Below are 60,948 nucleotides of genomic sequence, written 5' to 3' on the forward strand. Positions count from 1 at the left end.
TCTTGCAAAATTTTTCGATTTTGACAAATTTGGGTTAACCGGCTTAATTAATTGGATTAATTAAGTTGGATGCGGAATTTAGTGGGAGCTTAGCTAATTACGTGAACAAATTGCACCTTAGTAATACATAATTTATTAAACAACTTTGACTAGTTTTAATTAGGCGCGTTAATCGGATTAACCACCTAAGTTAGTTACTAGTTTTGCGTGTTTACTTGATTTATCTTGTAAAATGCATGGGCCATTCACAAATAGTGAATGGGTGAATGAAAGATTCTTTCAAAACAGGTTTTGAGAAAAATGGCAACTAGTGGGATCCGACTAGGATAGAAAATACGGACTGCGGTCCGTTATGTATTTTTGTAAATCTAAATACGGTCTGCAAACCGTTAAGTATTTTTGTACTTTAGATTAATCTTAGTCGTAGTAGCTAGTTATTTTATTTTGGCAAAGATGTCTCAAGATGGCGTTTCGATGAAGACGAGCCAAGATGAAGGCCCTTGAAAATTTGAAGATTTCAAGGGGTCATGCTAGTTGCCAAATGCATCAATTTATGCCTTATATATATATATATATATATATATATATATATATATATATATATATGTATATATATATATATATATATATATACATATATATATACATATATACATATATATATACATATATACATATATATGTATATATACATATACATATATACATATATATATATATATGAATGTTAGATGCATGTCTAGGATTTCAAATGTTGCGATGATTAGTTAAGTTCACTTAAATCAACCAACATAAAAACCCTAGGTCCCTTAAAATATTGAGCAAAAATTTGCCGTTCCAAGAACAACACTTACCGAACTAATGCGCGTATGTGATGGGCTACGCCAAAGCGAGGCATCACTACTTCCCTAGGAACGCAAGGTATACTAGGTATACAAATTGTCTTGGTTAAGCTCAACGATATCAGTAAGGAGTCCTTAGATGTCGTGGCAAAAGAGATAAAATGTCAAGAATGCATTAGATGCGACGTTTTATCAAACCGAGAGTAGATTAGAGCTATTAGCAATTAGATTTCTTACCCTAAAATATTTAGTGTTAAGACAAGCCAAAGCATGCTTAATCACTTTTTGATTTTGGGATCTCGGAATCATTTTATTCTCGCCCAAAAGGGACAAAATTATTAATGCGTGGATAAAATGCTCAATAAGATTGAAAATTTGCATGAACGTTTTTAAATTTCAAACTTATTGATTATATGAATGGTTTTTCATTTCAAATTCTTTGAATTGTAGAACAATATCTGCAACTAACTCAAACAACAACCAATTCTCTTTACGCTCAATTATCGACAAGGAGAAGTTGAGCGGGCCAAACTTTCTTGATTGGCAAAGAAATCTGCGCATTGTACTAATGCAAGAACAAAAGGAATACGTCCTTGATGAGGAAATGCCCGACGCTCCTAATGAGGAGGTTACTCAGGCTGCCCTTAACCGATGGCAAAGTGCCAATCGGGATGTCAAATGCATCATGTTGGCCACTATGTCTCCGGACCTTCAAAAGACCTTCTTTGAAAAGGAGACGGCTTTTGAGATCATTTCTGAGCTGCAGAATATGTTCCAAGAGCAGGCCCGAACTGAAAGGATCGAAACCCACAGGCAAATCCTTGAGAACAAGCTCAAGAAAGGAGAGCCGGTAAGCCCGCATGTGCTTAAAATGATTGGATTATTTGAGAACATGGAAAGGCTAGATGCTGGGTATTCAACCGAGATGGCAATTGACATCATTCTCTACTCGCTGCATAAAGGCTATGATCAGTTCAAAATGAACTATAATATGCACAGCATGGAGAAAACTCTCACCGAGCTTCATGGTATGTTGAAGCAAGCCGAGCAAACCCTCAAGGATGAGGGAAAGCATGATATGCTCATGGTGTGAAAGGGCAAGCCATTTAAGCGCACGGGCAAGAAGAAGAGCTTTAAAGGGAAAAAGAAGAATTTTCCGCCTAAGTCAAACACTGCCAAGCGCAGCAAGGACAAAAAGGTAGCCTCTTCCAAATCCGATTCCGAATGTTTCTACTGCAAGAAGAAGGGACATTGGAAACGGGACTGCCTTAAATTCAAGGAAGATAAGAAGAACGGCAATGTTGCTTCTTCATCAAGTATTTTTGTTATAGACTTAAACTTCGCTAGCAAAACATCATGGGTATTAGATACCGGATGTGGCTCACACCTTTGTTCCAATGCTCAGGGACTAAGGATAAATAGGAGGCTAGAGAAGGGAGAGGTCAAGCTTCGGGTCGGAAATGGAGCAAGGATGCATGTCGTCTCCGTTGGAACTCTTAGTTTGTATTTGCCCTCTAGACTTATTTTAGAACTTGACAATTGTTATCATGTTCCTAGAGTTACCAAAAACATTATTTCAATTTCGGCGTTGGACGCCAAAGGTTTTGAATTTCGAATTAAGAACAATAGTTGTTTATTTTATTTCGATAATGTTTTATATGGTAAGGCATATTCAGAAAATGGTCTTTATGTGCTTTCTCTTGATAAAAAAGTTTATAACATTGATGATACCGCCAAAAGGGCTAAGACCATCGAGTCGAATCAAACCTACTTGTGGCATTGTCGTCTTGGCCATATTAACATCAAACGCATCAAGAAACTTCTACAAGAAGGTGTTCTGGACTCATTCGACTTGGAGTCGTTTGAAAATTGCAAAGGATGTCTATTAGGCAAGATGATAAAACAGTCGTTCTCCAAGTTGGGATAAAGGGCTAGTGACTTATTAGGTCTAATACACACGGATGTATGTGGACCAATGAGTACACCCGCAAGACAAGGTTACCGATATTTCATCACCTTCACCGACGATTTTAGTAGATATGGCTATGTCTACCTAATGTCGAATAAATCTGAATCCTTTGAGAAATTCAAAGAATTTCAGAAAGAAGTTGAGAATCAACTTGGCAAGAAAATTAATGCACTTCGATCGGATCGAGGTGGCGAATATTTGAGCCATGAATTCGACGATCACTTGAAAGAAAATGGTATTGTTCCAGAGTTGACACCTCCAAGAACTCCTCAATGGAACGGAGTGTCCGACGATTTGGGGATGCGAAGCATATGTCAAACGATTAATTTCGGACAAACTTCACCCCAAATCAAACAAGTGTTTCTTTGTGGGATACCCAAAAGAAACCAAAGGGTATTACTTCTACAATAAATCCGAGAACAAAGTGTTTGTTACTCGTGATGGTGTCTTTTTGGAGAAGGAACACCTTTCCAAAATGACAAGTGGGAGGAAAATCAAACTCGACGAAGTTCGAGAGGACAAGCAACAATGTCAACCTGATAAAACTGACAATCTAAGTGCTTTGGAAGCAGTCGAGAAGATTGGTCAGAATCAAACAGACAATGTAAACGCTCAACCCATTACCCTTCGGAGGTCGCAACGACAAGGATCTCAACCAGACAAATACCTTGGTATTGTCTTAACCGATGATCAAGACATCCTAGTTATGGATGATGATGAGCCAGCGACATACAAACAAGCTATGACGAGCCCCGACTCTGCTAAATGGCAAGAGGCCATGAAATCCGAGATGGACTCCATGTCTGAAAATCAAGTCTGGGACTTGGTGAATTTGCCTGAGGGTTACACACCCATCGGTTGTAAATGGATCTTCAAATTAAAGACAGACAAAGATGGAAATGTATCAATATACAAAGCTAGACTGGTGGCGAAAGGTTATAGACAAATCCACAGGATTGACTATGATGAAACCTTTTCACCGGTTGCAATGCTAAAGTCTGTCCGGATTATCCTAGCGATTGCTGCATATTACGATTATGAAATATGGCAGATGGATGTCAAAACCGCCTTCCTAAATGGGATTTTGGAAGAAACTGTGTATATGACACAGCCAGAAGGTTTTGTTGATCCAAGCAACGCTGGAAAGGTATGCAAGCTTAAGAAGTCCATTTATAAACTGAAGCAGGCAAGTAGAAATTGGAATCTGAGATTTGATGAAGCCATCAGCAAGTTTGGTTTTATCAATAATCCAGATGAGTCTTGTGTCTACAAGAAGGTCAGTGGGAGTGACATCGCATTCCTAGTCCTGTATGTCGATGACATACTGCTCATTGGAAACAACACAAAATTACTAGAGTCCGTAAAGGGCTGGTTGGGAAAGTGCTTTTCAATGAAGGACTTAGGTGAGGCACAGTACATATTGGGCATCAAGATCTACAGGGATAGATCTAAGAGGATGATTGGATTGAGCCAGAGTACTTACGTTGATAAAGTACTGGCACGATTCAACATGGAGAATGCCAAAATAGGGAATCTACCCATGTCCCATGGCGTAACTCTCAGCAAGAAACAGTGTCCACAGACACTTGTTGAGCGAGAGAGAATGGATCAGATTCCATATGCTTCGCTAATTGGGTCGATCATGTATGCCATGATATGTACCAGGCCAAATGTATCATATGCCTTAAGCGCTACGAGCTGATACCAATCAAACTCGGGAGAGGCGCATTGGGCTGCGGCCAAGAATATCCTAAAGTGCCTGAAAAGGAACAAGGATATATTCCTGGTTTATGGTGGCCACAAAGACCTAGTTGTTGAAGGTTACACCGACGCTAGCTTCCAGACTGACAGAGACGACTTCAAGTCACAGTCAGGGAACATATTTTGCCTAAATGGAGGAGCGTTTAGTTGGAAGAGTGCCAAGCAAAGCACCACTGCAGATTCTACAACTGAAGCCGAATACTTGGCTGCTTCAGAAGCTGCTAAGGAGGCTGTTTGGATTCGCAAGTTCATCAGTGAACTTGGTGTTGTACCCTCCATCAAGGGTCCGATAGATCTCTACTGTGACAACAATGGAGCTATCGCTCAGGCTAGAGAGCCAATAGAGCACCAGAAGGTCAAACATGTCCAAAGGCAATTTCACATGATAAGGGAATGGAAATTCGAAGATGAAATCAGAATTTGTAAGATCGAAACGGATGATAATGTGGCCGATCCTTTGACTAAACCTCTCCCTCAAGTGAAACACAACAAGCACGTTGAGGCAATGGGAATCAAGCACGTTGGAGATTGGCTTTGAAATTCCCTGTACATGTGTTTTAATTAAACTGGTCGTTTTAATGTAAGGCACTGTCTTAAAACCATTCATTTATGGAGTAATTAATTTTTATGCAAAATTACTATTCACTCCATTGCTATTTAATTGTGGTTTAGAATTAAATAATGAGTCCATTCGATTTATGGACATATTCAAAACAGGGTATCAAGACCATGTCTTGGATAAAGAAACACTTGTTAAGTGAACATTGAATATTTAAATCGAAAACTATCCCTAATCAAGGTCATCTAACTGATGGACGATTGATGACCACCAGAGATTAGTGTGTAGTATGATTTACAACACCGTTTCTTGTGCTGCAAGGACATGATGGTCATAAATCATTTGCACAGGTGCTAGTTTGGAAATGCACCGGATAGACCTATGAGAGTACTTTAAGAAATTCAAAATTGTCATAAGTACATCTCTCATTATAGCTATCGGAACTTGTTTCCTCGACCATGAGTATTGTGAAGTTTTTTTATTGTTTGAGTACTAGTCTCTTTGATGTTGCCTAACGTCTGCCGTAACTGGGGATCATAACGGGAACACTCGGGAGATTAGGTCCTCTTAGTAAGAGAAACTTACAGTATAAGACTGGGAATGTCTGTAACACCCCCAAATCTCCCTCTACGGAATATGTAGAAAATACGTATAAATACCGTAGAGATAGACTTGGGCGTATTACCGCCGCTTGATAACGCAAGGCTCATACTTTAAAAATACTTTTGTAGCGGAAAATTCTTTATTCTTATTAATAAAACTTTAAATAAACTTGTTCATAATTTTTGACACAAAACAAAGTCAAACTTTTCCTAAGCTAGGTGAAATTCCCGTAGACTCCCGTATGCATCAATTAACTTCCACCTGAAAAGTTCACCTGCTTACCATGAATGGTAAACGAGGCAAAGCCAAAACAAAAGTACGTATTAGCAAAATTATGCTAAGTAGATTATGTGTAAGATAAGTAAAACATAATTTAAATCATTTAGATTTAATTCATAAGAATTCCAATGCCGTACTCAAGTAAGAGTTTTTTTTTTCCAAATCAATTCTTTCAAGACAAATTTAAAAACTCAATCGATTACGTTCCAAAACCAATTCCTCACTAAGTGTGCACACCCCCCAAGTGGTTTACTTTATAACAAAGGCCAATCTTGAGGAAAGGCTAGGTCATGCAAAGTCCATAGCCTTCTCTAATCCATTCCCTAAGTGGGATTCATAACCATATCGATTGATTGCTTAAAAGCACCTTTTAAAAAAAAATCCGTTATACTTGGACATCAATAAACTTGTAAATCATTTTGAATCCAATCCTTTTAATAATTTTAATCGCAATTCAAAGCCCCTTTGATTAACCAAAATCATTAATTTCAAGCCATCATAAAACACAATTTCATATAGTAAAATATAATTTCATACGGCACATAATTTCATAAGAACTATAATAAAACATAATTTCATAGTCAACTTTCGAAGGTATCAAACCACATAACGTACCTTAATTCCGAATATCAATCAACACTTCGCACTTTTAAAGTTCAATCACGAATACACCTTGCTATTAACATAACCATACGGTTATCACAACATCTTTAGACATAAACCCAAATCTAATGTGCATGGACTATAAAACTCTTTTAAAAATAATACTTTAATATAAAATTTTAACTGTGAAATAGGTAATTATATTTTAGAAAACTAACCATGAAGAAAATAAAGGAATAGGATTAAAGGAGATTGAATTTGCGTTGGAAAGGATAGGAAGAACTTGCAGAGGTCATAACTCCTTTGATATAACTCCAAATTGGGTGATTCTTGAGCCTAAACTCAAGGAATTTTTGAGAGAAATAATTTTCTGTGAAATAGAAAAATCCAAAAACCGATCAGAAGTTCCCTAAAATTGGCTCTAAAGATATACGGGCAGATTTTAACAATAGGGAACATGTCTAAGGAGGAATAACTCCTTTGATATTAACAATAGGGAACATGTCTTTGTTGTTTACAAGGCCGCTCGAAGAGCGAGACTGTGAAAATGCATGGCCGTGCTCAGATGGATTTTAGAAATCATCTGCTTATTGACAGTCGAACTCAGAGATCGAGAAACACTTCTGAACGTAATAAGGATGACGATGAATCTTACCTTATAGTTCACGAAGAAACATTAAGCAACATAGGAAATAGGCTATACACTGTATGCACACTTGTCCGGAAGGACAAGTGGGAGATTGAAAGGAATGGTGTCCTTCCAACAAGTGTATTATTCTGATAGAGGGTTCAGAATTATTACAGAGCTAATTCTTCAGTAAGGTCAAGTGATCGGAATGCCTAGGTGGAGGCCGCTTCCGATCAGTAATATTAAGGTACAATTAATATTACAGCTTAATCTTAACTGAACCCTTCGGGTCGAATCCAATCGAGCAATCGATCCGAGACGACGAATCAATCTGAAGGATTCAATGAGTCGTCGGAGTTTTACAAACACAGACGTCGGATATCGAGCCTAGGGCGTCGAGACAGAGCGTCGCAAAATCACAAGCAACAAGTACGAGCATAGCCGTAGCATCACATTGGCCTAGCCATGTGAAGTGCTAGGCTAGGCTAGCTCATCGCAAGCCTAGGCGCACCATGTGTGTGCTAGGCGCGCCATGTGTGCTAGGCGCACAAGGCAGCCCATCGCAGCAGCATGCTTGCGTGTGTGCGTGCCTTCGCATGGCACAGCACCACCGCAGCATGCGTGCTTGGGTGCCTAGATGCCATCGCAGCCTTTGCATGGCATAGCATCACTATCGCAGCCCATCGCACAAGCACAGCACCATCGTAGTGCTAGGCACTTGCGTGTGTGTGCATGTGTATGTGCCTAGGGCTGTCGCACCATCGCAGCACACAGCACAGCCTATCGCATGGCTAGGCCTATGCGTGTGTACGTGTGCATGCATGGCATCGCAGCATCGTTAGCACAGCACCAAGCATCGCATGCTTGTGCGCGTGGCTGGTGAGGCAATTCCCAGCATGCGTGGCTCGCTAGCAGCACGCATGCTGGCTATGCGAGTGTGTGCGAGAAGGGGCAGGCAGCAGCACCACGCACCAGCTAGCATGGTTGTGCGTGTGCGTGTGCATATGCGTTGGCTGGGCAGCGGCAGCTCGCTAGCAGCGCCCAACGCCTAGCAAGCAGCAGCAGCGAAGGCATCACCCAGCACAGCAGCATGCTGCGAGCATGTGCTGGCTGGGGTCGATGCATGCTGGCAGTGCTAGCTGGCAGCCAGCCCAGCAACCCTTGGTGATGCCGGTTTGTGAGAGGTGGGGACCAATGCTTGGAGCATGCCTTGGGGAGCAAGGCAATGCCCCCCCCATGGTTTTGGTCCTCACCTAACTCTCTCTCTCCCCTTGACACTTGTTGCATTGTGATTGCTTTGATTAATTATTTAATTTAGAATTAAATAAATTATCACATTTTTTCATTCTCCCACATTGGTTGGAGAATGAAATCCAAGGGTTCATTTCCCTATAAATACCAAGGCTTTGGCATTTGGGAAAGAACACACTTGAGTGGAACTATATAGGCATCTCCATTGTTGAGAATATCTTAAGTTCGTAAAACTCCAAAGTTTATATTTTGTCCGGGTTCCGACTAACCTTCGGGGCATAGGACGATCGGGTCGGGTTCGAAGGTACGAACCGTCGGAGGCCTTGCATTCGCGAGGTTGAAGTAAGAGCTCTAATAGCGAGCAAAGCACGCGTCTAAGGTATAATTCTTTATCCCTTCTTCTTTTAATTATGTGTTAATTATGTTTTGCATATTTTAATTTCTTTAGTTATCAGGGCAGGTCTTGGGGGGTTTCTTTCCGTGTAGTGAGGGTCACTACGAAACCCTACATATTACACTAACACTAGCACCCAAATCACATAATGCTTTATCAATGAAGACATTTCCAATATGACAAGGTATAGAAAAACTACCAGGATCCTTTAATTTTGGTGGAGATTTATTTTGCAATAAAGCACTGCATTCCTCTGTAAAAGCTACAGTCTCTACCTCATTAAAGGCTCTCTTCCTAGTCAATATATCTTTCATAAATTTAGCATATGCAGGAACTTGTGTAATTAATTCTGTGAAAGGAACTGTTACCTACAAATTTTTCACAACCTCCAAAAACTTACCAAACTGCTTATCCAACTTACACTTCAAATGACTATTAGGGAATGGTAGTTTGATAACTGGTTTCTGTACATCTCCAATCTTATCTTGAGTTGTAACCTTCTTTGGAGTTGTACCCTACAATGTACCATCAGAAATATTAGTGTTACCTAAGGGCCCTGCAAGGCTAGTAACAACATCGTTTGGTATAAGAGAATCAAAATTAGCAATTTTTGTTCTAATAGGTTCATCATCTTTGGGCATAAAGGGCCCATCATAGTGTGAACCACTTCTCAAAGTAATTGCATTAGCATGATCTGTAGGTTGTACTGGCTGCGATGGTAGGGCTTCCTACTGGCGAGTTTGCAGAGTAGAGGAAAGTTACGCAATTTGATTATCTATGATTTTATTATGTGCTAGGATCGAATCAATTTGCGCATCCCTACTCTGCATCTATTTTTGCATATTGGCTAACATCGTTTTAATTTCTAAGAGGGCAGGATCAGTACATGGAGGTGGTGTTTGTGGTTGGGGTCTCTGGTTAGGAAGTAGGTAATATTTTTGCTGTGATTGTTGTGAGGCTTGTTGTTGTGGTTGTTGTAGAGGTGAAGGGTTTAGCACATTAGTACTCCAGTAGGAAAGATTTGGATGGTTCCGGAGACCAGGATTATAAGTGTTGGAGTATGGGTCATTTTGCCTATATGCTTGAAAGGCATTAACTTGCTCCATAGAACTCCTACAATCTTGTGCCCAATGACCTATAATTCCATAATTTTCACAATAAGCATCGTTAGTATTATTAACAGCAGAAACATTAGCCATGGAAGCAAGAATAGCAGCACTAATATTATCTAATTTCTGACATTCAGAGGATAATTGAGCTTGCATAAAGGATACATAATCGACATTATGTTTCCCTTTATTTGCAAAAGCTTTAGGACTCCCATATTGGGAATTATGAATTGTCATCTCTTCGATAATTGTTCCTGCTACATCTTCTTTAAGATTCATAATTCTTCCATTAGCTGCTGATTCTAGGATTGATCTGGATGAATTTCCAAGCTTGTTGTAGAAGGCTTGGATTATCTGCCACTGTGCTAGCCCATGATGGGGACATTCTCTCTGCAAATCCTTAAATCTTTCCCAAGCTTCATATAAAGATTCATCCGCTTCTTGGGAAATATTTATTATAGAAATTAATAGCAAAAGAATTCCAGTCGGTAACACCAAGGGCAGTCCTATTCAATCCATTATACCACAATTTAGCTTTACCACATAAGGAAAAGGGAAAAAGAATCTCCCTAATTTGGTCCTGTGTGACCCCAGCTTGTCTAATAGTGTTGCAATATTAGCAAAAGTCCAAAACATGAAGATTTGGATCTTCACCCCTAGCTCCGCTGAATTGCTTCCTTTCGATCATAGTAATAAACTTGGGTTTAATCTCAAATTTTACTCCCTCGAGATTTGGAGTAGGATCAAGATGTGGGAAATCTGTCGGGGACAGCTGCGAATAATCGCTGAGCTTGCGAGGTGGTGGTGGTGGCGAATTCGCCATCTCTAATTCTGGATCTGAAGAAATTTCTGTGTCGCTAGAATCAGATGGGGGCTCCAAAGGTATATTACCCTCGGAAGTAGCTCGTACTTGTCTGAAAAGGTTCTTCTGTCTATGAAAAGAACGTTCGATTTCAGGATTGAATGGAATGTAACCTAATCTAGAACGCCTAGGCATAAACACAAAATTAGACAAACAAACATAAGAAACTGTCTCAAATAACTTGCGTTCTCTGAGACGAAGTAAAAATAATCTAGACTAGAAAAATAATCAGGAATAACAAATAAAACTGTTTCCTCGGCAACGGCGCCAAATTTTGACAGGATAAAGTCATATCTACTAATCAAAAGAATTACCTAAATCCTCTAACTAAAGTAGATAGGGAAGTAGGGTAGAATCTACAGGGAAACAAGTCTCTCTATTCCTAAATAATTAATATAATCTAAACTATTAAGTAACCGAATTATTTATGTGAGAATTAAACTAAGGGGAATAAATAAACTTAAGCAAATTAAACTAGGGAGAAATCAATAAATCAAAGCCTAGGGTATAGGCTCACCAATAAATAATATTACAGGGTTAAACACAACAATTAATTATCAATGCATTAACTAATCGGATCATAAAGGGCTTTCGCTACGTATTACAATCACAAAATTAATCTACCGGTATTAAATCGCATCTCTCGAATCTTGACTTAACCATTTATAAATTAACCTGACTACTGAAACTAAGTCTAAACATCAATTCTCATCTCTCGAATCTCGAATCAATATTGCATAACTCATACAATTAAACCAGGCCTAATCTAATTGCATAGCATTAAATCAACCAATAGGAAATCAACCAAAGCATTGAAAATCAACAATTATAATTCACCCCATCATATTATTTATGGATCCCCATATAGAAATAAAAATACTCACACATATTTAAATCTAAGCTAAGCAAAACATATAAACAAGACATGATTAATCAAAGCAATTAAATTACTGAAAATAAAAGGGAAAGGAATCGTTACCAAAATAAACGGAAAAATGGAATTACACAAACCAAAAGTGTTGAGAGAACAAGAGTATTAACCAAAAGCTTAAAACTAAAATCTGGAAATTAACTAATGAAAGACGTAATCGTCACTTGCTTAGAAAAGTGTATTTATACTTAATCTAGAAATCCTAAACTTAAACGAAGACTAAAGACGCTAATCGTCCCTCAAAAACACGCACCCGGTCGGGCGCCATTTCGCCCGGCCGGGCCCGCCTTCGCTTGTGGGCCCGGGCGCGCTTCAAGGCAGAGTGCTAATTTCCTATCTGCCTCGCCCGGCTGGGCACGCCTCAGGGCGAGGGCATTCCCCGATCGGGCAAGCATCCAAGCAACATGGACTTTCGATTTGGGCTATTTTTCTTGGCCCAAATCCGGATTTCCTCTTTGGGTCTTTCATAACTCGGTCCAAAGCCTTGAACTCTTCTTCTTCATCGAGCCCTTAATCACCGGTTTGATTGCTCCAACGCGGTCTTGGGCTACGGAATATGGTCATATGAATGTGATCCTACTCCAATACTCGTAGTGGCTCAAATAAATCCAGGAAAATGCTCCAAATCCGCAATTTCCTATAAAACAATACCAAAGCTAGGAAAACACTAGAAAACACATATTAGTAATAACAGTGGCTCCGTAAATCGAAAAATACTCCAAAATATGACCAAGGGACGGGGTAAATCACTATATAAAATAGATATATCAGATATCAGTGGTAGTTAAATCTCTCGCAGGTAACTCGATCCTCTCCTCGATAATCAAACCCTCATTGCTGCTAAAAGTTAAGCTAGTAGGTATATGATCATCCAACTTCTCAATTTGGGCAGTCCGATAACTTGGCTGACCTCGGCATCGTCCAGGGGTCGCTTCCTTTTGCCCTTTCTGTTGCGACACCTCTTTTTTGGACCCACCATCCTAGTGGGCGTGAATAAGGTTTCAGGAACTTTGGATTCCCTTACCTTATGAGGTTCAGGATGCTCATTATAGGTTATCTTTTCCTTTACTCCTATAGTCATCCATGATACAGCAAAATGCTTAAAGAAACTCAAGGTTTTCCTTTGTCTGAGATCCGAATAAGATAAAACGAAAATCTTAAGGGACTGATTACTTCTCGATCCATTGAGGAAAATATGAAATTTCCTTGGTCCCTTGTCCATATGTGATAAGGCTCTCTACCATCATCTCATTAGCAGCATCCATGGTGGGTAAGGCCGTAATATCACTCTGAGCATCGCTATTGGGCAACCCGAAAGAGTCTAGACTAACAAAGGGGTTGTTGATCTTCCCCTTTTGTTGAAGATGGTGTAGGGTAACTCGAATTCCTCATTGCCCCTCTTTCCCTTGATCTTGCTAACTTGTCTTCTCAACCCCTTAACCTTCTCCATCTCGCGAAGGATGTCCTGATTTTTAGGCTCATTCTTAGCTGCTTTTCTAAGATCTTCATGGGCCTCTTCGAGCTAAAAAAGCTTGATTTCGGCTAAAGCCCTCTTGTAATGGGATTTAGTATTGTTAGCATCAAGCATAATGACTAATGAGCAGAGCTCATTAGTCTGTTCAAAATCCCAGACTTCTAGGACGCAATCTGCGAGGTTTAACTCAAGGGATATGGCAAGATTCATATAAAAGCACAATCATCTTCATCTCTTGGTAGACAAAAGCACAAAAGTTTCAGCCCTCTGTCATACTTAGCCTCGGCAAGAACGACTTCACCTTTCTTGAAGTAAGTATTGCCCTCCTCCTTTAAATATTTTGCTTGATTAAGAATGTTCGAGGAACAATTATTATTGGCAAAGTTGACAATGCTTTTGTCAAAATCATCGTTCAAGTGGGTGTACGTAAGAGTGTTAAGTAAATTTTGGCAGTCCATAACAAACTCTCTAACTTGAAAGGGAAATGATTAACAACTTCACGAAAAAGAAACACACAAACAGATTCAACACAAAAAGAACCAAAGTGAAAACAGACCCTAATTCATAGTCGCAAACAAGAGAGATTGAGCAGAGCTACAATAACCAAGCTCAACCACAAACCAACACTACAACATAAAATAACAAAACTGTCAAAGAAGCGAAGGAGGGGCAGTTGCAATCAAGCGGTGGTTGAACCACCACCCCAAAACGAAAACCTTGCTGACGTAAAAAGAGGAGCAACAAGGGGTGACAGCCGTCGTGAGACCCGACGCGAGAAACCGGCAGATCCTAAACAAAGGCGGTAGGTGGCCGAGATCGCAGCTCAACCGTTGACCGGATCTCCCTCACTAGCACAGCACTCCTCGACCACCGAGGACACAGGACAACAACGATCTGAGCGATAATGGACTTGCCGGCGATCGAGAGGGAGGACCACCTACTCTAATTACCGGCAACCCGCCTGGGTTGGAAGAAGGGGGCTGGTTTTTGAAAACTAGGGGCTGGAAAGAAGTATTATGGTTTTGTGTTTTGGGGCTTGCGCGTGGGGCGCGTTCTTTAGTATATGCAAGGAAATATCCTTTTTTATACACAACAAAACATAAATGAAAAAAAGAATCGTATACAGATAAAAGCTATTTCACTTTCTACTGTTTTTTAAGAAGAAAAGTAAAACAAATTTGTTTAAAATATAAAAGAAAAATAAAATGGAGTACAGCTTTGGAGGTTCACTTTGCAACCCACATGGTAGTACCCCCAATTTCAAAATAGGGCAAAAATATTTATAAAAAAAAAAAAAAAAAAAAGAAAAAAAGAAAAGAACATAAATGCAAATTCACATACACCAAATGCTTCGCTTAAACCTGAAACAAAAGCCCCAATAACTCAAATCATGGTACCCCTCGATACCTTCAATTTTGCAAAATTTAGGGTTTATTATATGAATTCTAAATAACAAGAAATTTCGTTATTTGGTATAATTTCCCTAATAATTGATCAGTGATAGGCCGTCGTCGAGCCTACCAAAGATAATAATTCCTATCTTGGTCTCACTAACAATAGTAAGGGTAAGAAAGGGTCGAACCCAAGAGAGGCGTTGAATCAACCACCGAGTACTACCGTTTAAATAAGCTAGACGAATTCTAAATTGGGTTGGTTTTTAGTAACTTCTTCTAACACAATTCAACTAAGCTAAGAGGAGGTTAACAATATTAAGAGGAATCTAGGGCTTGGGTTATACCACTCAACTTCATCACAAATCACAATTAGCATGCAACAATCAAGGTAAATTAATGGGATAAATTAGGGGAAGTCATCTAAAGCACCCAACTACTCTCTCAAGCTAGAGGGATTACTTGAATCATGAATACGACCTACTCTCGTGGTTACATAGCATAAAACAAGTGTTAAAGCATAATCACGATGACATAAACATTCCCTTGACCGGTAATCCCTATTCTCATGGCATTTCGGGTCAATCAAGCATAAGGGAGCTAACTCAAGTTCATCTCTCGATCCTTCGTTGAGAAAGCTTGGATAAATAGTTCTAGCAATGGCCATATACAAGAACTAAGCAATTAAACCACTTAAGCTCAACTAATTAACATCCCACAACAACCAAATTAGCACATGCAACAAGTAATTAGTGACTACATTGAGGGTTTTGCCCAAACCCTAGAATTTAGACTACTCACAATCCATGGGGGTTAAAGCAATTAAAGATTTCAAGCAATTCATGAACAAATTCAAACTAAGGATTAAGCTAATTAACAATCCAAAACATGCAAGAACTAGCAAATAATTAACAACAAAGTAAAGAGAAGTAGAAAAGATGAGTAAGAAATGGTTACTGTGAAGCTTCAAGGTGAGCAACAATGGTGGATTTTGTCTTCTACAATGATTGAATTTGAATAATTCCAAGCTAATAATTGAGAACTAACTAATGATTTGAGAATTTAATGTTCTAAGACTACAAACTAAGAGAAAAGCTCTGAAAAACTGCCTCCCCCCGTACAAATGAGCTCTAAAGGGGTATTTATATGACCCCCAAATAAAAAGGACGGAGAAAACAAGGAAGGAGTTCGACTGCAGGTCTGCACGGACGTGCCAGATTTGGCACGGACGTGCAAGGCTAAGCACGGCCGTGCCAAGTTTGGCACGGACGTGCAGAGGGGGCAGAATTGAGGCAGAACGTACTGCTAAGAATCGAGCAGTTCCGCACGGACGTGCAGATATTGGCACGGACGTGCAGCTACATCTGCACGGACGTGCTTAATTTGGCACGTCCATGCAGGCCTTGGCAGAATGTTCTGAGTTTCTGGAGCACTTCTGCACGGACGTGCAAAGTCTGGCACGGTCGTGCACCCTCTTCTGCACGGACGTGCCAGATTAAGCACGGCCGTGCAGGCCTTGGCAGCTTGCTGAAGCTTTCTGGAACCTCCTGCACGGACGTGCAAGGTCTGGCACAGCCGTGCAGGGTCTTCTAAACCCCTTTTTTTTCATCTTTTCTTCTATAATGCTCCTTTCCTTGGCTTCTTTCATCCATCTTCTTGCTTCTAACCTCGGCTTTGTATCCATGGGCTCCATTTGGTCGTTCTTTTGAACCTAGAATCTCAACAAAAACACCACCAACCCGTGAAGCATAGGATACACAAGAATTGCATAATAATAGAGTAAAAATGAACCAAAACGCAATTTATATCAAGTAAACTAGGTTCAAAACACCCTAAAATCGTATCAAATAGCAAGTTATCAAATCCCCCCAAGCTAAGCTTTTGCTCGTCCTCGAGCAAAACAAAAATGTCAAACCAAAGGAGGAAAACAAATTGCTAATCATCAATCCAAGGAGAGGCAACAAGGGGGAAGCATACATAAACAAATCCGCATGGTGACAACCATCATCACTTTTAGCACAAGTGAGAAGCAATTTAAACCTCTAAGTCGCCTTAGAGGACGAGTTTTTATCTCGTGAGGGTTTCCAATGAGTTTGCCCCACAACTCACGCAGTCCACAGCACATCGCCAAAAATCGCACAAGTTCAATTTTTCGCCCAAGTCAACTCATCGGGATATGAGACACAAGCAAGACAAGTGAACGACTTTCAAGAATTACCGATCATACAAATGTACACATGAGTTGGGGGTAGAGAGGAAAACTAAAGAAGGTTGCACTAGGATACTTCCTTTGGCCTTTTACTAGTTCATTAGAGCACACCTAGATATTCCAAAGTTGTAATGAGCCCTCTTTCGGTTATAAAATCTCAAAATGCTAGTCCACCTCCCAAAATGCACACCCAAGGCCCCTTAATTACACTCTAACTCGGGAATTTCACAAGAAACAATAAGCAACAAATTCGACAATGTGTGGGAGGCATCCACAAGTTGACCTCTAAAGAAAAGAAAATCAAAATTTTGAGAATTTTTGGGGGAGTTTTTTTTTTGTTCTCCCTTCTTTTCTATTTATTTTTTTTATTATTTTTTTTTTCTCATTTTTTTTTACATTATTGCCCTCGCCTCTTTTAACTGTGAGCGGCTCTTTCTTTATTCGAAACGTGTGGCTTATTATGCCACTTATTACACATAATACAAGTATAACCAATTCCCTAATAGAGTTTCATTTCGGGGAGGAAGTGAGGCACATTAAGGGCACAAGGGACCGCAATTTGACTCAAACATATCCTACTTTGGGCAAATTTAACAATATCCTATGCTAGATGTGCAATTGAGCATTCATCGACTTTCATTTCATATACACTAATGCAACCAGGATTAATAGACCTCTAAATGACCCCAACTCTTGCATGCACCCTTCTAAAAGAACTTTTACTCATCACTCAAGAGTCAAGCAAGCAAAACATATTAGCGTCGTCATTTGAGTTTCATCCTTGGGCAATCTTTTCATTTTTCAATATTTTTTCGTTTTTCGAATTTTTTTTTATTTTTTTTTTTTTTTTTTGAGTAAGAAATGAAAAATTACAGCATTGGGCTAGCTAAACTAAGCATAAAAAAAAAAAAAAATAATAAAAAAAACTATACAACTAAATGAAAAGATAAGAGAGGTATTCACAAGATAAGAAATTTGGATTTAGGGTATTGGATTTCAAAGGGAGCAAATTTGGATTTAAAGGATTTGGATGTTAGGGAAGAAGAGAATGGGAAAAACCAACATGCAAACTCAATCATGGAAACACGAAAACACAACACGAACCAATGACACATGAGAGAACACTCCACTCCCCCCCAAGCTATCATAAACATTGTCCCCAATGTTAAAGCAATGCAAGCACAAAGAGAAGGGGAGGAAGAAACTAACTCATTGGTTCGGGCCCCCTTGGGAGCTTGAGCCCCCTGGGTAGAAATGCCGGTACATAGTGCGGAAATCGCCCAACATTGATCTGAGACCTTCGAAACTTGTTCTCATGTTGTCAAAAGAAGTCCTCATATCTTCGTTTGATCTCCTTAAGGTCTCGAATTCGGTGGTCATGCGGGCAAAATTCGCATTCATGTTGGCTACCTGCTGCTCAAAAGAGATGTATGGGTTGTTTTCACCCACACCTTGATCTTGGTAACCCTCTTGGTCCCCTTGTTGGAACTCGTGTTGTTGATGAAATTGCTGTTGCTGAAATTGTTGATGATGTTGGTGTTGTTGAAATTGTTGATGATGTTGCTGCTGTTGTTGTTGTTGTTGATGGAATTGTTCCTCACCGCCTTGGGGTTGGTCATCTTCTCCACCCGGAATCCACTCAAAATCCGGCTCAAAGACCCAATTCTCGGGGTTGTAAATAACCGTGGCTTCCGGATTTGGCAAAGTTGCATAGGGGCGCCTACTTACCATCCACGTGTAGGTCCTACCCTCTTCATCTTCCTCCAACCAATGCATAGCCTTGAGGGAGCGGATGTCAAGTGTCGTTGGCCCGGGAATGATTTCCAAATCTGCAAAATTAAGATCGAGAAAAGCAGCAATAATAGTGATCATCCCCCCAATTGTTATCACTCCACTCCCCGAGGATACATCATCTAGGTGGTCTACAAGCCAAGCCCCTAAGTTCAACCTCTCGTCACCCTCACTCAAGTGCCAAAGAAAAAGCAACTCACGGTTAGAAACTACACCCAAACTATCTCCCCTAGCAAAAATAGTATTAGCTATTAGGCGCTGGGATAGTCTAAAGGCGGGGTGTACTATGGCCGTGGCCTTGTCAGTCCTAGGATCTCTAGTAAATAGGCCGGTGATTTTTCTCCAAAAAGATCCCGAGTTATGCTTTCGGGAAGGCTTATCCTTAGGTCCGAATTTGCCATCCGTTGGCCACCCAAATGCTTGGTTCACTTGTTCTATGGTCATCTTGTGATGGGTGTTCATCAATTGGAAGGTCAGGTAACGGGGGTTGTTGCGGTTATCTCGGTGGACATATAGTGAGGAGAGGAATTCTAAGGTAAGCCGTTTATAGGTGTTAGCATGCATTTCTAACCAATTTGGGACACCGGTTTGAAAAAAAAGTTGCCTCACATCATTCTCTACGCCTAAGGCTTCGGCTACCTCATGGTTGTAAAATTTCGTTGGCCGAATTCTTCTCCTACTAATTCTTAGGTAGCTGTCCATGAAATCCGAATTATTAAAGACAATACCTAGGGTGTCCACTTGTGGTGGTTCGACGGTTGATGGTGGTGGAGGGTTTCTAAGCCTAGCGGATGAGGTGTTTCTTGGTTGGTTTCTTCTTGACATGATCAAAAAAAAGTTTTAGAACACTTCAAGCAAGCACAACACCTAATGAACAAGTATTTGAACACACAAGGCTCTAAGTCTTCCACCTAACCAACACACAACAAGAACAAGCCCGAAAATTGAAATTTACCAACAATGATCTTATCAATTCAAACAATCAAACATCAAAATTGTCAATGTGCACAATTTACCAACAACAAATCAACAATCCAACACCAAAAGCATCCATACTCACACAAACCTATCACCAACCAAAATTTCAATGCTCTCAATTCACGCAAAATTTTTTTTTTTTTTATACTACTAAACTATCAACAATCACAATTACTTAACAAAATGTCAACAATTTCAACTATTACTACTCATAAAATCGACCAACAAGCATTTAAACTACAAAGGAAGAACTTGAGATTAGAAAGATTATACCAAGAATATCGTGGGTGTAGAACCCGCAAATGAACCTTTCTAGTACTCCTTGTTGTTTATTGATGGTCCTTGTTCACCCAATTTGCTTAAAGAATCAAAATTCAAGAAACCCCCAAATCAATTTTGAAAGTTAGGGTTTGAGAAAATTTTGGTACTTTGGGGTTTTGATGGTGAAAAGGGGTAGTAATTTGTGAAGAAGGTTGAAAGAGGAGTGAAAATTGTAGATTAGAGTTGGGATTTAAGTGAAAAATGGAGTTTGAAGAGTGAGAAATAGGAAGTATGGAGTTTGAAGGAATAGTATGAAGTATGGAGTATGGAGGATGAAGGAGAATTTGAGTATGAAAGAGGAGTGAGAATTGTGAGTATGGGGGGGGGGTCTTTGCTATTATAATTTTTTTTATTTTATTGTTATTTTATTTTTTATTTTTTTTTTAGTAAGAAACCGTCATATTGCTGTGCAGGCTGAATCTGCACGGACGTGCAGATTTTGGCACGGACGTGCAGATTCCTGGCAGAATGGCAATCTGTTCTGTCTTCGAGCGCACGGACGTGCAGTAGTGTTGGCACGGACGTGCGAACCTTCAGATTTCACTAGTCAGGTTCTGCCTTCGTCTGCACGGACGTGCGATGTTCTGCACGTCCGTGCAGACCTGATGGTGCACGATTTCTTCTTCTTTCCCCTTTTTTTTTTTTTATTTATAGAAACCTACAAAAAATATATATATATATAAGTAAAAAAAAAAAAAGGGATAAAAATAATAATAAAACAAATGAAATAATAATAATTGAGGGGAGTGAGGAATTCGGGTTGCCTCCCGGTAGCGCTTCTTTAACGTCACTAGCTTGACGACATTGCGGGATCAAATGTTAGTGAGGAATATCGAACTCATCAAGGTGAACAACTTTTGCCTCTTCATTCAAAAAAACATCAAAGTACGCTTTTAGCCTTTGGCCATTTACTTTGAACGGTTCACCATTCTCTTTGGCAATTTCGATTGCACCATATGGGAACACCTTCTTGACGGTAAAAGGTCCACTCCATCTTGATTTTAGCTTACCCGGAAACAACTTCAACCGGGAATTGAATAGTAGGACCTTGTCACCTTCCTTGAACTCTCTTTTGTTGATATGCTTGTCATGCCAAGCCTTGGTCTTTTCCTTGTAGATCCGTGCATTCTCATATGCATCCAATCTTAGCTCTTCCAAGGCATGGAGGTCAAGTAACCTCTTTTCACCGGCACTTTGAAGGTCAAAGTTCAACATTTTAATAGCCCAATGAGCACGATGCTCAAGTTCTACCGGTAAATGGCATGATTTCCCATATACTAGCTTATAAGGGGTGGTGCCAATGGGAGTCTTGAATGCGGTGCGGTAGGCCCATAGAGCATCATCTAGCTTCGTAGACCAATCCTTTCTAGACCTATCCACCGTCTTCTCTAAGATAACCTTTATCTCCCGGTTTGAAATTTCGGCTTGACCACTTGTTTGAGGGTGGTAAGCCAATGACACCTTGTGCCTCACACCGTACTTCTGAAGAAGAGCTTGGAAGGACCGCTTTGCAAAATGCGAACCTCCATCACTAATGACGGCACGTGGCACCCCAAACCTCGGAAAAATGACCTTCTTGAAGAGTTTGACCACCACCTTAGCATCATTAGTAGGAGATGCAACCGCTTCTACCCACTTTGACACGTAATCGACGGCCACAAGAATGAATTTATTCCCAAAAGAGGTTGGGAAAGGCCCCATAAAATCTATGCCCCATACATCAAAAATCTCCAACTCAAGAATGTTGTTCAATGGCATTTCACTTCTTCTTGAAATATTGCCGGTTCTTTGACACCGGTCACAAGCTTTCACTACACCCCACACATCTTTGAACATGGAAGGCCAATAGAAACCACATTGTAAGATCTTTGCCAAAGTTTTGTTAGCACTCATATGTCCTCCACAAGGTGATGAGTGACACATTGTGATAACACTTTCAATTTCATCATCCGGGATACACCTTCTAAAAAGGCCATCAACACCTTGTTTAAAGAGCAAGGGGTCGTCCCAAAAGTATTGGCGAATATCATGAAGAAACTTCCTTTTTTGTTGATAGGTGAGGTCGGGAGGAAGAATAGAGCAAGACAAGTAGTTTGCAATGTCCGCAAACCATGGTGCCGGTACTTGAAGGATAGCAAAATAGTCGATCATCCGGAAATGAATCATCGATTGGCAAGTTATCAAGATCACCTACAAAGATAGGCAACCGTGAAAGATGATCGGCCACAACATTTTCGGCACCCTTCTTGTCTCTAATCTCAATATCATAATCTTGCAAGAGCAAGACCCACCGTATCAATCTTGGCTTAGGTTCCTTCTTAGACAAGAGGTACTTCAAGGCTGCATGGTCGGTGAAAACTATGACCTTAGAGCCCAACAAGTAGGACCTAAACTTCTCAATTGCATGAACAATGGCTAGAAACTCCTTTTCCGTGGTTGTGTAATTCCTTTGTGCCTCATCCAATGTTTTGCTAGTATAATAGATATCATGGAGCTTCTTGTCCTTCCTTTGTCCAAGAACAGACCCAACGGCGAAATCCGAAGCATCACACATAAGCTCGAAAGGAAGTTCCCAATTGGGGGGTTGAATTATAGGAGCCGAAATCAAGGCCTCCTTCAACCTATCAAATGCTAGCAGACAATCATTAGTAAACACAAAAGGGGCATCTTTTACCAACAATTGAGTGAGCGGCTTTGCGATTTTTGAAAAATCCTTTATGAACCGGCGGTAAAAACCCGCATGTCCAAGAAAGCTCCTTATCCCCTTCACATTTGTAGGGGGTGGGAGGCGCTCAATTACTTCAATCTTGGCACGATCTACCTCAATGCCCCTACTAGAAATCACATGACCAAGAACAATTCCCTCCTCTACCATGAAATGACATTTCTCCCAATTCAAAACTAAGTTCACCTCTTGACATCTTTTTAACACTTTAATCAAGTTTGAAAGACAAGTGTCAAAAGATGAACCAAAAACAGAAAAGTCATCCATGAATACCTCAATTGATGATTCAAGCATGTCGGAAAAAATAGACATCATACACCTTTGAAATGTGGAAGGTGCATTACAAAGCCCAAATGGCATTCTTCGATATGCGAAGGTGCCAAAAGGACATGTGAATGTAGTCTTTTCTTGGTCCTCGGGGTGGATTGGAATTTGAAAGAATCCCGAGTATCCATCCAAGAAGCAATAATGACTATGTGATGCTAGTCTTTCCAATATTTGATCAATGAAGGGGAGTGGGAAGTGGTCTTTCCGGGTGGATTTATTCAATTTTCGATAATCAATGCACATCCTCCACCCGGTGACCGACCTCATAGAAATGGTCTCACCCTTATCATTTTTGATGATGGTCATGCCTCCCTTTTTAGGCACAACTTGAACCGGGCTAACCCACTTACTATCGGAGATAGGATAGATTATGCCCGCCTCAAGAAGTTTTAAAACTTCCTTTTTTACCACTTCCTTCATATTGGGATTGAGCCTTCTTTGGTGCTCAATCGAGGAAGCATGATCATCATCAAGTAGAATTTTATGCATGCATATGGTGGGACTTATCCCCTTAATGTCATCAATTTTGTACCCAATAACATCTCTATACTTCCTTAAAACAACTAGGAGTTTCTCAAGAGAGGTGTCATCGAGCTTAGCATTGACAATAACGGGATAATTCTCACTATCATCAAGAAAATCATATTTGAGTAGAGGGGGAAGGGGTTTAAGTTCAACCTTAGGAGGAGGCGTAGTCCTCTCCTCTTTTGCCTCCACGTTAAGCACTTCAAATTTTATCATCTCGTGGGCCAAAGGTTGGTTGAGCAAGAGATCATACCCCTTTGCTTCTTCACCCTCCTCAACAAAGCTTCCCGTTAGGGTAGCTTGTAAAGGATCTCTTTCATACAATCTTTCTCGGAACTCTTCTATGTCCCTTTCCAATGTGTCAATTCTATGAACTTCATCAATCAATGGCTTTTTTAAAGTTTGTGAGAATGAGAATGAAATTTTCTCATCTCCCACATTTAAAGTCAATCTTCCTTCCTTCATATCAATCACCACTCCCGCGGTGTTCAAAAATGGTCTCCCCAAAATGAGGGGTACTCTTGAATCTTCTTCCATCTCCATTACTACAAAATCACACGGCACAAATACTCTTCCAACTTGAACTGGCACATCTTCAAGAATCCCCAAAGGTAGCCTAACCGTGCGGTCGGCTAGTTGTAAGGACATTCTTGTTGGTTTCAAGTCTCCAACTTTCAAGGTCTTTGCAATAGAATAGGGCATCAAGCTCACACTTGCCCCAAGATCACATAAAGCATCCATAGCTTCCAAATCTCCAATCTTCACCGGTATTGCATAGCTACCGGGGTCACCAAGCTTTTGGGGAAGCTTGTTTTGGATGATTGCACTCACCTCCTTAGGAAGGGAGATGGTTGCACTCTCTTCAAGCCTACTCTTGTTGGATAGAAGATCCTTCAAAAATTTTGCATAGGTAGGCATTTGTGACATAGCGTGAAGAAAGGGGATGTTCACTTGAAGTCCTCTCATGACTTCAAGAAATTTTGAAAACTTCTCATTCAACTTCTTCTCTACAATTCTATGAGGAAACGGAATGGGGGGCTTATATACTCTCATAGGGGGCTTTTCTATTCTTTCTTCGTCTCCCTCGTCTTTCTTTGTGGCTCCCTCATCACTCTTTTGCTCTTATCTCTCAACTTCAACTACTTCATTTTCAAAATCATCCTCACTTCTCACCACAACTCCCTCATCTCTCTTTTGTGGCTCCTCCTCACTCATAACCGGGCCCTCATAACCCCTTCCTGATCTCAAAGTGATAGCCTTAGCTTGCTCCTTTGGGTTCACTACCGTTGAGCTTGGAAAGTGACCACTAGGATTGGAGGATGAACTTCCAACTTGTTGTGCAATTTGAGCCAATTGGCCCTCCATTATCTTATTATGTGCTTGGAGTTGTTGGATGTTTGCATTCATCTCCGCATTGTTCCTTATTTGTTGAGTCATGAAAGTTTCTAGAACGGACTCAAGGCTAGTCTTTTGAGGAGGTGGAGGAGGAGGAGCGGGTTGGTTATATTGTGATCTTTGGTGGTTTTGATCCCTTTGGTTGGGATGGCGGTATAGAGCTTGTTGGTTTTGTGATTGAGGTTGGTTGTAGTGGTTTTGAGGTTGGGTTTGATTTTGGTTGTAGTTATTTTGTGGGGGGCCTTGGTTGTATTGCTTCCATCCCGTGTTATGTTGGGGCTTCCAACTTTGATTGTGGGATTGGGAGTATTGTTCATTCCTTTGCCCAATTGCCGCCGCTTGCTCTTGATTCGTTGAGTTGCAATAGGAGGACAAGTGATCATTTCCTCCACAAGTCTCACAAGACATGACTTGCGAGGAAGAGCTTGAGGGTGTGAGGGTGGCTTGATCTAGCTTGTGAGCTAGCATATCAAACTTTGATGCAATAAGATCTATTGCACTAAGATCATGAATTCCGCCTTTCTTTGTTTGAGGTTGCCTTCTATCACCTCCATATGCATAATGCTTGGCCACTTCTTCAATCATCTTGTATGCATCGTCCACCGATAGCTTTTTGAGGCTACCACCGGCCCCGGAATCAAGGTTGGCCCTTGAAATAGGAGTAAGACCGTCATAGAAGCTTTGTACAATGATCCATGATGTAAAACCATGGTGGGGGCATTTCCTTGTGTAATCTTTGAAACGCTCCCAAGCTTCACTCAATGTTTCATCAATGTCTTGATTGAAATTGGTGATCTTTCTTCTTAGTTCGGCGGTCTTTTCCGGAGGACAATACTTTCCAAGAAAGGCTCTAGTGACTTCGTCCCATGTACTCAATGATCCCTCTTCAACCGTTCTCAACCAATGTTTTGCTTTATCACGGAGGGAGAATTGAAACATGTGCATACGGATGAACTCTTCCGAAATGTTGTTTTGCTTGATAGTTGTACACAACTCAAGAAAGTTGTCCAAATGAGCAAAAGGACACTCATGAGGACTACCTCCGAATTGATCGCTTTGAATCATACGGATGAGTTGAGGTGAAAGTTCAAAGTTGTTTGCATTTGTGGTGGGAAGACGTATGCCACTCCGAAGTTGGAATGCGTTGGGGTGGTCGTAGTCTCTTAACAATGGTTGAGGAGGATTCTCTCCCATGTTATCTTCTTCGTTAGTTCCAAAAACCTCTTCCGGATCGGAATCCGAATAAACAATGGAAAACTCGGGTGTGCCTTGCAAGAGTCTCCTCACGTTTCTCAAAGTCCTATTTAGCTCTGGATCAACGGGAATAAGCGGTGATTGCTTACTCTTTCGTGTCATGCAAGGTCAAACAAAGGTAAGAAAAACGTTAGCAATGACTATCGCAAGTTAAACACACATAAACAAAAATTAAGGTAAGAAAACTACTATACATATACACACATCTAGTCTCATTCAACAATAATACATTCAATGTGACTTTGCCTCCCCGGCAACGGCGCCAAAATTTGATAGGCCGTCGTCGAGCCTACCAAAGATAATAATTCCTATCTTGGTCTCACTAACAATAGTAAGGGTAAGAAAGGGTCGAACCCAAGAGAGGCGTTGAATCAACCACCGAGTACTACCGTTTAAATAAGCTAAACGAATTCTAAATTGGGTTGGTTTTGAGTAACTTCTTCTAACACAATTCAACTAAGCTAAGAGGAGGTTAACAATATTTAGAGGATTCTAGGGCTTGGGTTATACCACTCAACTTCATCACAAATCACAATTAGCATGCAACAATCAAGGTAAATTAATGGGATAAATTAGGGGAAGTCATCTAAAGCACCCAACTACTCTCTCAAGCTAGAGGGATTACTTGAATCATGAATACAACCTACTCTCGTGGTTACATAGCATAAAACAAGTGTTAAAGCATAATCACGATGACATAAACATTCCCTTGACCGGTAATCCCTATTCTCATGGCATTTCGGGTCAATCAAGCATAAGGGAGCTAACTCAAGTTCATCTCTCGATCCTTCGTTGAGAAAGCTTGGATAAATAGTTCTAGCAATGGCCATATACAAGAACTAAGCAATTAAACCACTTAAGCTCAACTAATTAACATCCCACAACAACCAAATTAGCACATGCAACAAGTAATTAGTGACTACATTGAGGGTTTTGCCCAAACCCTAGAATTTAGACTACTCACAATCCATGGGGGCTAAAGCAATTAAAGATTTCAAGCAATTCATGAACAAATTCAAACTAAGGATTAAGCTAATTAACAATCCAAAACATGCAAGAACTAGCAAATAATTAACAACAAAGTAAAGAGAAGTAGAAAAGATGAGTAAGAAATGGTTACTATGAAGCTTCAAGGTGAGCAACAATGGTGGATTTTGTCTTCTACAATGATTGAATTTGAATAATTCCAAGCTAATAATTGAGAACTAACTAATGATTTGAGAATTTAATGTTTTAAGACTACAAACTAAGAGAAAAGCTATGGAAAAACTGCCTCCCCCTTACAAATGAGCTCTAAAGGGGTATTTATATGACCCCCAAGTAAAAAGGACGGAGAAAACAAGGAAGGAGTTCGACTGCAGGTCTGCACGGACGTGCCAGATTTGGCACGGACGTGCAAGACTAAGCACGGCCGTGCCAAGTTTGGCACGGACGTGCAGAGGGGGCAGAATTGAGGCAGAACGTACTGCTAAGAATCGAGCAGTTCCGCACGGACGTGCAGATATTGGCACGGACGTGCAGCTACATCTGCACGGACGTGCTTAATTTGGCACGACCGTGCAGGCCTTGGCAGAATGTTCTGAGTTTCTGGAGCACTTCTGCACGGACGTGCAAAGTCTGGCACGGCCGTGCACCCTCTTCTGCACGGACGTGCCAGATTAAGCACGGCCGTGCAGGCCTTGGCAGCTTGCTGAAGCTTTCTGGAACCTCCTGCACGGACGTGCAAGGTCTGGCACGGCCGTGCAGGGTCTTCTAAACCCCTTTTTTCATCTTTTCTTCTATAATGCTCCTTTCCTTGGCTTCTTTCATCCATCTTCTTGCTTCTAACCTCGGCTTTGTATCCATGGGCTCCATTTGGTCGCTCTTTTGAACCTAGAATCTCAACAAAAACACCAACAACCCGTGAAGCATAGGATACACAAAAATTGCATAATAATAGAGTAAAAATGAACCAAAACGCAATTTATATCAAGTAAACTAGGTTCAAAACACCCTAAAATCGTATCAAATAGCAAGTTATCAGGCTATTTATGCACAAATTTCGAGGAATTTCAACCTGACTGGAATGCGTAGTCAGCGTCAATTGGCGTCACACACCCGAAATTGGCGCCACACAGCAGCTCTTGGCGCCACACGCTAGCAATAGTGCCTGGCGCCACGCGCCACATGCTGGCGCCAGCTGGCGCCAAGTAAGCAGGACAGCCGCGTGTGCTCAGTTTGCGTTTTGATATTAAATCGGAGTCGGTTAATGACTTTATGGCCCCGTTTTAATTTCTTCTAAATATCTCTATCCTTTTCTTAATTAATTAATTATAGCAATTATGTTTAGTTAATTTTTATTCTTTTTTGGATTTTTATATTAAAATTCAAAATTCAGCCTTTCTCTCCGTTTTATTTTCCCTTTTTATTTTTTCCTTTCGGGGGAGAGAGTCGGATAATACCCTCCATCAATAATAAAAATGACGGAATTTTTGCGCAAAATTGTTATCACATTTGCACACACTAACATATACTAACATAATAATAATACATAATAATAGATTTACAGAACAGAGTGTCTAAATAACAAGTCAAAGGCAAAGTTCTATAAAAAGTAAAAATAAAATGCATATACAGAAATAAACTACGCACTGGAGGACGTAGGCCCACATGCCATAAAACTGCGCAGTCCGAGGAGTCACCTCTCCACCAGCTCCAGCCTCAGCATCAGTTCCAGTCTCCGTAGGAGGAGGGAAACTCAAAACAGGACCGCTCCAGCCAAGGCCAACCTGAGGCTGAGACCGCGGAGGCTGCTGCGATGACGAGCCAACCTCGTACATCCCACCACCTCTGAAAGCCGAGGTAGCCTCTCCTAACGGTGCAGCCGGAACCTCCTCAGAAGAAGACCCTGAGCCCTTAGCAACGTCGGCTCGAGCAGCCTCAGAACGGCCACTTCTACCTCCTGACGAAGTGCGACGACGTCTCGAGCTAGACCTCGCTGGCTCTCTTCGCCCCTCAGGCCTCGTACGGGTGTGAGAAGCAATCGGCTGACCCTGCAAAAAGAAATGAATCAGAAACAAGGTGAAAACTGAAGCATAGTGCAGAAACAATAAGTAAAGAAAAATTACCTCTCGGACAGCGTCGTCTCGACGACAGGTAGCTGCGTTCCTCATCCGGACGAGTTGGCTCCGGAAGGCATCTATGCATCGTGCCATAGCCGAAACCACCTCGCGTGAGAACTGTCAAGGAAAGTTAAGTCAGTAAAAATGCATGATAATTGAATACAAAATTCTGAATTATAGCTAGACTTACCCTGGTCTGGTGACGAGGAATCGACCGCTCCACGAAGCGCTCGCCCTCAGGAGCCGGAGAAATCATCTCCTCGATCGGCCCGTACATCCCCTGGTAGTGGATGGACATACGGGGTGGCACAAACTCAGTGGGACCATCCTGATAAAACAGAAAGAAATCAGTAAGGTGTTACTTGGGGGCTACTCAGCGAAAAAAAAAAGCCAAGAATCTTACCCTCACATCCTCGGCCGGCACGAGGGCTGGAGCTAACAAAGGAAGTAGCTCCCCGGCATAACTCCGCCCAAGGATCACATGGGACCGCCAAAGAGAACCAGGCTCCTCAACCATGCTCGACAACTCTCTCTCGTCGAACATGTGGCGTGGTGGAGGAGCAGGAACGACAAAGACATCGGAAGAGTGCTGTCTAGCAACTCTCTCTCCTAAATACGCAACTGCTCCGTAGGTCCCCAGAAAATAACGGCGCTCAGCAAAGTACTGTGCGGCTAATCCAGGGACTGTCCAACCACCCCATGGCCGGTATACTACCTCAGGTCCCTATAAAAATATCAGTCGGATAAGAACATGTATAAAACGTCGCAGAAGAGCAAGATAAGCACCAAAAAACGCACCGAGATGATCCGACTCCGGACACGTGCTGTAGACAGGTCCACATGGTGGCCGCCCTAAGAGGCGCTCACCGGATACCCCCTTGGCGATGGTCTCGCCGGCGCAATGGAAGGAAAGTATTCATAGAACCAGATCTACAAAAGGCTAAAACATGAGTAAATGCTAACTAAACATATAGGGCTAAATGTTATAGGGAATAATGTTTACCTCTACAACTTTCCAGAAAGCGGACAAAGAGACATTCGTCCTAAGAGACCGGTGGCGACACGAGTCCCTCGGTGCGCGAACGAAGTCAGTATAGGCCAAGCTGGCCCAGTCATAAGTCCCGATCCGCCGGAGATCGCGAACAGCAGGGAAATAGTAAAGCAACGCCCTACTACCCCTATCAGGGGAGAATATCCCTGGCAATAACATCAGCACAAAGATGTGCACCTGCTGCTCTCGGGTGGTCGCATCGTCATCAAGAGCCGCTGCCAGCGTCGAGTGGCGAATCCCTCTAGCACTAAACTGAGTCGTCTCGACCTCAGCTCGAGCCCGAACAGCAATCGGCCCCAGTAGTTCCTCGACCTCTGGAGAAAAGACGTCGATACCACCGTCGAATGGCAGCGGCATAGAAGAGAACTCCAGTCCTGTGATGAGACTGAAGTCTGTAGGAGTGACCATCATCTCACCCCATGGAAAATGAAATGTGTTGGTGGTGTCCCAAAAGAACTCCACCAGAGCGCGTACTACGTGGTGACCCCCGCTGGAAGCGACCATAGCCTCCGAGGTCTCAAACAGAGCAACCAACCCGCAAGACTCCCATAGGAGTATCGTCTCTCGATCTCTGGCGATATGCATCCTATACAAATCGCCGAGACCATCGCAGCTAGAGCCGTGATGTCGTGTCCTTCCCGGCTCGGTTCTCCGTCTCACCCTCTCAGAAATGTGGTGGACAGGGGCAAAGAACAAGGTCTGCTCATCCCACTCTGGGAAATGACCAAGCGAAGTGGACGGTGTAGTATCGTCTTCCACGGGCTCATGCTCCCGTCTAGTGTTTCGGGACCGTGAATCGGAGCCTCGTTGTCTAGCCATGCTACATTGTGCAGAATCATCATAAAACAAGGTTCTATAGTATCTAAAGGTTTGCCTAGCCGCATGATACTATGTTCGCAAAAACAGAGTACGTAGTACTAAAGCAGAGCACAAATTCGAATTGAGCATGATAAGCATTTTTCAAGCAATCAAACAATTTCTTGCAACACTATAGTGATTATTGTGACAAATTGAACAAGAATTGCTACCAAAAACATCAAGAACGAGCCACATTGTTTTTCACGACCTTAGGAGGTCCAACAATGGCGGATTGCTCATTTCTTCGCCAAATTGAGTCAAACAAGTCTTAAATTACTCCCAAGGCAATATACAAACATAAACAAGCAATTTCATGGCATAAAACTTGATAAACAAAGCAAATTGAGCATTATAAGTTTCGAATTTTCATCAAATTCGTTAATGAATATGCCAATAATTCATAAAAACCGGTGTGAGTTGGAAGGAAACTTACATAGATCAGGAATATGGATGAAAAGAGCTTTGATTTGCAACAAATTTGAGCGAATTCGGTTGAGAAACGGATGAGCAACGATCAATTGAAGTTCTGACTTCTTTCGAGCAGCGTTCGCAACAAACCAGAGCACGAAATGAACTGAAAACGGGAATTTAAAGTGATTCCCGTGCTAGCGCCAGTCCCTAGGAATTGGCGTCACATTATGTACTTGGCGCCAGACGCCATTTTCAGCGCATGGCGCTAATGCGAAAAAGTTGGCGCTGATCGATTTTCAGTGACGCCAAAGCAGATAGCCACCTTCTAGGGTTGTGCTAGCCTTCTGCAATATATTTCGGTTTCCTTGGTACGCCAGTTAGCCCCTCTGAGCAATTTGACATGATTAGGTAATCGGTTTGATTACATGAAGTGATCGACCTGATGAAAAGATCGTCTCACTAAGCTTAAAGCGCCTAAGCATTGGCTCATTAGCAAAAGGCACCGACATACAGGTTCATTAGCAAAAGGCACCGACATACAGGTTCATTAGCAAAAAAAAAGGGCACCGACATATAGGTTCAAGAGCAAAGAACGCCGACGTACAGGCATAGCAAACAAGCAAAGTTCAGGCGAACTTTTAAAGATCGACGGGCGTGGGTCTTCGGTATTTTCCTTTGGGAGATTATCGCATCAAATGAGGATGACTTCAAGAGAAGTTGTCTTCGGCATCATTCCCTAGCTTGTGGAAAGTTGTCACAAACAAATGAAGGTAATTTCGGGCGAAATTGTCTTCGATCATAGTTCCTGAGGCATGGAACGTGATCATAATGCGGATGAGAATTATTTCAAGAGAAATAATTTTCGATGATATTCCCTTGGACGTGGAATATTATCACAACGGAGAGGATAGTTTCAGGCGAAGCAATCTTCTAATTTGGAAGCAGTTACAAGGCGTAGCAGTTTTCAAGCGGGATGACATTCTCTAGCTTGCAGGAGGTCATTAAAGCAATCGGTTACTTTCAGAGACGTGTGCTCGACGGTGCAAGATACGCGTTTCTTAACTCTTTTATCTGTTTAACTAATGCTAGTTTTGCAGGTATCGGCGTTATAAGATTGATTTAGGATCGCAGAACGTTCTGATTCATTCTCCGTCCCTATCGTTACTTTGACTTTCGTTTTTCGAAACTTGCGTTTCTCCAAACTCAGTCAAAGTGGGGGCTTCAGTAGACACCCATTTGTGTCTCCCCAAAACCAAACCCAGTGATGAATGCCTTTCACGTCGAATCATAATCGAATGAAACGAAAGTGTGGAAAGGTCTAGTGTTGCGGAAAGTTTTCTTTTCTTTTCTTTTCTCTTCTCTCTGTTTTTGAAAACTTTATTTTAAGAAAACAGCCAATCCAGTTTGGTTGGTCCATGATATGGGTCCAATAGTGGTTTAGTTGGATGGGGCTTGCAAAGACCTTTCCAACGATATATTATAAGCCCAATTCCGATGAATATTGAGGAATTTATGGCCAATTTACTAAACTGGGCCCTGTTTGAGCTTTAAGTACGGCCCAATGATCTAGGGGAGGGCCTAATATGATTTATCATTCCTAATGTAATTAGGAATGGTTTTGGTCTTCTAAAACATTCTAGAAGGTCTCATCATTCTTAATTCAATTAGGATTCTTTAGAGTTTTAATTAGATCAAATAGCATTTTCGACTGAAATTATATTATTTTATCTTCTAGTACGGTAAAATTATCAGATTTTCGAAAACGTATTAAAAGCCGGTTTGGCGTCCAACCCCAGGCCTTGGCGCCTGGAACCAGGATTGGCGCCAGACGCCAGCCATTGGCGCCTGGCGCTAGCCACTGGTCCTGGCGCCAATGAGCCAGGGCTGGCGCCAAGTTGTTTTTGCGATCTTCAGACTCTGTTTTGATAAATTATCTTTTTTTTTTTTTTTAATATCGTATTAAAAACTCTGTTTTGAAGGGACGGATTGACATCTATCCTTCACCAATTCTCTTTATTCTTAAGTCTTCATCAACTATCTTCATCATTCACCAATTAGCATTCATCTACAGTCAAATAATCCTTTTCACTCATCTCTTTTCTTCCACTTTCATTAACCTTTCATTCATTCTTTCTAAACTTTATTCTTTAACACAAAATTCCGCATTCACAAGATCCAGAAACACTTAGCCATATTCGAAGTTGCCTTCGCCCTAGACGTGAAAGGTTTTAATTTCTTAGGGTTTGGTCCCAAATCTCTCTTTCAATTATTTAATTTAATTGTTTTGATTATTTATTTTTCTTGAAGTTACTAACGTGTGTATTTTGTTATTAGAAAGAGGTACGAGGCATCAAAGTAAGTGATTTAATTGATTAATTGATATTATGATGTAGAAATCATGTTTATATTGTTATTATGATATTCCTAGTATCATGTCTAGGGTGTTTTTAATATTAAATATGATTCCTGCGATGCTTCCTATTTTCTTCCTAATATTTATTCATGTTAGTATCATGTTAGGGTTAAAGATTTGATTTTTATTGCTTAGTGACATGCTAGGGTTTGTTATTAATCTTGTTAGTATCATGCCTAGGATCTTGCTATGCTTTAACATGATTATAATTGTTATAATTTATAATTATTTAATTTATGATGATATTATTATTATTATTATTATTATTATTATTATTATTATTATAATTATTATTCATGATATTGATTATTTATTATGTTGCTTGATATGCTATTTATTATATATTGCTTGATCACCTTTATTTCATGTTTAAAGGGAATTTGGTACTTGTAATCACGCTTAATAAGATAATTAATAATCTTGTTAGGTTAATTGTGATTATAATTCAAGTGATCGCCAATAATAATTTGTATGTGCATTAATATTCAACCAACATAGATTAAACAGGTTTAGGGTTAAATATATTGATTGCATGTTAATCAGAAAGCGCACATGAATACGAGCAGAATAAAGTAGAGGCCTATTATTAGGGCAGGTTCAATCTCTTTTAGGTTGGATTTGTACCTTCATCCCCGAACCCTTATTTGGTTCATGACCTTATGGAGTTGACTATCTCTTGGATCGTTAAGGGGTATAACCTTCACCTCGTGAACGGTTTACAAGTTCCTTAAAAACTTGTTGGCGACTCTTTTGCTCTATCTTCTTCCCTTTTGGACGCCACCGTACTTTAGTGTATGATCACAGTGGGGTTCAAGCTAGTGGGATTTTAAAGGTTTGAAACTATTCCCTACAGTTAGGAATCAGGCCGAACGTAGCTCTAGCCGAACCTCGCACAAGTGTGTATACCTCAAAAAGGTCTTTTTAAGGGTTGTAACGTGGTTAGGCTAAAGGTTTGAAGAAGAAGGGGATAAAGGCTCAAGACCCTAGATAAGCCCCCAAGGTGTGAAACTTGCTTTTGAATATTTGTATTTTTATGCTTGAGGTTTTCTACTCTTTTTTTTTAGCTCTCTTTCATCTTTTACTTTAGCATTTATTTTATTTTAATAAGTGTGGGCAATCCCGATCATGTTTCTCAGGCACGGTACCGAGCACTCGATAAGAGACGCAATCTGAGACGTGTTCTTATCAAAGATATTTTCATATCAAAGACATTGGAACACTTGCCCTTTTGTACACTTTTATTTATTTATTTTTTGCTTTTGCTATCTTTTGAATTTGCTCAAGCTTTCTTTAGAATTGCATTAGTTGCACGCCATCCCATCCCAAGGTTAGGCAGATGTAGGTTGAAAAAAGAAGGGTCTATCGTTAGGCGAGGCTCAAAGTGGTTTATGAAGAAAGGATTGTAAATTTGAAAGGTGAAAGGAGATATGATGTGGCTACAAGGGGTGCCTCAAATCATTGGTATAACTTGTGCTTAATTCGACGTGGATTTTTTTTGATTTTTTTTTGTTTTTGTGCAATATAATGAAATGATCATATACAAGGAATTAAATGCTCATTTTTATTAAAAGGAAAAAAGGAAAAATCTACAAAATTAATCTAAAGGAAAAGAAAAGGTGCCTATGCTAGACTTATTGGGGAAAGAAAAGATGAAAACGAAATAGAAAAAAAGGCCATGAAATCTTGTCGTAGCAGCTCGCCTCTTGTCTTGTGTTGTTTCCTTTATCATCACTCGCTCTTCTTGTTAACTAGAGGCATGGGAAGCTTGTTATTATCAATCAAATGTTGGATAGCCTCCTTTAGCTTCCAACAGCTCTCAGTAGTATGACCCCTACCTTGATGATACTTGCAGTGTTCGTCTGGATTCCAACTAGGCAATCTTTTTTCAGGTGCGGGACCTTGAATAGGTCCAATGGGAGTAATGAGTCCTTTAGCATGGAGTCGATTGAAGGCAGTATCGTAGCTCATCCCAATGGGGGTGAAGTCTTTCCTTAGTTGCTTCTTAGATCCTTGGTTATCTATGGCTAAAACTTCACTGAGATCAAAGGTACTAACATTGTTGCTAGAGTGGGCGTTTTCGGAAGAAGAAGGATTTTCGTTCTTCTTTCCTTTCCAGCCACCGTGGTTACTATTGTTAATAGCTTTTTGCTTTGCAAGGTCATCTTCGATTTCAATTCCGATGTCATAAACGGCCTTGAAAGTATTCAAATTGTGTTGATATTTTAGGTGCTTCGAATACTTTTCTTGGAGATTCTTGATAAACATCCTCACGGATTCTTTTTCTGTGGGGACCTCAATCATCTTGGCGGAAGTTTCCCTCCATTTATTAAAGAAAGAAGTAAAGCCTTCATTTTCTTTTTGTCTTAGCATCTCAAGTTGTCTATGATCGGTTTCAACTTGGATATTGCACTTGTACCTATCAACGAAATCGTTTACCATCGATTCCCAGGTAGAGGTTTTCTCCTTGTCAAGGGAGAAGAACCATTGTTGGCAAACGGTTTCAAGAGATAGTGGGAACAGAGAGGGGAAAACCTTCTTATCGATACCCTTAATGGTCATTATAGTTTCAAAAGCTCTTAGATGGAAGTAAGGGTTATCTGTTGCCTTGAATTTTGGGATGTCGTTGGCATTGAACTTCTGCGGAAGAAGATCTTTGTCCACCGAGACCCCCTGTGATGTAAGCTCTTGAAACTTGTAATCGCTAGACAACTTGCTTAGGCTCTCTTGCATGATGTCTATCTGTTGTTGCTTCACGGGATCATCAACCTTGAGGGTGAGTAGCTTCAGTGTTTCAGTCATGGTAACCAATTGGTTCCTAAGCTCATTGACTTATTCTTGAGTTGCCATTATCTTCTTAGCCTTCCTCTTTTGACGAATCGGTTTATCAAAAAGCGAAACTTGAATAAAGAGGTTGTCCTTGATTAATCGCCCTTCTCTCCTCGACCAAGTACTGTGGAAAAGGAATTTGGGGATACTTATTGTTAATTATTTGACTCAAACTTTATTCAACATGCAATGGATGGAGGAAGTGAAGAAAAATTGGAAGAATGTGAAGAAGATTTAGATGGAGGTGGAGGGATATGAAGAATTAGGAGTAGAATGTACCCCAACTCAAATGACGGAAAAGACCGACTTATGCATGAACCTAAGACATGGCTATGGTGATGTGTACTCAAAGTGTGTGCTAAGACTAGTGAGTGTAGGTGACATGTTAAGACTCGTGTCATGACCATGTGGCTAGACTATGTGACCAAGACTCGATTAATGACTCGACACGGTGTTATTGACAACAGAAATTAACCGAATTAATTAGCAAACTGGTTAATTAGACCCTTGGTGATGACTCGACTAATAATCCGAACTGTCGGCCAAGCGACAAGACTGACGTCACAATATGGTGGTTGGCGCCAGACTTTTTAGTAAATGTCTGGCGCTACACACCATACAGTGGCGCTACAGCTCAGATTTTGGCACCAATATTGGAGCCTCGGTCTGGGACTGTTTTCGATATTATTAGTCAACTGGGGTATGCCTAAAGTCGTACTAGGTCAATTCCGATTAAAAGAAGAAAAAAAAACTTTATTGACTCAAATTAATTAATTAATTAATTAATTAGGCAAAGTTCTTTAAGTCATTAATTATAATCTCAACACAAATCAACAAACGGTTAAGAAGAGCATAGGATATATATGCACAACAAATAATGCACAATTAGGCAAGTAGGCACAATATGATGCAATGAGTTCGCAACCTAACCATGGCTCTAGTTCTCTAAAGTTCAGGATATGGTTTGGTCAAATAGGGTCCATGGTTAATTGTCCAGATGCATCGCGTAGAAGCCTAGCCGTGAAGGGTTAACGCGCGTGGATAGAACACCGCGAGTTTTTAGAAAAAACTCACTTCCATGGTTTGGTGAATTCAACCTCTCAGATGTACCCTTTGTTGCCAGGAGCGTTCAATCGGGTAGATAGAGCATGAATTCCCAGAGGGTTATGTCCATATGTAGAGCACATATGGGTTTCAGAAAAATGAGAAAAAATTCAATCAGGAAGTAGGATCGAGCAAACAATACGAAAAACCGGTAGAAATTAGAACGCATATTTCTGGCTCGGTATTGGGGGAAATTGGCGCCAGCAAACAGAGACTGGCGCCAACTTTTAACTGTAGCGTCTGGCGCCAATACTGGCGTCTGGCGCTACGGCAAAAAGTGTGGCGCCAAGCTCTGGACCCTGACGCTACTTCCCACATGCCTCAGCAGCTTTCTGTGCTCAGTAAAATCATCCAGTTTCGCGCGGTGTTATTTCAGTCCTAGTTGTGAAAGACATTTCTCAAATTTCCTACGTGTAAAATCCTATGTTTTTGACTCATTACGGATGGTCTTTCCAATGAGAACCTTTTTATGCATATGACAATAATGTTAATCAAAATTACGCACGTGAAATACTTAGAACTTTTCGAGTCTCATCCACTCATTCTAAATCATTGCTGAAACAAATTCAGGAATTAAAATAGAAATCCTCCCCAGTGGAGTCGCCAAAAACTGTAGGGAATAATTTCAAGCCTTTAAAATCCCACTAGCTTGAACCCCACTGTGATCATTCACTAAAGTACGGTGGCGTCCAAAAGGGAAGAAGATAGAGCAAAAGAGTCGCCAACAAGTTTTTAAGGAACTTGTAAACCGTTCACAAGGTGAAGGTTACACCCCTTAACGATCCAAGAGATCGTCAACTCCATAAGGTCATGAACCAAATAAGGGTTCGGGGATGAAGGTAAAAATCCAACCTAAAAGAGATTAAACCTGCCCTAATAATAGGCCTCTACTTTATTCTGCTCGTATTCATGTGCGCTTTCTGATTAACATGCAATCAATAGGATTAACCCTAAACCTGTTTAATCTATGTTGGTTGAATTTAATGCACAAATAAACTATTATTGGCGATCACTTGAATTTATAATCACAATTAACCCTAACAAGATTATTAATAATCATAAATATTAGGAAGAATATAGGAAGCATCGCAGGAATCATATTTGATATTAAAAATACCCTAGACATGATATTAGGAATATCATGACAACAATGTAAACATGATTTCTACATCATAAAATCAATAAAGTACTTACTTGGATGCCTCGTACCTCTTTCTAATTACAAAATACACACGTTAGTAACTTCAAGGAAAATAATAATTAAAACAATTAAATTAAATAATTTAAAGAGAGATTTGGGTCCAAACCCTCAGAAATTAAAACCTTTCACGTCTAGGGCGAAGGCAACTTCGAATATGGCTAGGTGTTTCTAGATCTTGTGAATGTGGAATTTTGTATGAAAAAGCAAAGTTTAGAAAAGAAAGAATGAATGTTAATGAAAGTTGATGAAAAGAGATGAATGAAAAGGATTATTTGACTGTAGATGAATGCTAATTAGTGAATGATGAAGATAGTTGATGAAGACTTAAGAATAAAGAGAATTGGTGAACGATAGATGTAGACGATGATTGAAAACAGAGTTTTTGATACGATATTTATAGAGAAAATCATCCAAAAAAGATAATTTATCAAAACAGAGTTTGAAAATCGCAAAACCATCTTGGCGCCAACCCTGGCTCATTGGCGCCAGGACCAGTGGCTAGCGCCAGGCGCCAATCCTGATTCCAGGCGCCAAGGCCTGGGGTTGGATGCCAAATTGGATTTCAACGCGTTTTCGAAAATCTGATAAATTTCCCGCACTGGAAGATAAAATAATATAATTTCAGTCGAAAATGCAAGCCCCATCCAACTACACCACTATTGGACCCATATCATGGACCAACCAAACTGGATTGGCTGTTTTCTTAAAATAAAGTTTTCAAAAACAGAGAGAAGAGAAAAGAAAAGAAATAAAAACTTTCTGCAACACTAGACCTTTCCACACTTTCGTTTCATTCGATTATGATTCGACGTGAAAGGTACTCATCATCGGGTTTGGTTTTGGGGAGACACAAATGGGTGTCTACACATACACTTAAGCATGGTGGCGTCCAAAGGGAAGGAAGCTAGAGCAAAAGTGTCGCCAACAAGTTTTAGGAACTTGTAAATCATTCATATGGTGAAGGTTACACCCCTTAACGATCCAGGAGATCGTTAACTCCAATAGGTCTGGAACCATGACTGGAAATTCGGAGATGAAGGTACAAATCCAACCTAAAAGAGATTAAACTTGCCCTAAAAATAGACTTCTATTTTATTCTTCTCGTATTCATGTGCGCTTTCTGACTAACATACAATCAATAGGTTTACTTAAAACAAAACACTTTAAAATACATTTTTTTTTTGCTTTAGTGGTAATAAAATCTCAACCAAAGCTCCCAGATACCACTTTGTAACACCCTAGAAATTCCTTTATTTAAAAATATCAGTTTTGCCCTGTATAAAACTTTGAATAGGAATATCTAAGACATTACCGCCACCGTGAAAACGGTTAAGGCAAATATCAAAGATACACAGCGGAAGACTAATTTTAAAAACCTTTCCAAAACACACCAACTTGAAAAGCTAACCAAACGAAAGTAAAGTTAAAACCAAAATGAGCGAAGTAAAATGAAAATCAACCTACAACTTGGAACCATTAAAGGCCCTTATTAAAAACCAAACCAAATCCAAACTTGATGTTAGCTTCACATATAAATATTAGCATAAATAATTAAAGTAGAAACACATTGTAACTAATATAAACTAGCATGATTCGTTCTTCACTCGTGCCCCATCATGAATATGCCTCAATACCTGAAAAGCTTATCTCTACTTGTCTCCACTACTCTCCATTAAAAATGGGTCATCATAGGGCCAAGATAAAGACATGGCCAAAACACACAAACACACACAATCAGCAAAGCTGAGTACATAAGCGTAATTAAACACACTAATATGCTTTCACCTATCAACACACACTTACCTCATTGCACCTGTTCACAAGCACACACACCAATCAACAAGACACAATGACTAGACACTAATTAATTCATTTTGCATTGATTACGCATCGAACGGGTTTCCACCTCCTAACCTCCCCCAAATAAATTTGAGGTTGACTGACACGGGAGCTAACCGTGCCAGCGACAAAACCACTCAAAGGTGGCGGAATTCCTGCGCATAATAATAAATAAAAAAAAGGAATATACAGCGTCCTGTACTCCATTCAAAGTTATGGTTAAATATAAAACCCCATAACTCCCCCCGTTGTTTATACTCAAGGTATATACGTTCCAAGAGTTTTGGTGCGTAATCTCTTTCACTTTACGTTATTTACATATTATTAGACTTGGTGATGAATCTCAAAGCATAATAAGTCAATCAACAATAATTATTCAATCAGACAAACACACCAATTTAATTCTTGAATAATTAGTGACCACATATTATTTAATGTTGAACCCTTTTTAATTCTACCTCAGTGTCAAAGACACCTTAAACGCATAATGCGCCAAAAATCCTATCCCTCGGTGTTAAAAACACCTTAAGTGCACAAAGGCACCAACATACAATTTATTCCTTGTGTACATTGACACTTATATAGCTCCTTCCTCATGCTTAAAGCATCAATAAAAATTATTTGAACCATAATAAAATTCCTTTTCAATATTCCAAACATAATTAAACATGTAGTTTAATTAATCATGCCTTCTAACATGTCATAAATAAAAATGTGGTTCAAACACAACATGCCCAAAATATAATCTTCCGATCTATAAACCATCACAAATAATTCATGCATCACAAATAATTCATGCTTCACAATTCAATCACCAACGTCATTAATTCACAATTCCATACATAAACCTTAGCATGATACTACTTGTAATTGATTGAAATCAAGCCTAGCATGATTCGACGTCATCAAAATATGCTAAGTACGCGAACGTACCTCAAATAAGTTCTTAAAATAACCGAGTACTCTACAACAATTCTCAAAACAAGTCTCCTACATAAAGGGACAATAATACTATATTAATTACCTTAGTATACACAAATTTCCAGCAACTTTTAAACATTTTAAAACCTCACTAACAAGCTGAAATTTTGGTTTAAAACCTTTAAAACTCTCTCTTTAAGAGGATAATTAAAACCACAAAGTGAAAACTCAATTATAGTGTTCATATAAAAATTCCAGCATACTTTTTAAAGCTTAAACCCCTTAAATAAATCTGAAAATTATGTTAAAACCACTTAAAATATTCTCTACTTATGGGTAATCAACTCCTTTTAATTAATACACAAAAGTAGTATGCAAATAAAAGTTCCAGCATTATTCTATTAACAAAAACCCATTAAAATTTCATTAAAACTTCATAAAGATACAATCTTTAAGCTTTATTACCACTTACAATCAATGGGTTTATAAAACCCCAAATTGATTGTAAGTTAGAACCCTAAAAAAATCAACACTTTACTAATTTCAAAACCCTAACTTTAATACCTTATAAAATCATAATCTAAAACAATACAAAATCTGAAATTTATACTCTTTAATCATCAAAAACACAATTTTAAAACATACTAATCATAATTTAACCATCAAGAATCAATACCCAAAAATATATTATAGGCAAAATTATTAAAACAAAATAAAAGAGGAGAGAGAAGGGAAGAACCACCGTGGGTGGTGGCCGGCGGCGGCGGCGTGGCATGGTGGCAGACCGGCGGTGGGGTTGGCGGCAACAGTGGCAGCCGGTGTTGTTGGGAGTGGTAGCAAATTCCCACGTGAAAGAACAAGCAAAAGAAAGGAAAAAAAATAAGAAAAGAAAGAAGAGAAAAGGAAAAGGAAAAAGAATAAGAAAAGGGAAATAAGAGGACAAATAATTACCTTGACCAATTGACTTTTTGTGTGGGAAATTTTAGGGATAAATGGAGTATTTATAGTGTAGAGTAGGTTAGGGTAGGTTTGGGTTTCATAAAAATGATGGACTTAAATGATGAAGTAGGTGGCCCAAAAGTAAAAATAAGATGATTGGGTTCAATAAAGATGGGCTACGTTTGGATTAAATACTTATTGACCCAAATATAAATACTTGCTTTATTTATAATTCAATAATTAAAATAGTTTGACCCAAAATATATTTTATAATTAAATAAATAATTTATAAAATACATTAAAAATACGGGGTATTACAGATTACAAGTACAAATTTCCTTTAAACATGCATAAAAGGCGTGATTTAGCAATAATAATAATAATAATAAAAATCAAGCGACATAATAATCATAATAATTATAATCATAATCGAAATAACAATCATAATTAAAATAATCATGTTAAAGCATAATATTAATAGCAAGATCCTAGGCATGATACTAACAAGATTAATAACTAACTGTAGGGAATATTTCAAGCATTAACCCCATGCTTGAACCCCACTGTGATCATACACTAAAGTACGGTGGCATCCAAAGGGAAAGAGGATAGAGCAAAAGAGTCGCCAACAAGTTTTAGGAACTTGCAAACCGTTCACAGGGTGAAGGTTACACCCCTTAACGATCCAAGAGATCGTCAACTCCATAAGTTCTAGAACCAAATAAGGGTTCGAGGATGAAGGTACAAATCCAACCTAAAAGAGATTGAACCTGCCCTAATAATAAGTCTCTACTTTATTCTAATCGTATTCATGTGCGCTTTCTGACTAACATGCAATCAATAGGTTTAACCCTAAACCTGTTTATCTATGTTGGTTGAATATTAATGCACAAACAAATCTATTATTGGCGATCACTTGAATATAATCAAATTAACCCTAAACAAGATTATTAAATATCTTATTAAGCGTGATTAGAAGTATTAATTTCCTTTAAACATGCATAAAAGGTGTGATCAAGCAATATAATAAATATCAAGCAACATAATAATAATAATAAATATCATGACAACAAAATTATAATAATCATCATAATAATAATAATAATAATAATAATAATAATAATAATAATAATAATAACATCCATAAATCATAACAATTATAATCATAATCATATTCATGTTAATATTAAAGCATAATAATAATAGCAAGATCCTAGGCATGATACTAACAAGATTAATAACAAACCCTAGCATGTCACTAATAATAAAAATCAAATCTTTAACCCTAAAATGATACTAACAATCATAAATATTAGGAAGAACATAGGAAGCATCGTAACAATCATATTTAATATTAAAATTATCCCAGACATGATACTAGGAATATCATAATAACAATATAAACATGATTTCTACATCATAACATCAATTAAAACCATTAAAGCACTTACTTTGATGCCTCGTACCTCTTTCTAATAACAAAATACACACGTTAGTAACTTTAAGGAAAATAATAAATCAAACAATTAAATTAAATAATTGAAAGAGAGATTTGGGACCAAACCCTCAGAAATTAAACCTTTCACGTCTAGGGCGAAGGCAACTTCGAATATGGCTAGGTGTTTCTAGATCTTGTGAATGCGGAATTTTGTATTTAAAAACAAGTTTAGAGAAAGAAAGAAAGAAAGATGAATGATTAAGGGAATTAAGAGAATTAATGAATGAAAACTGATTGTAGGCGAATGCTAATTAAAACTAATTGTTGATGATAATTGGTGAATGAAAACGGAGTTTTTAATACGTTATTTATAGAGAAAATCAGCCAAAAAAATAAAATATCAAAACAGAACACTTGGCGCACGTAAAACAGAGATTGGCGCACGCAAAACAAAGCTGGCGCCAGCACCAGCTAATTGGCGCCAGGCGCCAATGGCTAGCACCAGGCTCCAATGGCTGGCGCCAGGCGCCAGGCCTGATTCCAGGCGCCAATGCCTGGAGTCAGGCGCCAGGCCTATTTTTGACGCGTTTTCGAAAATTAGATAAGTTTGCCGTACCAGAGGATAAAATCGTATCTTTTCCTCGAAAATGCTTTTTGATCTTAATTAAAACTCTGAAAAGTCAACAAAAGTCAATTTATCAATGCTAATTGAATTAGGAATGAAAAGAACCTTCTAGAAGAATCTAGAAGACTAAAACCATTCCTAATTGCATTAGCAATGATAAATCATATTAGGCCCTCCCCTAGATCATTGGGCCGTATATAAAGCTCAAACCGGGCCCTGTTTAGTAAATTGGCCATAACTTCCTCATTATTCATCGGAATTGGGCTTATAATATATCGTTGGAAAGCTCTTGTCAAGCCCCATCGAACTACACTACTATTGGACCCATATCATGGACCAACCAAACTGGATTGGCTGTTTTCTTAAAATAAGTTTTCAAAAAAACAGAGAGAAGAGAAAAGAATTAAAACTATCCGCAACACTAGACTTTCCACACTTTCGCTTCATTCGATTATGATTCGACGTGAAAGGTACTCATCACTGGGTTTGGTTTTGGGAAGACACAAATGGGTGTCTACACAAACCCTAGCATATCACTAAATAATAAATATTAAATCTTTAGCCCTAACATTAACATGATATTAGGAAAAAAATAGGAAGCATCATAATAATAATCATACATGATATTAGAAATTTAATTAACCCTAAACATGATACTAGGAAGCAATAAAACATCCTAACAAGATACTAGGATTAAAAAAAATAATCTAAGCATGATTTTTATATCAAAAGATTAATAAAACAATTAAAGTACTTACTTTGATGTCTCGTACCTCTTTCTAATAACAAAATACACACGTTAGTAACTTCAAGGAAGAGAATATTAAAACAAAACAACTAAATTAAATAATTGAAATAGGGATTTTGGATCAAACCCTCGGAAATATCAAACCTTTCACGTCTAGAGCGAAGGCAACTTCGAACTTGGCTAGGTGTGTTTAGAGCTAATGTATGAGGAATTTTGTAAAAGGGAAGGTTTAGAAAAAGAATAGAGAGAGAGAGAGAGAGAAAGAATAAGTTTCTAGCTTTTAGAGATAGAATTAGAGAATTCTGGGTGTTGATGATTTGAAAACAGGAAGATACGACCCCTATTTTTAGGAAAAATAGCACGGGATAGAAGAAAATAATATTCGGAATAAAATACCTCATATCGCAAACGACAAAAATCAACGCCAGACGAAAAAGGTCAGCGCCTGGCGAAGACTCTGTCGTCTTGCGCTGGTCCAAAAGTCAACGCGCTTTTCCACGCGTAATTACCTTTAACACCGGTTGTAGGTAATTATGCGTCCAAGCAGTTTTCGAAATCAAATTTAAATATTTTATGCTAAATAAAACATCTTTAAAAGTATAATTATCAATCCTAACCTTTTTAGAATTAAAAAGAACCTTCTAGATATTCCTAGAAGACTAAAATCAATCCTAATCACTTTAGGAATAATAATTAATAGGTTCTCCTCTAGATCACTGGGCCACCTTTAAAATCACTGGGCCTAATATAATTTAATCCATAACTTCCTCATAATTCATCGGAATTGGGCTTATAATATATCATTGGAAAGCTCTTTTCGAGCCCAATCCAACTACACTATTATTGGACCCTTATTATGGACCAAACCAAATTGGACTGGCTATTTTTCATAAATAAGAGTAAGAAAAGAAATATTTTCAAAAATTGAAAGAAAAATATTTTAATAAAAACATCCTCATCATTAGACTTTCCACACTTTCACTTTGTTTGATAATCAAATGACGTGAAAGGTATTCACCACTGGGTTCGGTTTTAGGGAGACACATTTGGGTGTCTACAGTCGGTTTAGGGTTAGGTGGTTGGGTCGGTTTTAGGGTTAGGTGGGTGACGGCTGAAGGGAGGGATGTGGTGGTGTGTAGACTAAGTTTTAGGTGGGTGGGGATTTTTTTAATGTTTTTTTTGTTGCGGTTAGGTTGTTTGGCGGTAGGGGCTGGTGGGTAGTGGAGGTGGTGGTCTGTTTAGGCTTGTTGGTGGGTAGTGGAGGTGGTGGTCTGTTTGGGGTTGGAGGTGGTAATACGCCACGCCGGTGGTGGTGTGCGTGGTGTTTTTTTCTTATTTCGGTTGAAACGTCATCCGACCGAATTTACAATTCCGTCAGAAATTTATAACGGACTATTCCGGTGTCGGAAATTATCAAACGACGGAAAATTCCGTTGGGAATCCCGTCGGAAAAGTGTTTCCAATGGAATTTCTGACGAAAAAGGTGATTTTTCCTACCAAGCCGTTTCCGACAACCACTTCCAACGGAGATACTGTCGAAAACCCTTCAGGGTGTTTTCGACGGAATTTTTCCGTCAAAAATGGGCCTATTTCTAGTAGTGCCTTCCTCTAGCGTGTCGGCGTCGACGCTCTACTCCCGTACGTACCACCTAAATTACCTATTTCAACCACAAAACCACCATTATCCAATTCATAATTCCTTATCCGCCCAGCCCCACCGCAAAATCCTCCAAATGGCCATCCTCTACCCTCGAAACCCTAGCGAATAGGGTTCCAAGGGTGGGAGAGGGCCGATTAGGGTGTTTGTGCGGTGGGGCTACAACATAATTGGTTAAACTTTTAGAATTAGTTTTCAACCAATATAAGTTCTTTTGGTGCATTTTCACTCATATACATCGGATTTATCTTATGATGAGAAAGTTCTTAGAAAATCATTTATCATAAAACTAATCCCTACCAAGTACGTTTAACTATCACTAGTAGAAAAAAGTAAATGGGCAGCCGCAAATGGCAAACGGTTGTTGAATTCTGCTTCTAAAAACACCTAAAAAAAACCCTGAAACAAGTACATGGCAAGCGGTTTGGACATTGAACGGCTTGCCATTTGCTAAAAAAAACCTAAAATTTTACGCGACCTTCTTCTTATTTCTCATGCCTCTTTTTCTTCTATCTCCTGTCTTATTTCCCACGCTTATTTCTCTCTCCTCTCACACCTCCTTCTCTCTCCTCCTCTCCCCTCATTTCTCACGCCTCCATCTCCTCTCTTTATCTCCTTCTCTTTCTCCACAACAACCATTAGCCCACCCAACAACAGCCTACAACACCAACAACAACATCGACGAGCCTGCAACACCAACAACAACATCAACGAGCTTCTTTCTCTTTGTTCTTTCTTTCTCACGACCTTCAATTTTCATGGTTTTTTATGTCAAATTTGACCATGAAAACTCTAGATCTAGAGTTTTCATGATCGAATGTGACTGTTAAAATCCAAATTTCAAGACAATTTGGAGATTTTGGTGGAATTCAAGGTATGTTTGCTTTTTTCTATCTTTTATTTTGTTTTTTAAATTTTATGGTGATGTGTGGTTATATTGGCTTGTTTCAGGCGAATCTGGTTTTGGTGAGGGTCGTGGTAGGTGAGGTGGGTTTATTCTTTATTTTTTAAGGTGGTTGGTAGTAGGGGTGAATCGAGATAGGGTGTTGGTGGTGGTGGTACGGTGGTGGTGATGCGAGTTAAGGTTGTTTTTGGTGGTGTTGATATAATTGGTGGCGCTGCGCGGCTGGTGATGCGCATGGCTGGTGGTGGAACTTGACAAAAGCAGCAACCATTTTATCAATTTATTTAATGTTTTTTTTTTTATGAAAATCAGAAAATGTAATATTGAAGCAATTGATTAATGAAAATAGTTATGCTTATACATATGTTAAGTTCTTTTGTATCAATTTAATTAAAAAAAAGCAATTTTTTTTTAATTATTATAGGCGTAATGGCAACCGGTTTTGGAAGTGGTTTCACGGCAATTAAAACCGCTTGCCATTAACTTCAAATGGAAAGCGGTTTTGAATTGCTTTCCATTTAAAATGGAAAATGGGAAGTCCCCCAAGCGCAAGCGATTCAAAAATCGCTTTCCATTAAGGTTTTGAGCTGCTGGCCATTTACTATTTTCTACTAGTGTATGAATTGAAATATCTTAATATACATATACTCGTATGTGTAATGATAATGATCAACTAGTTTATCATTAGTTCAAGTCTAATTCTTTATACAAGCTAAATTTAAACACATGTGGACCATAATACATCTAATTAATTACCTAAGACACTTAGAGCATGTTCTGATTTACTGAACTGAACTGAACTAATTGGAGCTGAACAAAATTGAACTAATTTGAACTAAACTGAACTGAGTTGAAACGAATTGTTTATGAGAGAAGGTTATTAGGAGCTGAACTGAACTGAACTAAACTAAAATTAAGCTGAAGAGAATAGGCCCTAAGCCCAAATATATTATCTTACACTAAAGCCTAAACTACAAAATAATAATACTCGTAATAATGCACAATAGTATAAATTTCTAAAATAAAGATGCATCTTGGTTCTACCACATTTTTCATACTTTCATTCACTAAATCACGGTGTCACCTATAGAAGCAATTTCATGAGATTTTGAAAACTTTCAATAGCTTTTAGAGTATGTAGTCTACCAAGTAACAAAGGTTCAACTGTTGTTTTCAGTGAAAATTCCAAAGAATAATAATGTTACAATTAGTGCATAATTTAAGAAATAATATATGGTTTCACGTCACACTTAGCTTCTATTCTACCATTGTGGATGTTCTATATTATTTATTAATTGCAAGCAGATCCATATATGATAGCTTTGTTATGCAACCTTATTCTCTCTCTTTTTTTAACAATCAGACACTAAGCTAGTTGGCTTAAATATGATAGTAGAGTATAGAAATCTAATAAAAGTATTGTATAATTGTAGACACCTAAAAATGTCTCCCCAAAACAAAACCCGTTGATGAACACCTTTCACCGCCATTATTGGTCGAGTTGAGTATTTAATCTTTGGAGTGCTTAAATCCATGTTCTATCCAACATATTTCATGAACCAATCCAATTTCTAGCTCATTTCCCTAAACCATAACCTATTTTCCACTTTTCGTGTCCACATCGCAAAACTGAGAGAAACTGATTTTATGGATATACAATTTTGATCCAATTATTATTTTGTTGGATAGGTCTTTAAATAAGATTTCCAACCATATATCTTAAGCCCAATTCCGAGCTATAACGAAAAAGATATGAGCAAATCACCAAACTCGGCCTAAAACCAACACCCTTCCACTAAAATGGCCATATCTTAAAATTAAAATATTTTTTTGACTTGATTATAATTGGGTTGGAAAGTAGACTTGATAAGCTTTCCAATGATATATTATATGCCTTATTCCGAGTTACGGATCAAAAGTTATGATTATTTTAAAAACAGGTAAAAAAACTGAAATTACCACGCAACAGCAAAAATGCCGCGACGCGGCAAAAGCTGACGTGTCACGGGACTTATTCCCATGACACGGTGCCCATTTTGCTCAATTTTCCCCTGTGTCACGGTGCCATTCCGTGACACGGGAATATTCCGTGTAATTTCCGCGTACTTTTTACACCGTGACACGGCATACTACACTGTGCCACGGTGGACAATGCCGTGTCACGGCATTTCCTCCCGTGTCACAGTGCACATCCCGTGCCACGGGATTGCTCCGTGTTTTCTCCACGTAATCCCTAAACGCGTTTTCACTTCTCGTAACCTAAATATTTCCCGTGTCACGCAAATTTGTACCGTGTCACGGGAAAATTTCCCGTCTGATAGTGGGATTTCCCGTGTCACGGTACACTTTGCCGTGTCGCGGGATACTTTTTTAGGGTTTTTATCATTTTAGGGTTCCGTGTGCTCCCTCAATACATTTTCCCTATAAATAGGACCCCCCTTTCTGCAGTTCGGGGCAGCAATAATCATTCTCTCTCACCTTACACCAAAAATCATTCTCTTCTCCCTCTTTAACCTAATTTCTAGCCTCCTTATTCTTCCATAATAATTCCCCTAAGCACTCCAAGGAGTCTATTCTTAACCCGAGGTTCCGTCCTTAAACCAAGGCGTGAAAAGTACAAATAACTGAGGGTTTGGACCAAATCAACTCTACTTTTTATTTAATTTAATTTCCGTTTGATTTATATTTTTATTTAAGTTACTAACCATTTATTCATGATGTAGCAATTTAAAGGAACGCGCGGAATGTGAGTAATTAATTAAATTAATTACTCTTATTTTATTTTATATTGCTAGTATCATGATTAGGGTTATTTTATATTTGATTTAACTAACACTATTATTGTAAAATTGCTTCAATATTAATGTTTATTCTATTGTTATTATGATCACTATATTGCATGTTTAAAGGGAATATGTAATTGAAAATCACGCCTAATAAGATAATTTGGACAACCGGTTTAGGTTCCTTTTAATCTTGTTAATTAATTCAAGTGATCACAAATATTTTAGAATTATATGTTGCATTAATATCCAACCAATTTAGCTTAATAATAGTTTGGAGCAAATTGAATCTTTGTTTGTATGCCTTTAAGATCGCAGGAATCACTTTTCACTATAAGAATCGAGTAGAGGCCAATACGGGCGAATGCGACTCCATGACTCACTTCGTACCATCATCCCCGATCCTCCTTTCGTGGTTCCGAACCATATGAAGTTGGTAATCTCATGGATTATGAATGGGGTGTAACCTTCACGGGTCAATCGTTGTTGCCTATCGTTGTCCCTTATCGTGGTTGCCTTTTTATGATCCGTGAACGGTTAACAAGTTCCTTAAAAAAACTTGTTGGCGGCTCCCTACTTTATTTGTCCCTAATCGTATTATGTCAATTCCCACTTCCTATGAGTGCCAAGCATATTCACACATGCTTTTAACGTAGGCGCACTTCGAGCGACGCCTACAATTTGGCGACTCTACTGGGGAGGATTCTTGATTATTTATCGATTTGAGTGATCGGTATTTAATTAGGATGAGTGGATGAGACTTGAAAGATTCTTGAAAAAATATTCCTGTGATTAATTTGGCATTTTTGCATATGCATAGACGTTTTAACGTCGCATTTAGGTCTGTCCCGTAGGAAAAATTGAATAACTTGGTTGCGCACGAAGGAAAACAGGGCACAAGTCAGATCTTCTGACTGCCGTGCCACGGCAAAATCTGCCGTGTCACGGTACAGTGCACCGTCTGACGTGCACAGTACCATGGCACGGGAATTTTTGCCGTGTCACGGCAGTCGTAAAATCAGTCCGGTGGCTTATTTTCTCTTCGCACAGTCAACTTCCTTCGATTTTTCTGAAAAAACGTATGTGTTCTACATGCGTCTTAGCCCCGGGGAATTTAAGCTCTATCGACCCAAAAACGCTCATGGCAATAAGGGTTTATCCGAGTTATTAAATTCACCCAAACCATGGAGTCGAGTTCGATTTCATCACGAACTCGCGGAGCCGCCCGTTGGCATACACCCTCAAGGGAGGCTGCCTTGCTAATGCGTCCAAACTCTTAACCATGGTACCCTTTTGACACCCAAAGCTTGACCAATAGTTGAACATAGATCTTGACTCTAGGTTGCGAACTTTTTTTACATCATCGTGCCTAAATGCTATGTGGTTGTTTGGTGCTAACCTTCATGTGTTTACTCTTTTGTTTAACCCATGACCGAGGGTTTTTATTCTCACATAGTAATTAGTACGAACCTAAAATCGGTTAAAATCTAGAAAAACCACAAAACTGACCTGGAACTGCGCACCGTGTCACGGCATGTTCTACCGCGCCACGGTGAAAAGTGCCGTGACACGGGGCTCACTACCGTTTGACGGTAGACTGCACCGTGTCACGACAGTCTGCACCGTGACACGGTGCCCAGGAAAAGTGTCCTGTCAGTCTTTTTTTTATTCTTGTGCGTACGTATGTGGATGCTGTGTCCGGTTTGGTGTCATGTCTAGCTGTACGGTCAAAACACGCGTCTATAACCTCACCTAATCACTCACATATCGTGTTCACACACTTTTTTCTTTAGTCGTGCACTACTTTTTGACCGTATTTTAGGGTAGTCTTGTTTTTTGTGTCATTTTTTTTCGGAGTAAGTCGGATGGTATCCTCCCTTTAAAAATAAACAAGTAGAATTTCAAAATTATAGATTTTTTTTAAAAAAAAAAGAATAAATAAATAAATAAATAAAAAAATTCCCCGTGCCACGTCAGCATCCACCGTGGCACGGTGGAGTTTCCCGTGGCGCGGTAAACAGTCCCGTGCCACGGCACAGTCCACCGTGGCGCGGTGGACCTGCAGCAAAAAAAAAAAAAAAAAAAAGTCTGCCGCGCCACGGGAAACTTTACCGTGTCACGGCAAATTTTCACCGTGACACGGTGGATTTCCAAAAAAAAAGGGAAAAAAAGAAAAAAAAAATTCCCCGTGGCACGGTGGAGTTTCCCGCGGCGCGGTAAACATTCCCGTGCCACGACACAGTCCACCGTGGCGCGGTGGACCTGCAGCAAAAAAAAAAAAAAAAAAAAAAAACCACCGCGTCACAGCAGCTCGTCACGTGACACGGTACAGTCTTCCGTGTCACAGTGCCCTTGAAATAAGTCCTGTCAGCTTTTTTTTAAGTCTTCCGTGTTAATTTGGTCCTCGCGTCAGTCATTTTGGTTATTGTTCACATGTCTAGCCATACGATCATACCACGAGTCTTATGACATCACTTAGTCACTCACGAGTCAAGTATAGTCCACACACCTTCTTTATTTCCGACTCGAGTCGTGCACTAGGTCATTTATGATCGTATATTAGGTTCATGCACCCTTTTTTCGTCATAATAAAAAAATGAGTGGAGTTTTCTCACCTGTTTTCAAATGTCTATTTTTTCCTTCCTTTCCTATCTTGAGCAATGAGTCAAACAATTAAGTGAATTATTTTATTTCACAGTACTTGGTCAAGGAACAGGGATAGATTAATACGGTTCGAGTCATTAACGCAACGATCTCTCAGATCTAATAGGCGTTCAAAGAGAACTTTGCCATCTCCATTACTCATCACCTTTCAATGGCCACTAAAGAAGACATTGAGAACATCAACAAATCCATCGAGGCACTGTCTGCCATGATGCAAACCCTTACCACTAGGGTCACTACCATAGAACAAAACAAGGTCACTGTTTCCACCCTTGACAAACTGAAGGAACAAATGAGTAAGATTTCTGAGGATTTCACTTATGTGGAACGGCCTCCCACTCCTTTGGATGTGAAGGACAGACTCCCTGAAAAGTTCTCCACTGCTAATATTCCAAAGTTCAAGCCTACTGACAATCCAATATTTCATTTGAAGGCGTTCTCTGCAACCGTGGCTCTTAAGGGATTGGACGTAACACTCTTCCCTACGGTGTTCCCTCTCTCCTTAGAACATGCTTGCCAACAATGGTTTTATTCCTTAGATGCCAAGCATAATGCGACTTGGCAAGATGTCACCGACAGTTTCATGAATCGTTACAAGTGTAACATTCAAACTAAAACTTCTGAACGTGAACTCTCCATTCTCAAACAGAAAGAGAATGAAGGCTTCACCGCTTACCTGAACAGGTGGAGGGAAACAGCTTCACTCCTGGTAGATCCCCCTAAAGAAAGAGAGATGGTTCGCCTCTTTATTCAAAATCTGACTCATAAATATAGGGAACATCTCAAATTTCTTCCACTGAACACTTTCGAAGCTGTATACGACATCGGCATCAATATCGAGGATGAGCTAATAAAGACTACTGGTAATAACAATAATAACACTTGGAAAAACAAGAAGAACGACCATCCTTCTTCTTCGTCTTCTAAGCACAAAAATACTACCAACAATATAAGCCAAGTTGATCTCAATGAAGTGTTAGCTCTTGATACTCCAATTCCCAAGAAGAAAAGAACTTACACTCCTTTAGGAATGACTTATGATGCGGCCTTTGATCGCCTTTACAGTCAAGGCTTGATCACACCTATTGGGCCATTTCCAGAGCCAAAACCTGAAGAAAGGACCGCCAAATGGAATCCCAATGCCCATTGCAAGTACCATCAAGGAAGGGGCCACATTACGAAGCAATGTTGGAATTTGAAGGACGTCATTCAAGACTTGGTGGATGCAAACAAACTTCCTGTCCCTCCAGGCGGCAAGAAGTAATGAACACAAGGCGCACAGCAGATCCTTCGTGCAAGATTTCATGATTTCTTTCTTTATCATTCATCTCCATTCCCCATTCATGTCTAGCATAGGTTTTCCATTTTGAATTTTTATATGTTTCATGTGTTTCGTTCACCTTTTCCATTAATAAAATGAGCAATTTCCTTTACATCTCGATCATAGAATTTTTCATTCATTCATTCATTCTCAATAAAAAAAATCAATTACCGAACTAAACCCAAGGTACACCAATGACTTGAGGCACCTTTGCAACCATGTCATTCCCTGTTAACCGTTCAATCACATTCCATTTCTTCATCAACCATTTTGAGCCTCGTCTAATGTTTGGCCTTCATTTCTTCAACCCACATTCACTTAACCCTGGGATTGGAAAATGTGTAATTGTATAACATTCAAAAAGCAAGTAAAAAAAAAAAGCAACAAAGCAACAATAAAACAATGTCTAAAGGCAAGTATTCCAATGTCTTTGATATGAACACGTCTCAAATTACGTCTCTCATCGAGTGCTTGGTACCGTGCCTGAGAAACATGAATGCTAAGTGAGTGATGGACCGCATGATCTGAGATTGTCTACATTGATTCAAAAGAATAAAAAAAAACAAAAAAAGAAATTCAAAACAAAAAAAAGTTGAAAATAAACTTGCAAAATTCAAAATTTTCAAATTCACAATTACACATCTTGGGGGCTTCTCTCGGGTCTTGAGCCTTTTACCCCTTTCTTCCTTAAACCATCAACTTAACCACATTACAACCCTTGAAAGACCTCTTTGAGGTGTACATACACTTGTGCAAAGTTCGGTTAGAGCTACGTTCGGCCTGATTCCTAACGGATACGTAGGCAACCTCACATTGAGGTGCGGCCACATTCATATTCATATCTATACATGATCGAGTCAAAGAACATCCAATGCTTATCTCTATATCCCTACCCATTTAGAGCTAGACTTGTGGGCTTGAACCCACATCACATTAGCTTACCCAGCCTAAAGAGTCACCATTTTGACTCTTCTCACATAAATTTCCATCACCATAACCTTTGCAGCCAGCCTTAGTATCACTTTCACACACTTCTTTCACATATACATATCCATATCATCTTTCCCTTAGGAACCCTTTATCATGAAATCTTGTTTCCCTACCGCACATGCTTCATCATCTTTCAAGACAACATTCATTAAAAGAAACATTGTATACTTGCTTAGCTTCTTGACCTGAGCAATGTTCATTATTTCATGCATTGCATAATGTGCTGAGAAACATTTATATATCAATGATTTTTAATCATACAAAGCATATCGTGCTTAGCTCCTTGACCTAAGCAACGTTCATTATGCAATAATCACTCCATCTGTATACGTGCTTAGCTTCCAGACCTAAGTGACGTTCAAGATCGTTTCTTGATGCTTAGCTCCAAGACCTAAGTTAATTCATCTATCGTGTCACATGATGTAATTTTCCTTAGCCTCCTGGCCTAAGGACATGCATCATGCATACATTACTTTCAAGAAAAGCAATTCAATCCATGTGATTCATTTTGTCTTGCTCAACGAGGAAGCTCAAAACTTCTTTCCTTTTTTCGCGTCTTTTCTTTTGGAAGGAATTTCAAAAATAAAAGTTCAGTTTTCACATCTTTCTTTTTCGGGAGAAAGTCGGTACCCTCCACTCATGACAAAAATTGACGGAAAATTTTTGCTTTTGCATCTTCGTTTGCTTGTGTCTGCACACACACATATACACACACACACACACACACACACACACTCACTCACAAGTCATACACATGTCATGTCACACCAAGTCAAACTTGGTCAAGTTAGTGATCAAGTCAACCACAGTATATACGAGTCCGTTGGCAAATTAATTTTTGCAGGTTTTATCTACAGCCCACGTCCGGGGACAAACGGACCATTTACAGCCCACGTCCGGGGACAAGCGGGCCATCTACAGCCCACATCCGGGGACAAGCGGACCATCTACAGCCCACGTCCAGGGATAAGCGGACCATCTACAGCCCACGTCCGGGGACAAGCGGACCACCATCATTTCATGACGCGAGGTTCTCGATACACAGAGACTTGCAATCTCATCATCTTTCGACTTTCCTCAAGCATGGAAAGTATTATCCGGTGGATTTTTCTTCAAGTATAGAAAACCGCCAAATCGGCTTTCCTCAAGCATGGAAGGCATTATCGGTGGAATTCTTCAAGCATAGTATGACACCATATTCATCAGTTGGCTTTCCTCAGGCTTGGAAAGCATTATCGGTGGATTTTTCTTCAAGTATAGAAAACCGCCAAGTCGGCTTTCCTCAAGCTTGGAAAGCGTTATCGGTGGATTTTTCTTCAAGTATAGAAAACCGCCAAGTCGGCTTTCCTCAAGCATGGAAAGCATCATCGGTGGATTTCTTCAAGCATAGAATGACACCAAATTCATACGTCGACTTTCCTCAAGCATGGAAAGTATTATCCGGTAGGTTTCTTCAGGCTTAGAAAACTACCAAACTCCTCAGTCGGCTTTCCTCAGGCATGGAAAGCGTTTCAACAGACGTCATCCGGTGGATTCCTTCAAGCATAGGAAGCTACCAAGCTCATTTGCCACCAATACACTGGTGTTAGATAAGCATTTTATCCCTTTACTCTTTTATCTGTAGAACTAACATTTTTCTGCAGGTATCGGCGTATACAGAATGATTTAGGATCGCAAAACGTCTTAAATCATTCTCCGTCCCTATCGGCTACTTTGACTATCATTTTCGAAACTGACGTTTCTACAAACTCAGTCAAAGTGGGGGCTTTTGTAGACACCTAAAAATGTCTCCCCAAAACCAAACCCATTGATGAACACCTTTCACCGCCATTATTGGTCGAGTTGAGTATTTAATCTTTGGAGTGCTTAAATCCATGTTCTATCCAACATATTTCATGAACCAATCCAATTTCTAGCTCATTTCCCTAAACCATAACCTATTTTCCACTTTTCGTGTCCACATCGTAAAACTGAGAGAAACTGATTTTATAGCTATAAAATTTTGATCCAATTATTATTTTTTTGATATGTATTTAAATAAGCTTTCCAACCATATATCATAAGCCCAATTCCGAGCTATAATGAAAAAGATATGAGCAAAACACCGAACTCGGCCTAAAACCGACACCCTTCTACTAAAACAGCCATATCTTAAAATATAAATATTATTTTGACTTGATTCTAATTGAATTGGAAATTAGACTTGATAATCTTTCCAATGATATATTATATTCCTTATTCCGAATTACGGATCAAAAGTTATGATTATTTTAAAAACGGGTAAAAAAACTGAAATTAACGCGCAGCAGCAAAAATGCCGCGACGCGGCAAAAGCTGACGTGTCACAGGACTTATTCCCGTGACACGGTGCCCATTTTTCTCAATTTTCCCCGGTGTCACGGTACCCATTCCGTGACACGGGAATATTCCGTGTAATTTCCGCATACTTTTTACACCGTGACACGGCATACTACACTGTGCCACGGTGGACAATGCCGTGTCACGGCATTTCTTCCCGTGTCATGGTGCACATCCCGTGCCACGGGATTGCTCCGTGTTTTCTCCGCGTAATCCCTAAACGCGTTTTCACTTCCCGTAACCTAAATATTTCCCGTGTCACGCAAATTTGTACCGTGTCACGGGAAAATTTCCCGTCTGACGGTGGGATTTCCCGTGTCACAATACACTTTGCCGTGTCGCGGGATACTTTTTTAGGGTTTTTATCATTTTAGGGTTCCGTGTGCTCCCTCAACACATTTTCCCTATAAATAGGACCCCCCTTTCTGCAGTTCGGGGCAGCAATAATCATTCTCTCTCACCTTACACCAAAAATCATTCTCTTCTCTCTCTTTAACCTAATTTCTAGCCTCCTTATTCTTCCATAATAATTCCCCTAAGCACTCCAAGGAGTCTATACTTAACCCGAGGTTCCGTCCTTAAACCAAGGCGTGAAAGGTACAAATAACTGAGGGTTTGGACCAAATCAACTCTACTTTTTATTTAATTTAATTTCCGTTTGATTTATATTTTTATTGAAGTTACTAACAATTTATTCATGATGTAACAATTTAAAGGAACGCGCGGAATGTGAGTAATTAATTAAATTAATTACTCTTATTTTATTTTATATTGCTAGTATCATGATTAGGGTTATTTTATATTTGATTTAACTAACACTATTATTGTAAAATTGCTTTAATATTAATGTTTATTCTATTGTTATTATGATCACTATATTGCATGTTTAAAGGGAATATGTAATTGAAAATCACGCCTAATAAGATAATTTGGACAACCGGTTTAGGTTCCTTTTAATCTTGTTAATTAATTCAAGTGATCACAAATATTTTAGAATTATATGTTGCATTAATATTCAACCAATTTAGCTTAATAATAGTTTGGAGCGAATTGAATCTTTGTTTGTATGCCTTTGAGATCGCAGGAATCACTTTTCACTATAAGAATCGAGTAGAGGCCAATACGGGCGAATGTGACTCCATGACTCACTTCGTACCATCATCCCCGATCCTCCTTTCGTGGTTCCGAACCATATGAAGTTGGTAATCTCATGGATTATGAATGGGGTGTAACCTTCACGGGTCAATCGTTGTTGCCTATCGTTGTCCCTTATCGTGGTTGCCTTTTTATGATCCGTGAACGGTTTACAAGTTCCTTAAAAAAACTTGTTGGTGGCTCCCTACTTTATTTGTCCCTAATCGTATTATGTCAATTCCCACTTCCTATGAGTGCCAAGCATATTCACACATGCTTTTAACGTAGGCGCACTTCGAGCGACGCCTACAATAATATGTGTGTGTGTGTGTGTGTGTGTGTGTGGTTTAAGCACCAAGTGTCTCATATGCCAATCCAAAATTGTTCAACAATCTCATAAGAGTACTTTGTCACGAAAATTCTTCAAAAGGATTCCTACCAATGAGAGATGTCTCCATCCCGGAAGTGAAGATACCTACCAGAAAATTAAATCCACCAAGCTTAAGGTTGCGAATAAGCCAATGAAACATCTTTGCATTTTTTGTTGCTGGTACTCACGGCCATGTAAGGAAATACCTAGTTGAGAAATGGAGGGATAAGAAAGATGAAGAAATTCGAGTTTGCAAGTACCTTCCCAAAAACCTAAACTACCTCAAAATGTTAGGGCGAAGCAAGTATTGCTTGTGCCCCCTAGTGGTTATGAAGTGGCAAGTCAAAAGGTAGTCGAAGCTATGTATGCAAAATGTATAATAGTGATTATCAAAGATAATTACACTTTCAATTTTAATGATGTTCTTGATTGGAGTGAATTTTCAATCCATATTCCAGTGAGTAGAATTCCTGAGATTAAGACAATTTTGAAAAGAATTTCCACTAAAAAGTAGTTGAAGTTGTTTAAAGGAGTAAGGAGTCTAAAGTGGCACTTTACATTGAATAGGCCTTCAAAGCCATTTGATTTAATTCATATGATATTACATTCTATATGGTTAAATAGGCTTGGTCTAAGATTACCATATGAATAATATTTTTGAGAATTATATCAAACATCATTAAAATTAATGTATATTATTTAGCAAAACTGTTTTTTTTTTTTTTTTTCTTTCAATGGAGTTAGAGTTATTAGCAGCAGTATATATACTGACATCTTTATTCTATTGATTACGCAATTGTCAATATCGATATTGAAAAGGGTGCAAAATGCAAACTCACTTTATTAATTTATGAATAAACCACTAGGATGTAATACCTGAGATTTTAAAACTCGATTTACTTTTCTAATTTTTTAATATTATTATTTTAAAAAATTGATCACCTGGTAACAAATTATATTTTGAATCTCTATTTTAACAAGTACAAATGTTTTTATATTAATACAAGTACTATTTAAACATCATGTTATTTTTGAAAGCTAATTATTCTAAAGTATTTTTTTATATAATTTATTTTGGATTAAATTATATATATTTTTTCTATGTTCCATC

General features: G+C 39.3%; 2 protein-coding genes and 1 pseudogene across 2 annotated transcripts; 1 reads left to right on the top strand and 2 right to left on the bottom strand.

The window, feature by feature from the left end:
- Positions 1 to 21,981: 21,981 nt before the first annotated feature.
- Positions 21,982 to 24,498, bottom strand: LOC110712084. The gene is made up of 3 exons (XM_021890504.1): positions 23,686 to 24,498; positions 23,358 to 23,601; positions 21,982 to 22,823 (listed from the first exon to the last, which is right to left on the bottom strand). Exons 1-3 carry the CDS (start codon positions 24,496 to 24,498, stop codon positions 21,982 to 21,984), a joined length of 1,899 nt encoding a protein of 632 aa, XP_021746196.1.
- A 156-nt stretch (positions 24,499 to 24,654) lies between these two features.
- LOC110712085 lies at positions 24,655 to 26,121 on the bottom strand. The gene has a single exon (XM_021890505.1). The coding sequence runs from the start codon at positions 26,119 to 26,121 to the stop codon at positions 24,655 to 24,657; it is 1,467 nt and encodes a 488-aa protein (XP_021746197.1).
- Positions 26,122 to 26,176: 55 nt separating this feature from the next.
- On the top strand, positions 26,177 to 60,489 carry LOC110712086 (annotated as a pseudogene).
- The last annotated feature ends 459 nt before the right edge of the window (positions 60,490 to 60,948 follow it).

Source organism: Chenopodium quinoa, unplaced genomic scaffold (genome assembly GCF_001683475.1).
Source record: "Chenopodium quinoa cultivar QQ74 unplaced genomic scaffold, ASM168347v1, whole genome shotgun sequence".
Classification (NCBI taxonomy): Eukaryota; Viridiplantae; Streptophyta; class Magnoliopsida; order Caryophyllales; family Amaranthaceae; genus Chenopodium; species Chenopodium quinoa.

Coding starts and splice junctions, on each gene's coding strand:
- LOC110712085 (XM_021890505.1), bottom strand. CDS start 26,121: ATGGGAGAGAATCCTCCTCAACCATTGTTAAGAGACTACGACCACCCC.
- LOC110712084 (XM_021890504.1), bottom strand. CDS start 24,498: ATGAGAGGACTTCAAGTGAACATCCCCTTTCTTCACGCTATGTCACAA. Junction 23,602..23,685: donor GGACTACGCCTCCTCCTAAG/GTTGAACTTAAA, acceptor GTCAATGCTAAG/CTCGATGACACCTCTCTTGA. Junction 22,824..23,357: donor AATCTATCCTATCTCCGATA/GTAAGTGGGTTA, acceptor ATTTCATGGTAG/AGGAGGGAATTGTTCTTGGT.